The sequence below is a fragment of the Triticum dicoccoides genome, chromosome 2A (assembly GCF_002162155.2).
Source record: "Triticum dicoccoides isolate Atlit2015 ecotype Zavitan chromosome 2A, WEW_v2.0, whole genome shotgun sequence".
Taxonomy (NCBI): Eukaryota; Viridiplantae; Streptophyta; class Magnoliopsida; order Poales; family Poaceae; genus Triticum; species Triticum dicoccoides.
In genome coordinates, this window is record NC_041382.1 from 770,820,052 (window position 1) to 770,872,400 (window position 52,349).

The following is a 52,349-nucleotide window of genomic DNA, read 5'->3' on the forward strand; positions in this document are numbered from 1 at the left end:
CCCCTCTCTCTTTCCCGTATGTCCCAATAAGGCCCAATACTTTTCCCCCGTATTCCCGTAACTCCCCGGTACTCCGAAAAATACCCGAACCACTCAGAACCATTCCGATGTCCGAATATAGTCGTCCAATATATCGATCTTTACGTATCGACCATTTCGAGACTCCTCGTCATGTACCCGATCTCATCCGGGACTCCGAACTCCTTCGGTACATCAAAACTCATAAACTCATAATATAACTGTCATCGAAACCTTAAGCGTGCGGACCCTACGGGTTCGAGAACAATGTAGACATGACCGAGACACGTCTCCGGTCAATAACCAATAGCGGAACCTGGATGCTCATATTGGCTCCTACATATTCTACGAAGATCTTTATGGGTCAGACCGCATAACAACATACGTTGTTCCCTTTGTCATCGGTATGTTACTTGCCCGAGATTCGATCGTCGGTATCCAATACCTAGTTCAATCTCGTTACCGGCAAGTCTCTTTACTCGTTCCGTAATACATCATCTCGCAACTAACTCATTAGTTGCAATGCTTGCAAGTCTTAAGTGATGTGCATTATCGAGAGGGCCCAGAGATACCTCTCCGACATTCGGAGTGACAAATCCTAATCTCGAAATACGCCAACCCAACATGTACCTTTGGAGACACCTGTAGAGCTCCTTTATAATCACCCAGTTACGTTGTGACGTTTGGTAGCACACAAAGTGTTCCTCCGGCAAACGGGAGTTGCATAATCTCATAGTCATAGGAACATGTATAAGTCATGAAGAAAGCAATAGCAACATACTAAACGATCGTGTGCTAAGCTAATGAAATGGGTCATGTCAATCAGATCATTCAACTAATGATGTGATCCCGTTAATCAAATAAAAACTCTTTGTCCATGGTTATGAAACATAACCATCTTTGATTAACGAGCTAGTCAAGTAGAGGCATACTAGTGACACTCTGTTTGTCTATGTATTCACACATGTATTATGTTTCCGGTTAATACAATTCTAGCATGAATAATAAACATTTATCATGATATAAGGAAATAAATAATAACTTTATTATTGCCTCTAGGGCATATTTCCTTCAGTCTCCCACTTGCACTAGAGTCAATAATCTAGTTCACATCGCTATGTGATTAACACCAATAGTTCACATCTTTATGTGATTGGTTCACATCTCCATGTGACTAAAACCCAAAGGGTTTACTAGATTCAATAATCTAGTTCACATCGCTATGTGATTAACACCCAAAGAGTGATCATGTTTTGCTTGTGAGAGAAATTTAGTCAATGGGCCTGCCAAATTCAGATCCGTATGTATTTTGCAAAATTCTATGTCTACGATGCTCTGCACGGAGCTACTCTAACTAATTGCTCCCACTTTCAATATGTATCCAGATTGAGACTTATAATCATCTGGATCAGTGTCAAAAACTTGCATCGACGTAACCCTTTACGACGAACCTTTTTTGTCACGTCCATAATCGAGAAACATATCCTTATTTCACTAAGGATAATTCTGACCGCTGTCCAGTGATCTACTCCTAGATCACTATTGTACTCCCTTGCCAAATCAGTGCAGGGTATACAATAGATCTGGTACACAGCATGACATACTTTATAGAACCTATGGCCAAGGCATAGGGAATGACTTTCATTCTCTTTCTATCTTCTGCCGTGGTCGGGCTTTGAGTCTTACTCAACTTCACACCTTGTAATACAGGCAAGAACTCTTTCTTTGACTGCTCCATTTTGAACTACTTCAAAATCTTGTCAAGGTATGTACTCATTAAAAAAACTTATCAAGCGTCTTGATCTATCTCTATAGATCTTGAAGCTCAATATGTAAGCAGCTTCATCGAAGTCTTTCTTTGAAAAACTCCTTTCAAACACTCCTTTATGCTTTGCAGAATAATTCTACATTATTTTCGATCAACAATATGTCATTCACATATACTTATCAGAAATGTTGTAGTGCTCCCACTCACTTTCTTGTAAATACAGGCTTCACCGCAAGTCTGTATAAAACTATATGCTTTGATCAACTTATCAAAGCGTATATTCCAACTCCGAGATGCTTGCACCAGTCCATAAATGGATCGCTGGAGCTTGCATATTTTGTTAGCACCTGTAGGATTGACAAAACCATCTTGTTGCATGACATACAACTCTTCTTTAATAAATCCATTAAGGAATGCAGTTTTGTTTATCCATTTGCCAGATTTCATAAAATGCGGCAATTGCTAACATGATTCTGACAGACTTAAGCATAGATACGAGTGAGAAACTCTCATCGTAGTGAACACCATGAACTTGTCGAAAACCTTTTGCGACAATTCTAGCTTTGTAGATAGTAACACTACTATCCGTGTCCGTCTTCCTCTTGAAAATCCATTTATTATCAATGGCTTGCCGATCCTCGGGCAAGTCCACCAAAGTCCACACTTTGTTCTCATACATGGATCCTATCTCAGATTTCATGGCCTCAAGCCATTTATCGGAATCTAGGCTCATCATCGCTTCCTCATAGTTCGCAAGTTCGTCATGGTCTAGTAACATGACTTCCAGAACAGGATTACCGTACCACTCTGGTGCGGATCTCACTCTGGTTTACCTACGAGATTCGGTAGTAACTTGATCTGAAGTTTCATGATCATCATCATTAGCTTCCTCACTAATTGGTGTAGGTGTCACAGAAACCGGTTTCTGTGATGTACTACTTTCCAATAAGGGAGAAGGTACAATTACCTTATCAAGTTCTACTTTCCTCCCACTCACTTCTTTCAAGAGAAACTTCTTCTCTAGAAAGTATCCATTCTCAGCAACGAATGTCTTGCCTTCGGATCTGTGATAGAAGGTGTACCCAACTGTCTCCTTTGGGTATCCTATGAAGACACATTTCTCCGATTTGGGTTTGAGCTTATCATGATGAAACTTTTTCTTATAAGCATTGCAACCCCAAACTTTAAGAAACGACAACTTTGGTTTCTTGCCAAACCATAGTTCATATTGTGTTGTCTCAACGGACTTAGATGGTGCCCCTTTTTAATGTGAATGCAGCTGTCTCTAATGCATGATCCCAAAACGATATTGGTAAATCGGTAAGAAACATCATAGATTGTACTATATCCACTAAAGTACGGTTACGATGTTCTGACACACCATTACACTGTGGTGTTCCAGGTGGCGTGAGTAGTGAAACTATTTCACATTGTTTTAACTGAAGGCCAAACTCGTAACTCAAATATTTTACCTCTGATCATATCGTAGAAATTTTTATTTTCTTGTTACGATGATTCTCCACTTCACTCTGAAATTCTTTGAACTTTTCAAATGTTTCAGACTTATGTTTCATCAAGTAGATATACCCATATCTGCTCAAATCATCTGTGAAGGTCAGAAAATAATGATACTTGCCGCGAGCTTCAACACTCATCGGATCACATACATCAGTATGTATTATTTCCAATAAGTCACTTGCTCGCTCCATTGTTACGGAGAATAGAGTCTTTAGTCATCTTGCCCATAAGGCATGGTTCGCAAGCATCAAGTGATTCATAATCAAGTGATTCCAAAAGCCCATCAGCATGGAGTTTCTTCATGCGCTTTACACCAATATGACTTAAATGGCAGTGCCACAAATAAGTTGCACTATCATTATTAACTTTGCATCTTTTGGCTTCAATATTATGAATATGTGTATCACTACGATCGAGATCCAACAAACCATTTCGTTGGTGTGTATAACCATAGAAGGTTTTATTCATGTAAACAGAACAACAATTGTTTTCTAACTTAAATGAATAACCGTATTGCAATAAACATGATCAAATCACATTCATGCTCAACGCAAACATCAAATAACACTTATTTAGGTTCAACACTAATCCCGAAAGTATAGGGAGTGTGCGATGATGATCATATCAATCTTGGAACTATTTCCAACACACATCGTCACTTCACCCTTAACTAGTCTCTGTTTATTCTGCAACTCCCGTTTCGAGTTACTAATCCTAGCAACTGAACTAGTATCAAATACTGAGGGGTTGCTATAAACACTAGTAAAGTACACATCAATAACATGTATATCAAATATACTTATGTTCACTTTGCCATCCTTCTTATCCGCCAATCACTTGGGGTAGTTCCGCTTCCAGTTACCAGTCCCTTTGCAGTAGAAGCACTTAGTCTCAGGCTTAGGACCAGACTTGGGCTTCTTCACATGAGCAGCAACTTGCTTGCTGTTTTTCTTGAAGTTCCCCTTTTTTTTCCTTTGCCCTTTTCTTGAAACTAGTGATCTTGTCAACCATCAACACTTGATGCTCTTTCTTGATTTCTACCTTCATCAATTTCATCATCATGAAAAGCTCGGGAGTCATTTTCGTCATCCCTTGCATACTATAGTTCATCACGAAGTTCTACTAACTTGGTGATGGTGACTAGAGAATTCTGTCAATCACTATCTTATCTGGAAGATTAACTCCCACTTGATTCAAGCGATTGTAGTACCCAGACAATCTGAGCACATGCTCACTAGTTGAGCGATTCTCCTCCATCTTTTAGCTATAGAACTTGTTGGAGACTTCATATCTCTCAACTCGGGTATTTTCTTGAAATATTAACTTCAACTCCTGGATCATCTCATATGGTCCAATGACGTTCAAAACGTCTCTGAAGTCCCGATTCTAAGCCTTTAAGCATGGTGCACTAAACTATCAAGTAGTCATCATATTTAGCTAGCCAAACGTTCATAACGTCAGCATCTGCTCCTGCAATAGGTCTGTCACCTAGCGGTGCATCAAGGACATAATTCCTTTGTGCAGCAATGAGGATAAACCTCAGATCACGGATCCAATTCGCATCATTGCTACTAACTTCTTTCAACACAATTTTCTCTAGGAACATATCAAAATAAACACAGGGAAGCAACAACGCGAGCTATTGATCTACAACATAATTTGCAAAATACTACCAGGACTAAGTTCATGATAAATTTAAGTTCAATTAATCATATTACTTAAGAACTCCCACTTAGATAGACATCCCTCTAATCCTCTAAGTGATCACGTGATCCAAATCAACTAAACCATGTCCGATCATCACGTGAGATGGAGTAGTTTCATTGGTGAACATCACTATGTTGATCATATCTACTATATGATTCACGCTCGACCTTTCGGTCTTCGTGTTCCGAGGCCATATCTGTATATGCTTGGCTCGTCAAGTATAACCTGAGTATTCCACGTGTGCAACTGTTTTGCACCCATTGTATTTGAACGTAGAGCCTATCACACCCGATCATCACGTGGTGTCTCAGCACGAAGAACTTTCGCAATGGTGCATACTCAGGGAGAACACTTCTTGATAATTAGTGAGAGATCATCTTAAAATGCTACCGTCAATCAAAGCAAGATAAGATGCATAAAAGATAAAAATCACATGCAATCAATATAAGTGATATGATATGGCCATCATCATCTTGTGCCTGTGATCTCCATCTCCGAAGCACCGTCATGATCACCATTGTCACCGGCGCGACACCTTGATCTCCATCGTAGCATCGTTGTCATCTCGCCAATCTTATGTTTCCACGACTATCGCTACCGCTTAGTGATAAAGTAAAGCATTACAGCGCGATTGCATTGCATACAATAAAGCGACAACCATATGACTCCTGCCAGTTGCCGATAACTCGGTTACAAAACATGATCATCTCATACAATAAAATTTAGCATCATGTCTTGACCATATCACATCACAACATGCCCTGCAAAAACAAGTTAGACGTCCTCTACTTTGTTGTTGCAAGTTTTACGTGGCTGCTACGGGCTTAAGCAAGAACCAATCTTACCTACGCATCAAAACCACAACGATAGTTTGTCAAGTTGGTGCTGCTTTAACCTTCGCAAGGACCGGGCGTAGCCACACTTGGTTCAACTAAAGTTGGAGAAACTGTCACCCGCAAGCCACCTATGTGCAAAGCACATCGGGAGAACCGGTCTCGCGTAAGCGTACGCGTAATGTCGGTCCGGGCCGCTTCGTCCAACAATACCGCCGAACCAAAGTATGACATGCTGGTAAGCAGTATGACTTATATCGCCCACAACTCACTTGTGTTCTACTCGTGCATATAACATCAACACATAAAACCTAGGCTCGGATGCCACTGTTGGGTAACGTAGTAATTTCAAAAAAATTCCTACGCACACGCAAGATCATGGTGATGCATAGCAACGAGAGGGGAGAGTGTGATCTACGTACCCTTGTAGATCGGCAACTGAAGCGTTTGGTTGATGTAGTCATACGTCTCCACGGCCCGACCGATCAAGCACCGAAACTATGGCACCTCCGAGTTCTAGCACACGTTCAGCTCGATGACGATCCCCGGACTCCGATCCAGCAAAGTGTCGGGGAAGAGTTCCGTCAACACGACGGCGTGGTGACGATCTTGATGTACTACTATCGCAGGGCTTCGCCTAAGCACCGCTACAATATTATCGAGGACTATGGTGGAAGGGGGCACCGCACACGGCTAAGAATATGATCACGTGGATCAACTTGTGTCCATGGGGTGCCCCCTGCCCCCGTATACAAAGGAGTGGAGGAGGGGAGGGCCGGCCCTCTCTATGGCGCGCCCTAGGGAGTCCTACTCCCACCGGGAGTAGGATTCCCCCTTTCCTAGTCCAACTAGGATTCCTTCCATGTAGTAGGAGTAGGAGACAAGGAAGGGGAAAGGAGAAGGGAAGGAAGGAGGGGGCGCAGCCCCTCCCCTAGTCCAATTCGGACTAGGCCTTGGGGGGGCGCGCGGCCTGCCCTAGGCAGCCCCTCTCTCTTTCCCGTATGGCCCAATAAGGCCCAATACTTTTCCCCCGTATTCCCGTAACTCCCCGGTACTCCGAAAAATACCCGAACCACTCAGAACCTTTCCGATGTCCGAATATAGTCGTCCAATATATCAATCTTTACGTCTCGACCATTTCGAGACTCCTCGTCATGTCCCCGATCTCATCCGGGACTCCGAACTCCTTCGGTACATCAAAACTCATAAACTCATAATATAGCTGTCATCGAAACCTTAAGCGTGCGGACCCTACGGGTTCGAGAATAATGTAGACATGACCGAGACACGTCTCCGGTCAATAACCAATAGCGGAACCTGGATGCTCATATTGGCTCCTACATATTCTACGAAGATCTTTATCGGTCAGACCGCATAACAACATACGTTGTTCCCTTTGTCATCGATATGTTACTTGCCCGAGATTCGATCGTCGGTATCCAATACCTAGTTCAATCTCGTTACCGGCAAGTCTCTTTACTCGTTCCGTAATACATCATCTCGCAACTAACTCATTAGTTGCAATGCTTGCAAGGCTTAAGTGATGTGCATTACCGAGAGGGCCCAGAGATACCTCTCCGACATTCGGAGTGACAAATCCTAATCTCGAAATACGCCAACCCAACATGTACCTTTGGAGACACCTGTAGAGATCCTTTATAATCACCCAGTTACGTTGTGACGTTTGGTAGCACACAAAGTGTTCCTCCGGCAAACGGGAGTTGCATAATCTCATAGTCATAGGAACATGTATAAGTCATGAAGAAAGCAATAGCAACATACTAAACGATCGGGTGCTAAGCTAATGGAATCGGTCATGTCAATCAGATCATTCAACTAATGGTGTGATCCCGTTAATCAAATAACAACTCTTTGTCCATGGTTAGGAAACATAACCATCTTTGATTAACGAGCTAGTCAAGTAGAGGCATACTAGTGACACTTTGTTTGTCTATGTATTCACACATGTATTATGTTTCCGGTTAATACAATTCTAGCATGAATAATAAACATTTATCATGATATAAGGAAATAAATAATAACTTTATTATTGCCTCTAGGGCATATTTCCTTCAGAAGCAACCAATCAAGCATCTAGAGCATGAGCAGAACTTTCTAGTCGACGAAAAAATGCAGTAGCATTAATCTGCCAATACACACAAATGGAAGCACTACTAACATATTCACACCCCAGTGCCATGATAGTATGTAAACTACTTGAGTATCATATTTTCAATATCCACCCTATACCACATGATGATTGCATAGATTAATCATCGTAAGCAAGCAATCAAGCATGCAGGGCCGCAATATATCATTCTAGTGCATGTAAATGAAGGCTAGAGGCACAAACCTGTGCTCATCCTCAGTCCATAGGATCCATTCCATTAGTCCTGCTCGATATATTTGGTTGACACTTTATACCCATGCCTTCCCCGTCGTCCTGCAACTACCCTTCCTCCCACCGGAACCTCCTTTCTCGATACTCCTGTTGTCACTGTACACGGGCATCGGCACCCAGCCGGCCTCAATTGCACCCACATCATCCACCAATAGTTCAGAGTGCCACTTGACCTCCTCGACTGCCCCCAACAATATCTTCTATCTTGTTCCACACGGCCTCTCCCTCCATTAGATCCACCAACACAAGCACATTCTTGAATGCCTTGTCCTTTTTTCGCATCCACCCATGAGGCTCGGACAAGGATCCAGCTGCCTTTTTCACCTCAGTAATGCAAGTTAGATTTGTTCCACATGGGCTCAGCCTTCTCTAGATCCACCATAGCCAGCGCATTCTTGAATGTCTTCTCATGCTACCACGTTCACCCTCTAGGCCCAGACCCGATTCTCAACCCCTTCTCCCCCTCAATGCCATCAGCTATGTTGTTCTAGACGGCCTCACTGTCTTGCAGATCCATCAACACCAGAGCATTATCAAGCACCATGTTCTACTCCCACATCCACCCGTTAAACCATGACCCCTCCTTAGTCACCAAGGCCGACATGTTCCCTAGCCCCAAAGAAGAAAGAGAAGAAACTAGACAACTCTACAAGATTCGTTGGGTGGCAATAAGGGTCAGAGGTTCCGCAAGATTGCGGTTGAAAAATATGGGAGAAGTAGAGGGGCGAGGGACCTAGAATTTTCATGGGTTTAGGTTGATAATTGGGCCCTTTTGATAAGAGGGAGAGGGATTCGTTGTGTGGGGGTAGATTTACAGGCACCAGGGGGACAAACTATGAAAAAATGTCAAACCTACATGCGTCCATTCTCAAATAGCAAGCAGCAATAGTGGTAGCAACACTTTTAAAAAGAAAATTACCAAAATATACTCAGCACATTTACACGGCTAATTTCGAAACTAGATAGCTCTACAGGATTTACCGAGCTACAATAGGTGTCATTGATTCCTTAGGATTGCGGAGGCTAGATATGGTATGAGAGGTGGGAGGGAGCTCGAATTGCTATGGGTTTAGGGTATTAAATTAGGGTTTCGATAACACAGGTGGGGGAGTGGAGGAGAAGACTTACGGTGCCAGCAGGACAAGCTACGCCATTCTTCATACCTACACATGTCCAGTCTCAAATAGAAAGCAACAGTAGCACATTCAAAGAGCAAATTTTCAAAATACTCAGCACATTATTACCATTAAACGAGTGGGTCAGCATAATCACCAATCAAATTGCAGCAAAGTTTAGCACCTAGACAACACAACCCACCAATAAATCTAACATCTAAGTTATACCTCTCAGAATTGCTCAATGAATGGATTTAATTAAGGTCAGATAATGGATCTCAAAATATGCTCACGCCTCCATGTAGGCAATAAAATTCCATCTAGAGCATAACTCTAATTTCCAAATACGGGTATTATTCACTAATGAGTGGTATTTTCATAGTCCTCTAACCTAAGTTTAAACTGATATATTTCACTCAAACCAAGATATCCACGCTTTCCTTTCTCCTTGTTATGATAAATGCAATTTTCATTCAATGAAAAGTGCGAATTGCACTCTCACCTCTTTCACCTACTACACATTCTAGAAAAGTGTAAGTTACACATTTTACAATCATTGTAGTTGACATTGTGTAGTTTCTTGGACTGGAATGACTCAAGATGGATCATGAAGATGGAGGCAATTGTCGACATGAACACCACATCCTGATCATAAACTACCAACTATAGATACCCCCTCTCCTTTGAATTCGAGTGCAGTAGTTTGTCTAGTTCAATATTTCTATCCAGGACCTATGAAGCAACACCATTACAATTGATAATTTTCTTCCCTAATAGGGCTTAATGCAAAATCCATGAAGAAAATGGAGCGGGGTCTCAAAGTTACACTACAAAATTTTCTCTATTTTACGATGATTCACTTGTGTTATGTATAACCTTTTTCGTCATGGAAATTCCCCAGTGACGTTTTCCAGTAGTCACCCCCACCGTCACCGAAGCGTCACCATAAAAAAGTAAAATTTTGACAGTACCATTTCTTTCAACATGCAAGATCGCATTTTAGGTAAGGAACCAATTTTTTTTACCGATGGTCGTTTCCGATGATGGCCCAGACTGTCACCTACATGAATGAAGCAGATGGATAACAGCCAGCGAAAACACTTCCAACTCCAAGACAACTAAAGCCTGACCGAAAGAACATATAAACTACAGACCTATGATTTTATGTATGTTAATCATATAAGCAAAGGAAGCTCTCCTCCCCTCCCCAACACCGCCCAGCGTGGGCGACTCAGGGGCGACCCCCTTCCTACCGGTGAAGTCCCCTCCCCTCGCTGCTCCCCCTCGCCACCACACGAGGCTCACTCCAGACAAGTCCTGGGGCATAGCCGGGGACTGCGGCAATGGGGCCTATGCTGCTCCGGTCGCGACGGAGGGCTGTGGATCTGGGACGGTTGTCCCCCGGTGAGGCCCCCCTACTTATGTGGCGTGTAGCGGGGTTGGCGTGGTGTCGGGGCTCTAGTTGGGTGGCCAACGCTGCTCCAGTGGACAGGGACCTCACATGGTTGCCCTGGCGGCTGGCGGTGCCAGATCCGGTCGTGGCTGCCCTGGCGGTTGGCGACGCCAGATCCGGCCGCTGCCCTTCGCCCCCTGTGTAGTGTGCTTCGCCCTTGTTGGATCATGGCTGTGCCGGCATGGCTGGCCAGCCCCCGGGCTGTCGGCGAATCTGGTGGTTGGGATCCAGATTGGGGGAAACTCCTGGTCAGCTCCGGCCGGCCGAGACGATGTCAACGCATGCAGGCGCCGAATTTCTTCTTGGAGACATCGGTCAAGGTCTGCCCTTCCACTCCCCACCCCATGCTCCTTGGGTGAAAACCCTAACTCAGGTGGGAGGTGGCGGCGGTGTTCTTAGCATTAGATTTTGCAATACCCGCCCTAATACCACATGATGACTGCATATATTAATCATCAGAAGCAACCAATCAAGCATATAGAGTAGCAGCACATCTTTCTAGTGAATGGAATGAAGGTTGGAGGAACGAACCTATGCTCATTGTCAATCCATAGGATCCCTTCTGGCACTCCTGCTCGATAGACATGGATGACCCCTTCTGCCCATGTCTTCCCCGACTCCACCTACACTACTGCTGCCCTTCTTTCCGCCGAAGCCTCCCTCCTCAAAACTCCGACATTGGAGTACATGGCAGTGGCACCCAGCCCACCACGATGGCGCCCACATCCTACACCAATAGCTCATACCGCTGCTTCACCTCCTCGGTTTTGTTCGCCTCAACCATGTTGGCCATGTAGTTCCAGATGGCTCCACCGTCCTCCAAATCCACCATCGCCAGCGCATTCTCCAATGCCTTGTCCTGCTCCCGCGTCCACCCTCCGGGCACAGACCTGGATTCAGACCCCTCCGTCCCATCCATGAGTCTGGCTATCTTGTTCCACAAGGACACACCCTCCTCCAGATCCATCATAACCAGCGCATTCTAAAACGCCTTGTCCTTCTCCCGCGTCGACCATTCGGGCCTAGATCCATGCCATATGTGCTTTACTAGGTTCGTTCTAGGCATCACATAAATCCACTAAGTCATAAAAGATAGTTCTGTAAACTTAGAATATTGGTTCTATAAGTAACTCCAGAATTGAATGTTTATGCTTTCCTACCTAGTTGTTATGATAAATACAATTTCCATTCAATGAAATGTGCAAATCGCACCCTTTCACCAGCTACACATTTCTAGAAAATTGTAAGTTACACTTTCTACTATCATTGTAGTTGTCTTGGATAGTTTCTTGGACTGGAATGACTCAAGATGGCTCACGAAGATGTAGGCAATTCTGGACATGAACAGTACACCCACATCGTAAACTACCAAATATAGGCACACTCTCTGCTTTAAATTCGAGGGAAGTAGTTTGACTAGTTCAATATTTCTTTCCAGGACCCATGAGCGACACCATCACAATTGATCCTTTTCTTCCCTGATTGGGCAAAGTGGCAAAATCCAAAAATAAAATGTAGGGGAGACTCAAAGTTAATGGCAAGTAAACAAAAGGAGGCTCAACTAATATATTCACACAACGGTGCCATTAGAGTAGGTTAACACCATATGATGAGTACACGGATCAAATCGAGCATCTATAGCACCAGCACAAATTTCTAGTCAGCGGAAACAAAGGCAATATCATTAATTTCCCAATACACACAAAAGGAAGCTATATACTGATGTATTCACACCAAAGTGCCATGAGAGTAGGTAAACTACAGAGCATCATATTTTCAATATCCACTATAACACCATATGGTGATTGCACAGATTAATCATCAGAAGCAACCAATCAAGCATCTAGAGAAGCATCACATCTTTCTAGTGAATGGTAACAAAGGCTGGAGGCACGAAACTATGCTCATCTTTATTCCAAATGATCCCTTTTGGCACTCTTGCTCCAAAGACTTGGATGACCCATTCTGCCCATGCCTTCCCTGTCATCCTCCTACCCTGCCTTCACCCTTCTTTCTGTCGGAGCCTCCCTCCTAGGGACTCAGGTCATTGGAGTACATGGACAGTGGCACCTGACCTACCACGTTGGCATCCCCTCCCTCCACCAATAGCTCATAGTGTTGCTTGACCCCCTCAGTTGTCTTCCCCTCAATGACGTTAGTTATCTTGTTCCACATGACTTCACCCTCATCGAGATCCACCATCGCTAGCGCATTCTCAAATGCCTTGTCCTGCTCCCGCGTTGATCCTCTGGGCCCAGAGCCGGATACAAATCCTTCTTCCCCACAACAACGCTAGGCTCTCTTGTTCCACATGGCTTTATTCTCCTCCAGATCCATCGTGCTAGTGCACTATGGAACGCCCTAGCCTGCTCCTGCATCCAACCTTCGGGCCCGAACAAGTATCATCTATGCTTTACCATGTTGATACCGGGCATAATGTAAATCCGCTAAGACATGAAAGATAGTTGTGCAAACTTAGAATTTTAGTTCTATTATTCACTCAAGAAATGAATAGCCATGCTTTCCTATATTTTTTTGCTAAGATTAAAGCAATGTCCATTCAATGAAAAGTGCAACTTGCAATCTTTCGTCGGCTACACTTAAGCAATGTAGGTTACACTTTTTACAATAATTGTAGTTGGCATTGGGTAGTTTCTCGGATTGGAACGTCTCAAGATGGATCAGGAAAAGGTAGGAAGTTGTCGATATGAACAAAACATCCTCATCATAAACTGCCAAGTCTATGCACCCTTTCTCATTTGAATTCGAGGGAAGTAGTTTGTCTAGTTCAATATATCATTCCACGACCAATGAAGCAATACCATTACAATTGATCATATTCTTCTCTGATTGTGCACAATGGCCAAATCTAGGAAGAAAATGGAGGGGAGACTCAAAGTTAACGACAAGTAAACAAAAGGATGCTCAACTAATGTATTCACACCACAAGGCCGTGAGAAGAGGTAAATAATGTGAGCATCAGATTTGCAATATCCTCCCTAATAACACCATATGATGATTACACATATCAATCATCCGAAGCAATCAATCAAGCATCTAGAGCACCAGTGTAACTTTCTCATCAACGAAAATAAATGCAACATCGGTACTTCCCCAATACACACAAAAGGTAGCTCTACTAACATATTCACCCCCTAGTTCCATCAGAGTGGGTAAACAATGCGAGCACAAGATTTGCAATATCTACCCCAATACCGTATGATATTTACATGGATTAATCATCCAAAGCAACCAATCGACCATCTAGTGAAGGAGCGCAACTTTCTAGTCAACGAAAACAAAGGCAATATCATTAATCTCCCAATACACAAAATGGAAGCTCTACTAACATATTGAAACCATAGTACCATGAGAATAGGTAAACTACATAAGCATCACATTTGCAATATCCACCCTAATACCATATGATGATTGCGTAGATTAATCATCGGAATCAAGCATCTATAGCAGCAATATATCATTCTGGTGCGTAGAAACGAAGGCTGGTGGCACAATCCTATGCTCATCCTAAGTCTAGAGGATCTGTCCCAGTACTCGACATAATTGGATGACCCCTTCTACCCATGCCATCCCCATCCTCCTCCTACCGTGCCACTGCCCTTCTTCCCGCCGGAACCTCCCTCCTCGGTACTGCTACCTCTTGAGCATGCATTGGTTTTTCCTTGAAGAGGAAAGGGTCATGCAGCAAAGTAAAGTAAGTATTTCCCTCAGTTTTTGAGAACCAAGGTATCAATCCAGTAGGAGACTACACGCAAGTCGCCTAGTACCTGCACAAACAAATAAGAACCTTGCAACCAACGCGATAAAGGGGTTGTCAATCCCTTCACGACCACTTGCAAAAGTGAGATCTGATAAAGATATTATGATAAATATTTTTGGTATTTTTGTTGTATAAATTGGAAAATAAAGATTGCAAAATAAATAGTAAACTAGAATTGTAGATCCGAAACTTATATGATGTAAAGTAGACCCGGGGGCCATAGGTTTCACTAGTGGCTTCTCTCAAGATAGCATATATTACGGTGGGTGAACAAATTACTGCCAAGCAATTGATAGAAAAGCGCATAGTTATGATGATATCTAGGCATGATCATGAACATAGGCATCACGTCTGTGTCAAGTAGACTGAAACGATTCTGCATCTACTACTATTACTCCACACATCGACCGCTATCCAGCATGCATCTAAAGTATTAAGTTCATAAGAACAGAGTAACGCATTAGGCAAGATGACATGATGTAGAGGGATAAACTCAAGCAATATGATATGAACCCCATCTTTTTATCCTTGATGGCAACAATACAATACGTGCCTTGCTGCCCCTGCTGTCACTGGGAAGGGAGACTGCAAGATTGAACCCAAAGCTAAGCACTTCTCCCATTGCGAGAAAGATCAATCTAGTAGGCCAAACCAAACTAATAATTCGAAGAGACTTGCAAAGATATCAAATCATGCATATAAGAACTCAAAGAAGAATCAAATATTGTTCATAGATAAACTTGATCATAAACCCACAATTCATCTGATCTCGGCAAACACACTGCAAAAGAATATTACATCGAATAGATCTCCAAGAACATCAAGGAGAACTTTGTATTGAGAACCAAAGAGAGAGAATAAGCCATCTAGCTAATAACTATGGACCCGAAGGTTTGCGGTAAACTACTCACACATCATCGGAGAGGCCATGGTGTTGATGTAGAAGTCCTCCGTGATCGAATCCCCCTCCGGCAGATCGGCGAAAAAGGTTCCCAGATGGGATCTCATGGGTACAGAAGGTTGCGGCGGTGGAAAACTGGTTTCGTGGCTCCCCTAGAAGTTTTCAGGACATAAGAGTATATATAGGCGAAAGAAGTAGGTCGGTGGAGCTACGAGGGACCCACAAGGGTGGGGGGAGCGCCTGCCCTCCTAGGCGCGCCGCCCTACCTCGTGGCCGCCTCGTTGCTTCCTTGACCTCCACTCCAAGTCTCCTGGATTGCGTTTGTTCCAAAAAAGATCCTCGCGAAGGTTTCATTCCCTTTGGATTCCGTTTGATATTCCTTTTCTGCGAAACACTGAAATAGGCAAAAAAACAGCAATTTGCAATGGGCCTTCAATTAATAGGTTAGTCCCAAAAATAATATAAAAGTGCATATTAAAGCCCATTAAACATCCAAAACAGATAATATAATAGCATGGAACAATAAAAAATTATAGATATGTTGGAGACGTATCAAGCATCCCCAAGCTTAATTCCTGCTCGTCCTCTAGTAGGTAAATGATAAAAATAGAATTTTTGATGTGGAATGCTACCTAACATAATTTTCAATGTAATTTTCTTTATTGTTGCATGAATATTCATATCGGAATGATTCAAGACAAAAGTTTAGTATTGACATAAAAATAATAATACTTCAAGCATACTAACCAAGCAATTATGTCTTCTCAAAATAACATGGACAAAGAAAGTTATCCCTACAAAATCATATAGTCTGGCTATGCTCTATCTTCATCACACAAAATATTTAAATCATGCACAACTCCGATGACAAGCCAAGCAATTGTTTCATACTTTCGATGTTCTCAAACTTTTTCAATCTTCACGCAATACATGAGCGTGAGCCATGGACATAGCATTATAGGTGGAATAGAATGGTGGTTGTGGAGAAGACAAAAAGGAGAAGATAGTCTCACATCAACTTGGCGTATCAACGGGCTATGGAGATGCCCATCAATAGATATTAGTGTGAGTGAGTAGGGATTTCCATGCAACAGATGCACTAGAGCTATAAGTGTATGAAAGCTCAACAAAAGAAACTAAATGGGTGTGCATCCAACTCGCTTGCTCGCGAAGACCTAGGGCATTTTAAGGAAGCCCATCATTGGAATATACAAGCCAAGTTCTATAATGAAAAATTCCCACTAGTATATGAAAGTGACAACATAAGAGACTCTCTATCATAAAGATCATGGTGCTACTTTGAAGCACAAGTGTGGAAAAAGGATAGTAGCATTGCCCCTTCTCTCTTTTTCTCTCATTTTTTATTTGGGTCTTTTTTATGGCCTCTTTTTTTTTCTTTTTTTTGTCCGGAGTCTCATCCCGACTTGTGGGGGAATCATAGTCTCCATCATCCTTTCCTCACTGGGACAATGCTCTAATAATGATGATCATCACACTTTTATTTACTTACAACTCAAGAATTACAACTCGATACTTAGAACAAAATATGACTCTATGTGAATGCCTTCGGCAGTGTACCGGGATGTGCAATGAATCAAGAGTGATATGTATGAAAGAATTATGAATGGTGGCTTTGCCACAAATACGATGTCAACTACATGATCATGCAAGGCAATATGACAATGATGAAGCGTGTCATAAATAACGGAACGGTGGAAAGTTGCATGGCAATATATCTCGGAATGGCTATGGAAATGCCATAATAGGTAGGTATGGTGGCTGTTTTAAGGAAGGTATATGGTGGGTTTATGGTACCGGCGAAAGTTGCACGGTACTAGAGAGGCTAGCAATGGTGGAAGGGTAAGAGTGCGTATAATCCATGGACTCTACATTAGTCATAAAGACCTCACATACTTATTGCAAAAATCTATTAGTTATCGAAACAAAGTACTACGCGCATGATCCTAGGGGGATAGATTGGTAGGAAAAGACCATCGCTCATCCCCGACCGCCAGTCATTAGGAAGACAATCAATAAATAAATCATGCTCCGACTTCATCACATAACGGTTCACCATACGTGCATGCTACGGGAATCACAAACTTTAACACAAGTATCTCTCAAATTCACAACTACTCAACTAGCATGACTCTAATATTACCATCTTCATATCTCAAAACAATCAGCAAGTATCAAACTTCTCATAGTATTCAATGCACTTTATATGAAAGTTTTTATTATACCCATCTTGGATGCTTATCATATTAGCACTAATTTCATAACCAAAGAAAATTACCATTCTGTTCTAAAGGACTCTCAAAATAATATAAGTGAAGCATGAGAGATCAATAATTTCTATAAAACAAAACCACCACCGTGCTCTAAAAAGATATAAGTGAAGCACTAGAGCAAAATTATCTAGCTCAAAAGATATAAGTGAAGCACATAGAGTATTCTAATAAATTCTGATTCATGTGTGTCTCTCCAAAAGGGTGTGTACAGCAAGGATGATTGTGGTAAACTAAAAATCAAAGACTCGAATCATACAAGATGCTCCAAGCAAAACACATATCATGTGGTGAATAAAAATATAGCCTCAAGTAAAGTTACCGATAGACGAAGACGAAAGAGGGGATGCCTTCCGGGGCATCCCCAAGCTTAGGCTTTTGGCTGTCCTTGAATTTTACCTTGGGGTGCCTTGGGTATCCACAAGCTTAGGCTCTTGCCACTCCTTATTCCAAAATCCATCAAATCTTTACCCAAAAACTTGAAAACATCACAACACAAAACTCAAGAGAAAATCTCATGAGCTCCGTTAGTATAAGAAAACAAACCACCACTTTAAGGTACTGTAATCAACTCATTCTTTATTTATATTGGTGTTAAACCTACTGTATTCCAACTTCTCTATGGTTCATACCCCCCGATACTAGCCATAGATTCATCAAAATAAGCAAACAACACACGAAAAACAGAATCTGTCAAAAACACAATAGTCTGTAGTAATCTGTAGGTTTTGAATACTTATGTAACTCCACAAATCCTGAGAAATTAGGACATCCTTAATAATTTGTATATTGATCTACTGCAGTTGGAATTGGTATTTTATCGCTCTCTGGTAAAAAAATGAAAAATATTCTCGTGAGCGCATACTTTCTGTTTTTTTTCAGCAAGATCAAACAACAATCATCCAAGAAGATCCTAAAGGATTTACTTGGCACAAACACTAATTAAAACATAAAAAACACAATAATAACAAAGGATAGATGATTTATTTATTACTAAACTGGAACAAAAAGCAAGGAACAAAAATAAAATTGGGTTGCCTCCCAACAAGCGCTATCGTTTAATACCCCTAGCTAGGCATAAAAACAAGGATAGACCTAAGTATTGTCATCTTTGGTATGCAGTCCATATGTGGCTCTCATAATAGATTCTTAAGGTAATTTAATTTTCTTTCTAGGAAAGTGTTCCATGCTTTTCCTTAACGGAAATTGGAATCTAATATTTCCTTCTTTCATGTCAATAATTGCACCAATCGTTCTAATGAAATGTCTACCAAGAATAATAGGATATGCAAGATTGCAATCTATATCAAGAACAATGAAATCTACGGGCACATAATTCCTATTTGCAAAAATAAGAACATTATGAATCCTTCCCATAGGTTCCTTAATGGTGGAATCCGCGAGATGCAAATTTAAAGAAAAATCATCAAATTCACGGAAACCTAACACATCACACAAAGTTTTTGGAATTGTGGAAACACTAGCACCCAAATCACATAAAGCATAGCATTCATAATCTTTAATCTTAATTTTAATAGTAGGTTCCCACTCATCATAAAGTTTTCTAGGGATAGAAACTTCTAGTTCAAGCTTTTCTTTATGGGATTGCATTAAAGCATCAACTATATGTTTAGTAAAAGCTTTGTTTTGATCATAAGCATGAGGAGAATTTAACACGGATTGCAACAAGGAAATACAATCTATCAAAGAGAAATTGTCATAATTAAATTACTTGAAATCCAAAATAGTGGGTTCATTGCTATGTAAAGTTTTGACCTCTTCAATCCCACTTTTACCAATTTTTGCATCAAGATCTAAAAACTCCGAACCATTGGGACGCCTTTTAACTAAAGTTGACTCATCTTAAGTCCCATCTTTAACAAGATTCATATTGGCAAACAAAGATTTAATAGGAGACACACCAATCAATTTTAGATCTTCATCATTATTATCATGAAAACTAGAAGAACACGCTTTCACAAAGCAATCTTTCTTAGCACGCATCCTAGCGGTTCTTTCTTTGCACTCATCAATGGAAATTCTCATGGCTTTGAGAGACTCATTGATATCATGCTTAGGTAGAATAGACCTAAGTTTCAAAGAATCAACATCAAGATAAATTCTATCCACGTTCCTAGCCAACTCATCAATCTTAAGGAATTTTTCTTCAAGAAAAGCATTGAAATTCTTTTGCGAATTCATAAACTCTTTAACACTAGTCTCAAAATCAGAGGGCATCTTATTAAAATTTCCATAAGAGTTGTTGTGGGAATTACCATAATTATTAGAGGAATTACTAGGGAACGACCTAGAATTAAAGTTTCCTCTAACGCGTTATTACCAAAGTTGTTCCTACCAACAAAATTCACATCCATAGATTGATTATTATTCTCAACGAAAGTTGACAAAGGCATATCATTAGGATCAGAAGAAACACTCTTATTAGCAAACAACTTCATAATTTCATCCATCTTTCCACTCAAAACATTAATCTCTTCTATCACATGAACTTTTTTACTAGTAGATCTTTCGGTGTGCCATTGAGAATAATTAACCATAATATTATCTAAGAGTTTAGTAGCTTCTCCTAAAGTGATTTCCATAAAAGTGCCTCCCGCGGCCGAATCTAAAAGATTTCTAGAAGCAAAATTCAATCCAGCATAAAAATTATGTATAATCATCCATAAATTCAAACCATGTGTGGGGCAATTACGTATCATTAATTTCATCATCTCCCAAGCTTGTGCAACATGCTCATGATCAAGTTGCTTAAAATTCATAATATCATTTCTAAGAGAGATGATGTTAGCGGGAGGAAAATACTTAGAGATAAAAGCATCTTTGCACTTAGTCCATGAATCAATACTATTTTTAGGCAAGGAAGAGAACCAAGTTTTAGCACAATCTCTAAGCGAAAATGGAAATAGCTTCAATTTAACAATATCATTATCCACATCTTTCTTCTTTTGCATATCACTTAAATAAACAAAGCTGTTTAGATGGGTAGCGGCATCTTCACTAGGAAGGCCAGCAAATTGATCTTCCATGACAAGATTCAGCAAAGCAATATTAATTTCACAAGATTCAGCATCGGTAAGAGGAGCAATCAGAGTGCTAATAAATCATTGTTGCTGGTATTGGAGAAGTCACATATTTAGTATTATCTTGAGCCATCGTGACAAACAATCAATCCAACACAATCACACAAGAGGCAAGCGAAAGGAGGCGAACGGAAAAAGGGCGAACGGAAAAGAGGCGGATAAAACAACAAAGGTGAAGTGGGGGAGAGGAAAACAAGAGGCAAATGGAAAATAATGTAATGCGAGGGATAAGAGTTTGGTACTTGGTATGTCTTGGCTTGAGTGTAGATCTCCCCGGTAATGGCGCCAGAAATCCTTCTTGCTACCTCTTGAGCATGTGTTGGTTTTTCCTTGAAGAGGAAAGGGTGATGCAGCAAAGTGGCATAAGTATTTCCCTCGGTTTTCGAGGATCAAGGTATCAATCCAGTAGGAGACTACACGCAAGTCGCCTAGTACCTGCACAAACAAATAAGAACCTTGCAACCAACGAGATAAAGGGTTTGTCAATCCCTTCACGGCCACTTGCAAAAGTGAGATTTGATAAAGATAATAAGATAAATATTTTTGGTATTTTTGTTGTATATATTGGAAAATAAAGATTGCAAAATAAATAGTAAACTAGAATTGTAGATCGGAAACTTATATGATGTAAAGTATACCCCGGGGCATAGGTTTCATTAGTGGCTTCTCTCAAGATAGCATATATTACGGTGGGTGAGCAAATTACTGCCGAGCATTTGATAGAAAAGCGCATAGTTATGATGATATCTAGGCATGATCATGAACATAGGCATCACGTCCGTGTCAAGTAGACAGAAACGATTCTGCATCTACTACTATTACTCCACACATCGACCGCTATCCAGCATGCATCTAGAGTATTAAGTTCATAAGAACAGAGTAATGCATTAGGCAAGATGACATGATGTAGAGGGATAAACTCAAGAAATATGATATAAACCCCATCTTTTTATCCTCGATGGTAAAAATACAATACGTGCCTTGCTGCCCCTGCTGTCACTGGGAAAGGACACCGCACGATTGAACCCAAAGCTAAGCACTTCTCCCATTGCAAGAAAGATCAATCTCGTACGCCAAACCAAACTGATTATTCGAAGAGACTTGCAAAGATATCAAATCATGCATATAAGAATTCAGAGAAGAATCAAATATTGTTCATAGATAAACTTGATCATAAACCCACAATTCATCGGATCTCGGCAAACACACCACAAAAGAATGTTACATCGAATAGATCTCCAAGAACATCGAGGAGAACTTTGTATTGAGAACCAAAGAGAGAGAAGAAGCCATCTAGATAATAACTATGGACCCGAAGGTCTGTGGTAAACTACTCACACATCATCGGAGAGGCTATGGTGTTGATGTAGAAGCCCTCCGTGATCGAATCCCCCTCCGGCAGATCGCCAGAAAAGGTCCCAGATGGGATCTCACGGGTACAGAAGGTTGCGGCGGTGGAAAAGTGGTTTCGTGGCTCCCTGGATGTTTTCAGGGTATAAGAGTATATATAGGCGAAAGAAGTAGGTCGGTGGAGCTACGAGGGGCCCACGAGGGTGGGGGGCGCGCCTGCCCCCTCGGCACGCCGCCCTACCTCGTGGCCGCCTCGTTGCTTCCTTGACCTCTACTCCTAGTCTCCTGGATTGCGTTTGTTCCAAAAAAGATCCTCGCGAAGGTTTCATTCCCTTTGGATTCTGTTTGATTTTCCTTTTTTGCGAAACACTGAAATAGGCAAAAAACAACAATTTGCACTGGGCCTTCGGTTAATAGGTTAGTCCCAAAAATAATATAAAAGTGCATATTAGAGCCCATTAAACATTGGAGACGTATACAAAATGATAGACGTATCAGGTACGTTGGAGACGTATCAGGTACGTTGGAGACGTATCAGGTACTCCCAGCGTCACTGTACATGGGCAGTGACACCTAGCCACCCTCGATCGCACCCACATCCTCCACCAAATGTTCATAGTGACGCTTGAACTCCTCGGCTTTCTTATCGTGAACAATACCCTCTATCTTGTTCCACACGGCCTCACCCTCCACTAGACCCACCAACACACCTACATTCTCGAATGCCTTGTCCATCTCCCGCGACCACTCTCGAGGACTGGACCTGGATACAGACCTCCTTTTCAACTCAATAATGTTGGTTATATTTGTTCAACACGGGTTCACCCTCTTCCAAATCCACCATATCCAGGGCATTTCCAAACGCCTTATCGTGCTCGCCCATCCACCCTCCAGGCCCTGACCCGGATCTCGACCCTTCTTTCCCTCAACGGCATCGACTATGTTGTTCCACACGGCCTCACCGTCCTCTAGATCTAGCAAGAGCAAATCATTCATGAACAACATGTCCTACTCCCACATCCACCATTCGGACTGGGGCCCGGAACCCTCCTCAGTCACAATGACCGACATGTTCCCCGGTCCCGAAGAAGAAAGAGAAAAAACTAGAAAACTCTATAAGATTCCCTGGGGAGAAATAGGGGTGAGAGGTTCCACAGCATTGCAGTGGCGAAATATGGGGAAATGATAGGGTTGAGGGGCCTGGAATTCCTGCAGGTTTCGGCTGAAAATTGGGGCTGTTTTGACAAGAGAAAGAGGGCATGGTAGTCAAGGAGTAGATTCTACGGGCGCGACCGGGAAAACTTTGACGAGACGTCAAACCTACACATGTATATTCTCAAATGGAAGCAGCATTTGTGTTAGAAGCACATTTAAAAAGGAAATTTCCAAAATGTAATCAGCACATATAAAGAGCAAATGTCTAAACTAGATAGCTCTACATGATTCCCCAAGTAGCAATAGGGGTCATAGGTTCCTTAGGACTTTGGAGGTTAGATATGGGATGAGAGGGGGAGGGGGACTCGAATTGCGGTGGGTTTCGGATAATTAATTTTGGGTTTTCGATAAGAGAGGTCGGGGAGCGGAAGAGAAGATTTACGAGCGCCAATATTGGACAAACTACAACAATTGTCAAACCAACACATGTCCAGTCTAGAATCAAAAAAAGCAGTAGCACATTTATAGAGCTAATTTTAAAAATACTCAGCACATTATGACCATTAAATGAGTGGGTTAGCATAATCGCCAATCAAATAGCAGCGATGTTTTAGCAACTAGCTAACCTAACCCGCCAATCAATCTAACAACTAAGTAGTACTGCTCAAAATTGCTCCATGAACGGATTTAAGGTGAGACAATGGAGCTCAAAATGTGATCACAAATCCGTGTAGACAATAAAATTACATGTAGAGCACTTTTTCCACATTCTAGAAAAGTGTAAGTTACACTTTTTACAATGATTGTAGTTGGCATTGTGTTGTTTCTTGGACTGGAATGAATCAAGATGGATCAAGAAGATGCAGGCAGTTGTCGACATGAAAACCACATCCTCATCATAAACTACCAAGTATAGGCAACCTCTATCCCTTGAATTCGAGGGTAGTAGATTGTCTAGTTCAATATTTCTTACCTGGGCCCATGAAGCAACACCAATAAAAAGGATATTTTTCTTCCATGATAGGGCACAATTCCCAAATCTCGGAAGGAAATTGAGGGTAGTCTCGAAGTTAACGGCGAGTAAACAAAAGGTGGCTCAACTAATGTATTCACACCATGGTGTCATGAAAGTAGGTAAGAAACACGAGCATCAGATTTGCAATATCCTACCTAACACCATATGACAGTTTCACGGATCAATCATTCGAAGCAACCAATGAAGCATCTAGAGCACCGGTGCAACTTTCTCATTAATGGAAACAAAGGCAATAACATTAATTTCCCAATACACACAAAAATATGCTCTATTGACGTATTCACACCCGAGTGCCATGGGAGTAGGTAAACTATGTGAGCACAAGAATTGCAAGATCCTCCCTAATACTATATGACATTTACAAATATTAATCGTCCGAAGATACTAATCTAGCATCTAGAGCAAGTGCACAATTTTTTGGTCAATGAAAACATAGGTAAGAGCATTAATCTCCAATAGACACCAATGGGAGCTCTACTAACATATTCACACCCAGTGCCATGAGAGAGTAGGTAAACTAAGCATCAAATTTGCAATATCCAACCCAATACTATATGGCGTTTACACAGATTAAGCATCCGAAGTAACTAATCAAGCATTTAGAGCACGAGCCCAACTTTCTGGTCGACGAAAACTAAGGCAATAGCATTAATCTGCCAATACACACAAATGGAAGCACTACTAACATATTCACACCTTTACACAGCTAATTTCCAAACTAGATAGTTCTACAGGATTTACCGAGCTACAATAGGGGGGGGGGGTCATAGGTTCCTTAGGATTGCGGAGGCTAGATATGGGGTGAGAGGTGGGAGGGAGCTCGAATTGATGTGGGTTTAGGGTATTAAATTAGGGGGTTTCAATAACACAAGTGGGGGAGTGGAGGAGCAGATTTACAGTGCCAGCAGGACAAGCTACGACAGTCTTCATACCTACACACGTCCAGTCTCAAATAGAAAGAAGCAGTAGCACATTTAAAGAGCAAATTTTCAAAATACTCAACACATTACTACCATTAAAACGAGTGGGTCAGTATAATCACCAATCAAATAGCAGCAATGTTTAGCACCTAGCCAACACAACCCACCAATCAATCTAACATCTAAGTAATACCACTCAGAATTGCTCAATGAACGGATTTAAGGTGAGACAATGGAGCTCAAAATATGCTCACGCCTCCATGTAGACAATAAAATTCCATGTAGAGCATAACCCTAATTTCCAAATATGGGTGTTATTCACTAATGAGTGTTACTTTCATACTCCTATAACCTATGTTTAAACTAATATATTTCACTCAAACCGAGATATCCACGCTTTCCTATCTCGTTGTTAAGATAAATACAATTTCCATTCAATGAAAAGTGTAAATTTTATTCTCACCTCTTTCACCTACTACACATTCTAGAAAAGTGTAAGTTACACATTTTACACTCATTGTAGTTGACATTGTGTAGTTTCTTGGACTGGAATGACTCAAGATGGATTATGAAGATGGAGGCAGTTGTCGACATGAACACCACATCCTCATCATAAACTACCAAGTATAGGTACCCCCTCTCCTTTGAATTCGACGCAGTAGTTTGTCTAGTTCAATATTTCTATCCAGGACCTATGAAGCAATACCATTACAATTGATAATTTTCTTCCGTAATAGGGCATAATGCCAAAATCCATGAAGAAAATGGAGCGGAGCCTCAAAGTTACACTACAAAATTTACTCTATTTTGCGATGATTCACTTGTGTTACGTATAACCTTTTTCGTCATCGAAATACCCCGTTGACGTTTTCTAGCCATCACCCCTACCGTCACCGAAGCGTCATCATAAAAAAGTAAAATTTTGACGGTACCATTTCTTTCAACACGCAAGATCTCATTTTAGGTAAGGAACCAATTTTTTTTTACCGATGGCCGTTTCTGCTGATGGCCCATACTGTCACCTACATGAACGAAGCAGATGTATAATAGCCAACGAAAACATTTCCAACTCCACAAAACTGTGATTTTATGTATGTTAATCATATAGGCAAAGGAAACTCTCCTCCCCCCAGCGCCGCCACGCGTGGGCGACTCGGGGGCGACCCCCTTCCTGCCGGCGAAGTCCCCTCCCCTCCCTCCTCCCCCCTTGCCGCCGCACGAGGCTCGCGCCAGACAAGGCCCGTGGCGCAGCCGGGGACTGCGGCGGCGGGGCCTATCCTGCTCCGGTCGCGCCGGAGGGCTCTGGATCTGGGACGGTGGTCCTCTGGCGAGCCCCCCTGCTCATGCGGCGTGCAGCGGAGTTGGCGTGGTGTCGGGGCTCTGGTTGGGTGGCCAACGCTGCTCCGGTGGAGTGGGACCTCGCATGGTTGCCCTGGCACGTGCTCCCAGCCTTCCCATTTTGCCATGACTCCGGAATGACGTGCTGAAGGCCTGGAGCTGCGGTGTAGGCGTGTAGCTGCGTGCCGGCGTGCTCGAGCTCAGGGGTCGCCATGGCGTGGAGCTCCGGCGGCGACTAGCGTTGCATGCGGGAGCTACTGGTGGCTCGAGCCTGGAACAAGGGAGGAGAACGAGAACGACTGGACGTGTGCCTCGCCAGCCTTGTTGCATTTACATGGCCTAATGGACTTTCTTTTCTTCCTTTTTTGACTGGGTTGTGGTAATGACTAGTACTAAAAAAAAGCCAATTTTGGAGGGCAGGCATGAGGTCATCCAAGCATGCCCCTTAGATTCACTGTTGATTGGGCATGTAAGAGCTACTCCAACGCGCCGATCAAAACTGTCCGTGCATGCCTGCTTGGGTCAAAATAGATATAAAAATCAGTCCAACGCGGCGACCTAAATGGACAAGCATCCACTTTTTATCCGCGCGACCCATTTCAGACCCAAAAATGGGCCATGTCGGCACGAACACAAAACGGACGCCCGCGATGCCCGCACTTGTCCTCCCCTGACCCTTACATCGGTGGTACATTGGCCATTCCCTGTTCCTCCCATCAACAGCCAGCACACCCGGCCATGCCACCCGTCGCCGCTACCCAGTTCCGGTGCCCGGGCCAGCCGTCCGCACCCACATACCTCCCCCAGCAGGACACCACCTCCCAATGGCCACATACTCCGGCGTTTGGTAGACCGTCTTCACAGCTGCCGCATCCCGATGTCAATGCCACGGACCACAATACTCTCGCCCCCCTCGCCGCCTGCCTGCAGCACTCAAGCGTGACAACCTTGCTCTCTGGACACCGCCATGCTCGCTAGACGCCGACAAACCTGCTACCTGGTCTCGGCGAGGCGCGAGGACAAAAATGCGTTTGTGCATGCACGCCCGACCCAAAACGCAGAAGAGTGAAGTGCATCATAGGTCCTCGAACTATTTTAGAGGTGTCACGTAGGTCCTCGAACTATGAAAATCGTCATCCATGTCCTCAAAGTGCAATATGTGTGTTATCCTGGTCCTCGAACTATTTCAAAGGTGTCATATAGGTCCTTGAACTATTTCGAAGGTGTCACATATATACACACTTATTACAGTTCAAGGATTTTTGAGGACCTAGATGACACTTTTCATAGTTTGAGGACCTACATGACACCTTCGAAATAGTTTGAGGACCTAGAATGCATTTTACTCAAACGGGACGAAAAGCGGACAAAACGCGCGTCCATTTGGGTCTGCGTGTTGGAGTTGCTCTAAGGGTGAATGCTGATACCGGCAATGCACTACAAGCCACCCTTTCCTATCTTACTCCAAAGATACGTGCAATTTTCGTTCAGTGGAAAGTGCAGAAAAGTGTAAAATCTTGGTCAACCTATAATTAACAAAATCGAGTAAGATATGCATCTCTTTCTATGCTACTTCATGGGTTTCCTTCTGTGTTGACCAAGGATCCTTGAATAGGTGCATAAATATGAAGCTAAAATTTACTTTGGTCCACTGCAGTTTTCATATCAGCATAAGTGTGCTTGTGTGCTAATTCCCAATATTTTCCAGACAATTTGAATGACTCTTCTACTATGTCGTCCTCCAATGACAAATGACACGTTTGTCATTGTGTTTGGACCTTCAAACACACCAAGGAGCCACCGTTTAAAACTTTGACAAAAATAGAGAAGACAGAAAAACCATGACGTAGGTCACGCGACTACGCCTTGAGAGTGGTGCCAGCAAGTATAGAACCAACCACCGGACAAGATAAACATACCTCTTCGTACGTATGATGTTTTTTAGAGCAAGCTGTGTTGCCTCTCCGAAGTTTAATTGAACAAATGACATGAAAGTTCCCGAAAAAGCGGTGGAGATCGACTTGGCAGGGTGTTATAGCAAGCCGTGCTTTGCTCCTACCAGCAGGGGCGAAGCCGGGATTTGAATATAGGGAGGGCAAGTGATGACAATCAAAAGTGTAGTACTACAGTACGATATATCAACCAGAAGTAGTGTATCAACATATGTTTGGAAAAATATAAGTAATATCAAATCATCTCAAATACTTAGACTCATAGTACTAGTTTCTGAAAAAAATATTTAAAACTTGCCATACTTTGTTTGGCCTTTTTTAAACAAAAATATAGCTCTACTGTCACTATTACCAATGTCTAGATCCAAATTTTTCGTACTAGCATAAATTTGAGATTGAGGCAACTAGCGTGAAAAATTATCTTTGTTTTCCAACTAACAAAGTATACAGCCAAACAAAAGCAAAAGGGGGTTACATCATCCTAGCAAAATTCTGTATATATAGGATAATACTGTGTATGTACCTTGCCTAACTATCTGGTTGTGTGTGGGCGTACGCAAGCGGCCAAGGGCGATCAGCGGCAGCCGCCGTATTCGCGGGGTACTCGGCTGCCTCGACAAGCCAGCAATCAAGTCCATGGTCAGCGACTTGGGGCCGGCGGCAGACGTCCTAGCGTCCTGGCGGCGAGATAGATGGATCTATCAATCTGTTCGTGAGGCAAGAACAGACCTAACGAACGACCAGGAGTCCACGATCTGTCGTCTATATATATATATGTGGGCATCAGGTCAGGTAGATGGGCTCTTTTTGTTGCATCCTGGGCTTTGGTGTGTGCAAAACTACGTGACTATGGGCTTAAATAACAAAAGTAGGCAGTAATCTCCGGCCATTAGCGCATACACACGCACGTATTAGTACTGGAACCTACTGTATTTCTTTGAGGGGGGCCGATCGTTATCTAGCCCCTGCTCGCGTCTCCGCCCCTGCCTACCAGGACTGAATAATCATGGTATCTCACGGTTGTTTCCCACTCTAGACTCCTCTATTCTCGCGTGGTGTTCCTCGGAGTAATGAGGAGGTCATCTATGTGGTCTTAGAATGGCAAACGGTACTATTATTTTATTTGTGCACCTTCAAATACGCTGGTAGCCACTATTGATGAATTGTTGATTTTCTTGGTCGTACCTGTAACCAATCAAAATCAAGCCAATGATCCCACATGGTAGCCCGCACATTTCGCGGCCGCATCAGACTGTCACAGATAGTAAACACCTATTTCTAAGCCATTGCAGGTGCAAAGATGACAAGAAAATCTTAGTCTTATGACTATACATGAGGATGAGTACGTTATTAATCGAGAAATAACTAGTACAGTATATTTAAGTGGACCGAGTCATAGTCAGTCTGGTATATTCAAATGCAAAAGCTGGTGAACCAGCTTGCCGTCTGCATGCATTATTTGGGTGCATGCATGTTCCTGGCCAGGCTAGGCCATTGGTCAGACGCGCGGGCGCAACAAACCTTTCCAATTTTTTCTTTCAATAATAATGACCGGAAGACTGGCCAGAGAATATGCAGTCTGGCACCAAATGGCGAAAATTAATAGATTCCGTGGAAGGCTTCCTTGACTTGTCATACACTCCTCTATATACGGTGGTGCCGTGGTGGGTTGGTGAAGGCGACATTCACCCAGACCAAGAGAGAGATCCAGGACTTGGCCGGCCGGCCGGCCGGAGATCGAGAAGGAGGAGGAGACATGGTGCGCGGGAAGCTGGAGGTGCTGCTCGTCTCCGCCAAGGGCCTCGACGACTCCGATTTCTTCAGTAAGTAACTGTCGGACCTATCTGCCTGCGTCGGCGCGTCGCCGTCCGTCATGCAGATCATCATCAGACCTTCATCCCTTTCTTGTCGTGCTCCTTGGTGTGTTTGTCCATCTCTGCTGCTGCTGTCAATTATGTAGATAGTATACCTATGTAGCTGACCGCGGTTCATTCAGTCACTGCTGAAGTGCTGAATCTGTCTCTGCGTGCGTGTTCTTCTTCTTCCTCCCGCCAGAGGATTGAATATGGGACAAGGATCTGCACCGATCGTCAAAATTAAGCACCTGATTATCATGTTGTCCTGTTGAGGAATTAATGTTTAGTTCGTCGGCGTCTGCTTGATCTTCATGGCTAGATCTCCGATCTGATTGCTCAACTGCTGTGGATCAGATAGCATGGACCCGTACGTGATCCTCACCTGCCGCAGCCACGAGCAGAAAAGCACCGTCGCATCAGGTATATGCATCCACCTATGCATAGATCGTCCATAAGAAATCACTGTCATCTCCTCTCGTCGGAAATTCACTCGTCCTGGTGGAACCTACTTATTACAGGAGCAGGGAGCGAGCCTGAGTGGAACGAGACCTTCTTCTTCGCCGTCTCCGGCGACGCTCCGGAGCTCAGGGTCAAGATCATGGACAGTGACGCCCTCTCGGCCGACGACCTCGTCGGAGAAGCATGGCAAGTACCACACAAACACACCTCCTGTACTCTCGGATCCAAGCTGGCACATTATTATTCCTGCAGAGATTCAGAACACCAGTTTCAGCTGCGGGTTCTGAACTTTAACTGAATTTTCTTCAGTATCCCGCTGGAGGCTGTGCTCCAGGAGGGCAGCCTGCCGCCGGCCGTGCACCGGGTCGTCAAGGACGAGGAGTACCGCGGGGAGATCAAGATCGCGCTCACCTTCACCCCGGCAGAGGTAATCGAACATATCCCTACATGTTTGCCCTTGGCGCATCGTCGGGGCCGCCATGATCTGAGTCTGACTGCAATTCTGTCGTCTGCAGGAAAACGAGGAGGAGGAGAGCTACGGCGGCTGGAATCAGTCCACCTGAAAAAGGCTGGCGAGCCAGCAAGATGGTGCTGTATGTCTGTCATAATGGATAACTGCTTTGGATCTCCTTGATGTGTGTGACAGACAGGGCATTCATCAGAAAAACGAGTAAAAATAGGGGAAATATGTATCGATGCATCAAGTACTAATCAAGCAACTCACCGCATCATTTTGTAATGCACATCAATCAACAATGCTTAAGCAATTCATAATGGATAGAAAGGCTTTCGATCTCCTTGATGTGTATTACATTCAGAAAAATGCGTCAAAATGGGGGAATTATGTATCGATACTAATTGAGCAATTCACCGCATCATTTTGCAATGCATATTAATACTGCTTTTAAGGAATTCATTGTACCATTTTGTTCCACGTCAAGGCTAGATTTTTTGGACCCCGAAAAAAGTCCACAACCAGAAAGTAATAATGAAAAGGGGGAATTTAACGGAAATGGGTTTGGCGCATTAGGAGGAAACCCACTGTCGAACTCCGCACTCGGAGCCTCGGGCGCATTAGGAGCATCCTAGCCCCCGCTGCCGCAATCCATGGCTGCTCCTCAGGCTTGCCCGATGCCGTCCTCATGCAGCAGCGAGTATGGATGCAGTAGATCGGGGTCCTGGCGGTAGGAGGGGTCGACCCCCAGTCGTGCATGGCTTCGAGGGAGGGGCCGGGGCAGGACGATCGGAGAGGTGGCCTGCGGGAGAAGGAGGGGGAGGGCCGGAGGCGCTGCAGGAAGAAGTGCTCTATTTGAACAACATAACTTCTAAAAGGCTAAATATACAGACACAGTTACTCTAAACCAATGAACCAACCAGGGTTTAAATCCTGGTGCTCACATTTATTCCTCGATTTATTTTAGGATTTCCGGCGATGCGCATTCAGTGGGAGTAGACGTCTACGGTGACCTACGGTAACTTCGTAAATCTCAAGATGATATGCCGAGTGAGTGTATGCGCACGTATATGAGCGCTTGCGTCTATACTGATGTTCGAAAAAAAAGTTACTCTAAACCATTTTTTAGAAGCATGGCAGTTTATTCTTTAAACAGAATGAAAGTGTTGTTCTAGATTTAGTGTCGTTTACATGGCAGTCTATATCTAATAATAAAGTCATGAATGCTTCTTGTGGTAGGTCACATAAATCGTCACACTAAAATTGCAAATATTACCATCGATGCCACCTATAAATGACAAAAAACATTTCACACATAGGAATTTCCGACCGGCCCACGGAATAGGGCCTCCTATACTGCACTCTGCGTGCTTCGAGAAGACGCAGCACGCCCGTTTGGGCCGGCCCATGTGTGGGCAGCCTGTTTTAAATTTTTGTTTTCTTATTTTTTTATTTTCTCTTTTTGTTTTTTCATCCTTTAAATAATTTGGTACATCAAAAGAGTTCAAAATATTTTGAAAACGAATTTTTATATAAAATTTTCATTAAGTCATAATTTTTTTGTGGATTTAAAAAATATTTGCATATTCAAAAAATGTTAGCAATTTTGAAAACAAATGTTTGGAAATGAAAAAATGTTCATGGTTTGTTTAAAAAACTTCCTTTATTAAAAAATGTTGATGAAATTGAACAAAATGTTCACCGAAATTTTATCTGTGACGCAGCAAAATGTTGTCATGGTCTTTGGACATTATGATTTTTTTCTCCCGTTGCAATGCACGGGCCCTTTTGCTGGTAGACACTAATGCAACTTTTCCTATGACCATTTTACTGGTCCTTAGCTGCCGCCCTTTTCCTTTTCAACATCATGTGCCACTTATGCCACTAAGCACTCCACGCTTCATAAAGATGCAAGTATTTACTACTGTCCTCTTCCTTTTCCACATCATGTGTCACTTTTGCCATTGATCCCTCCAAAGATGCATTTGTATAATGTGTCTACTAAAAGATCTATTTCAAATATAATAATGTCTATAGAAATATACAATGCGAAATGACTCACTGAGCATTAGTCACCGAGTATAATTTTTGCAGGGAATGTCCAAAAAGCATCCGAGTCACCTTGAGATTGAAAGTTGGAACTGTTGAATCCTTTCTCATTTACAAATATTAATATGCTTTAGTTTTTAACTGCAACTGAAGTACTATGAAGTTCCTACTTTCTTTTCTAGAGAGATGAACAACCTGAGATGAATAATACTACCAGTATACACGACTTTTCATTCGTGCCATAATAATGTTCAAGTGCTGGGATTATTCAAATAAATGCCAATATATGCTTTGAGTGGATGCATCATGCATTCTAATAAGTACACAAGCACCTTGTGACTGATATACCTAATTTGTTGAAATATATGTTCTGCTGGTATGATGTAACCAACTTGTTAGACCTAAAAAGAGCTTGATGCCATTTTTTAACCTTGATTAAAGTGAGTGACTTGTGTGGTATGTACATAGTAAAGCATACATATAATATATTTTGCTTAAGTGGATTATGAATCTGAACCAACCTTATGACAGTGAGGGTTTGATTAATTATCCTGATGCCGAATGTTTGACGTGTCTTGATGGGCAAGTAGTGGTATATAAGCAATCATCTTTGAAGTTCTAACAAACTATAGTAATGGGAAACACAACACCTTATGTTCTTTCATTTCTCTTAAGGTTTATCTATGGAGTTATGCATATACTTACCAAAGCTGCTTTTAACGAAGGTACAAGTACATACGTTCTTAATTTCTACAGGCATGCAATAGCCACAATGTTCTTACTGTCCATTGCTTTTGCGATTGAAAGGTATGCAGAATTTTGGCTTCTTAGTTACCTAGATCTGGATGCCATCTAGGAAGCATGCACTGAGATTTATTTTGCAGGAAAACTGCCCCACAAATGTCATACAAAGTCTGTCTGAAGCTATTTGTGCATGCATTATATGGGTAGGTCAAAGTACAAGCCAGAAATGTTTTTATACATGTGTTCTTGTTTATCAAATGGCACTGTTAGATTAAAAATATTATTTGCAAGAGCGCATTATTTTCTCATAATTTTTGTATTTTATTGGGATGAGACTATTAATGCGGGAATGGTGACATGAAGTTGTTAGATATCTATCCAATACCATAACTGTATCATTATGTTTGTTCTTATCCAAACTTTATATGCTTGAAACTCTTTTGTGTTCCCTTGCAATATAAAAATTTCCTTTATTTCATTAATTTCTTTCTCGGTCATTTTGGTTTTAGTGTAGTATACTCATCACCTTCATCAATGGCAATCTGTCCTTTCTGGCAGAGAATTTCAGTTTTACCAGATTTAATATATATTTCCAATTGTTACACTAATTGCAAAAATTGTTGTTCATGTGGGGAAAGTAGGTATTTTTCTTAGGTTAATTGATCAACTTTCTACGGAGGTGTTGTGCAAAGCTAAAAATTATGGAAATAGTTATTGTATTAACCATGCCATCTTTTTTCCATCGTACAATAGACCCTTTGGTATTTCTTAGTTAAACTGATTCATTTGTTTTATTAATGTTATACATCTTATACTCTTGTTTCATTTCCCCAGGATGTCTGCTCCTTTTAACATATCATGTGTTGGCCTCAAATATGCTTCAGCAGCTTCTGCTTCTGCAGTAATCAATCTCCTGCCAGTTTTAACTTTTATTTTGGCTCTTCTGTTGGGGTATGTGTTATTAATGATAACTGAATTACTTCCTAAGGCTAGTTTTTACTTTGCCTTGTGGTAAATACTCCTTCCGTCCCACAATATAAGATGTTTTTGCAAGCTATGTTAGCTTGCAAAAATGTCTTATATTATGAGACGGAGGGAGTACAATTTAAATATGTCATCAAACTAAGTGCGAGTGGGAGCAGATGATATCACTAGCTGAGTTATGTGTCGAACGATTGGAAGTATCACCTATAAGTGATTTAAAGGGTGGAGATAACACCTTTGAGTGGTAACTTTCTCTCTCATTAATTTTGCTGCCATAAAATTGTACAGCGATTTATATTTATAATTATATATAGTAGGAGTGCTAATCAGTTCCTATTGGTTATGTTCATCTGACATTTGACCAACAGCCCTAACTTATTAGGGTGTACCAATTTTTTTATCCGCACTAATTGAGTACCATTGTGAAATTTGTTTATTGCGCTTCTTCGAATTTAGTAAAAAATATGATCTAAATGCTCTTGCTGCTACGGAAGTTATTTCCTGTTATATATTACAATGGATAAAATGCTTGTGCCAGACAGTCCATGCGTTCGTACAAACTTTAGAAACATCATCTAAAAAATACGCCCTACAAATCGAATCAACCATTTGTACATCCTCTTAAAAAAGGATGACATCTGTGGTAATTACTAATAACTTAAGAAGTGAACGCACGGCCACCAATTCTGATCATTACCATTAGTATTTAGTAGTCTAAACATATATACTTTAGTGTAGATGTGAGTGCATTGATGAACATGGTGTAGTAAAGATAGTGGGACTGAAAATTAGTTTGACTTGCTTTATATACAATGTGAACTTTTATGATAAAAATTCCGTGTAATAGGGAGTGATTTGTTCTTCTCCATATGGTAGAATGGAGTCTTTGCAAATAAAGCGCTTCCATGGGATTATGAAAGTTTCTGGTATAGTTCTTTGTGCGGCTGGTGTTACTGTACTAATGTTATACCAAGGACCGGAGCTCAAATCTGTTGTCCATTACCATCTTTTTCACCACGCGAGTCAAGTTGATACTCATCCCTCAAGGAGCTGGATATTGGGAATTCTCCTGCAGTCTCTTGCGACTGTATTGTTTGCTCTTTGGACAGTGTTTCAGGTATGCATCTCGCTGTGTGCACAGGTTACACATTCAAGTGTGTGTGGGCATGTTGTGATGCTAATTTATTCATCCTAAATTTAGCCTGCATGTTGCTTTCTAGGGCCCATTGCTGGAGGAGTATCCATCCATACTGCTTAACACTAGCCGTCAGCTTGTCTTTGCGACTGTTCAATCTTTTTTTATGGCTCTAGTGATGGAGAGAGACTTTTCAAGATGGAAGCTGAGCTTGGATGTAGGGCTTGTCGCTATCGTCTATTGTGTAAGTATAAGAATCCCCTCAGCAGCAGCAAATCGTTGATTCATTAGAAGACTGTTAACCGTGGAAGTAGAAAACAAAAATCCTAATGTCTGCGAAATTACTTCACTTGTAGGGTGTATTTGTTTCCGCATTGGTAAATTACCTGCAAATCTGGGTAATCGGCAGGTGCGGCCCAGTATTCCTGTCCATGACAGTGCCCCTAACTTTGGTTATCACGGTCATTCTGTCACTACTCATAGGAGAACCGGTCAGCCTTGGAAGGTTCATTTCTTCTTAATGTTTTCTTGTTAGACAGAAAAACTAGACCAAAAAGGAAATTCTCTTGAATATTTTCCTCTGATAAACAGTGTAATTAGTGGAGCGCTGATGGTTGGTGGTCTGTACAATGTTCTCTGGGGGAAGAGTATAGAGCAAGTAGCTCTCTGCAAGCAAGGAGGTAGCAGAGAAAACGGATCATGCTTCGATTTGGAGGAAAAAGAAAGCGGTGCACCAGTTCCAGCAGCGCATGATTCAATCAAGCCAGTGCCTGATTCGAAAGAGAGGACTGATGCACCCAAATGACACGGTGAGCAGCAAACGTTGTTAGGTGCAGAAGCTTTTGCCTTGGATCTGCCCACCAAAAGCAGCAAACGTTCTTAATATTCACATATCTGTAATACTCCCTCCATTTTTATTTACTCCGCACATTAGCTTTAACCAAAGTCAAACTTTATAAGGTTTAACCAAGTTTATAGAAAATAAAAACTTTCATAATAATAAATATATATATTAAATGTTAATTCTAATGGTCCCTCTCTCTCAGTTTACTGGGCGTGCGCGTACCTCTGGGTCGTCAATTTGACCAACCTAATACAAATCATATATTACAAAAAATATATCAATATAAACTTCAGATGTTCTATTTTCAAACGGTATAATTTTTGTGTTATGTAGTTTATATTAGAGTGATAAAATTGACAACCTAGATATACACGCAGGACTTGTAAACTGAAACAGAGGGAGTATTGATTTGGTATTGTGGATTAATAACTGTTTGTATAAATTTGATCAAAGTTCACAAAGTTTGACTTGAGACAAAGCTAATATGTAGAGTAAATGAAAATGGAGGGACTACTGTTTATTGCCAGTCAGATATATATATAGCAGCTTTAATTGCTTGTTCACGGCTTCAAGAAAGTTTTTGCTTTTGAGCTCTTGTTGTAGAGGAGAGGAGATCTTGACCGTTGCGAGCGCGTGCTCTCGCGATTCCGTGGTGATGCGACTGGTGACCCTGGGAAAGATGCTCCCTGGGCGGTGTTCCCATGTGGTGATGGTGGGGAGGGTGTGCCGAAGTTGGGATGGCCTCCGGCGGGGGGACATGTGGGACGAGCCACGAGTTAGCCGTTTTCGGGCGGTGGCTAGTGTCTTGGACGGAGGAAGATTTGCGGCCGGATGTTGATCTGACCCTGGCCGCCACAAGAGGAAGGGAGACGCCGCCTTGTCGTGTTGGTGTTGTGGCGGACGCAACAACTACTCCCTCCGTTCGGAATTACTTGTCTTGGAAACGGATGTATCTAGAATTAAAATACGTCTAGATACATTCATTTCTGCGACAAGTAAATCCAAACGAAGGGAGTAGGTGGTATTTGGCAGGGAGCGCTGCTCATTAGATCTCGGATTCGGATGGGGTGCTGGCCACGAACGTTGGCATGGTGTCAGCGGTGTCGGAAGAGCTGAGCCAAGGTGATATCTAGGGCATTAATTCGACAACAATGGCAAGAGGCCACACGAGGTGACAAAGGGTTCGGGTTTTTCTCCTGACACAATGGCAAGAGGTGACAAAGGTTCGGGTTGGTTTTACACATGGAGGTGGAAAATGGGTCGTGCGGGTTGGCGCAATGTGTTGACGGAGGCGAGGGTGTGGGTTTGGCTTAGTGTTGTTGTGCGTCCTCAACCTCCTAGGGGCGGTTCCTTCCTGCGGGTCTCCTCTTGCATTTGGGAGATGAGCGAGGAAGGGAGGGCGGAAGAGATAATTGCGCTGCCGCCGAATTTGGGGGAGGTTAATTTCCCTCCTCTGGCATCTGCGGACTGCGGTGGGTCTCCTCTTGTTGGTCCGTGGGCCAGGGTTTGTGCCTGGGGTGAAGTGGTGCAGGAGGTGAGTCATGTTGGATAAATGAGCAACTAAGCTTTACTAAGGGCCAATGGCCAGTACATATACAGATGTGGTAAAGTGCAAAAAAGCCCCTTATACAATGGGGATGTACACAATGAACTATACACATCTAACACCCCCCCTTAAACTCATGGTGGATCAACAACACTGAGTTTGGAGAGGAAAAACCCATGCCGTGCTCGAGTCTGTGCCTTCGTGAAGAAGTCAGCCAACTGTAACTTCGAGGGCACATAGTGAAGAGCGAGGGTCTGATCCTGCACAACAGCACGCACAAAGTGGGCATCCACACCGATGTGCTTGGTGAGCTCATGTTTCACCGGGTCACGCGCAATACTGATAGCACCGGTGTTATCGGACAGTAGAGGAGTTGTGGTAGTAGCAGACACACCAAAGTCCTCAAGTAACCATCGTAACCAGATCACCTCAGCCGTCAACATAGCCATGGCTCGCAACTCAGCCTCTATACTCGAGCGAGAAACTGCAGTCTGCTTCTTTGTCTTCCAGGCAATAAGGGAGCCACCAAGAAATACACAGTAAGCAGACAGCGAGCGCCGATCAGAGGGATCACTAGCCCAGGTAGCATCAGAGTAGGCCTGGAGCTCAAGGGAGCTGGAGCGGGGAAAGAAAAGGCGCTGAGAGATCGTGCCACGAAGATATCGTAGAACACGGAGAAGGTGACTATAGTGGACAGAGGTAGGGGCTGAAACAAACTGACTCAGGATGTGGACATGATAGGAGATGTCAGGGTGTGTAACAGCCAGATAGACAAGGCTGCCAACGAGGTAACGATAGCGAGTGGGATTAGGAAGAGGGTCACCATCAGAGGCACGAAGCTGAACGTTGAGCTCCATAGGAGTCACAACCTGAATATATTTTTCTTGGGAGATGTAGAAGCCATCAGAGGTTGAGGAGATCTCAATCCCAAAAAAATAGCGAAGAGGACCAAGATCAGTCATGAGAAACTGATCGCGAAGGTGAGCCTTAACGAAGGCAATGTAATCAGAGTCGTCACCAGTGATGATCATGTCATCAACATAGAGAAGGATAAGAGTCCGACCACGAGGAGACGTGTGAACAAACAACGCGGGATCATGATCACTGGGCAAGAAACCAGCGGCAGTCACCACAGAGGCGAAGCGCTCAAACTAGGCGCGAGGGGCCTATTTGAGACAATAGAGGGAGCCGCGAAGTCTACAGACTATACCATCAGAAGCATAGTACCCCGGTGGTGGCTGCATATAAACCTCCTCACGCAACTCGGCATTGAGAAAAGCGTTCTGAACATCAAGTTGAGAGATAGACCACTGACGAACAGAAGCCACAACAAGAAGAGTGCAGAGAGTGGTCATGTGGGCCACACGAGCGAATGTCTCATCATAATCGCGCCCCTGCTCCTGCTGAAAACCACAAGCTACAAGACGAGCTTTGTAGCGCTCAAGAGAACCATCAGAGTGAGTCTTAATCTTGTAGACCCACTTGCAGGTGATGCGACGGACACCGGAAGGAAGGGGAACCAGATCCCAGGTGCTAGAGCGCTCAAGAGCAGCAAGCTCTTCGGCCATCGCAAGCTGCCATTCAGGATGAGTCATGGCGGTCTGATAGGAAGTGGGCTCGGCAATAACAAAGAGACCGTACCGATCAGGGGAGTAGCGATCAGGCAGGGGCGTGGCCGAGCATGGAGGTTGTGAACCAGAGGAGGCGTGGGAGGGGGTGCACCAGAGGTGGGAGGCTCGTCAGAGGAGACATCCTCAGTACGAGATCGACGAGTATAGTGGAGAGGAAACGGTGAGAGAGGGCGACGGACTGGAGATGATGGTGGAGAGGTGGAGGAGGAGGATGAAGAAGATGGGGTCGGTGGTGAATGAGAAGAAAGGAGAGGTGCCGGAGGAAGAGGTGACACATGAGGCACATAGCAGGGTGTATCGGGAAGGAGAAGGAAAGAGAGGTCGTCCACAGAGAAACTCGAGGAAGATGAACGTGGGTAGTAGGAACGAGACTCGTCAAAAGTCACGTCACGCGAGATGCGCAAGTGACGACCCACATGATCCCAACATCGATAGCCCTTGTGCTCATCACTGTAGCCAAGGAAAACACACTCAACCGACTGAGCAGTCAGTTTGGTGCGTTCTCAGGGGGCAAGAAGAACATAGCACACGCATCCAAACATACGAAGAGCTGAGTAGTCAGGAGAGCGACCAGTGAGACACTCCATAGGAATACCACCCTGCAGAGCAGTCGATGGCTGAATGTTGATGAGGTAGGTGGATGCTGAAACAGCCTCAGCCCAAAAATGGGGGGGGGGGAGGGAAGCAGCAATCATCAGCGCACGAGCCGTCTCAAGTAAATGACGATGCTTTCGTTCGGCAACGCCATTCTGAGCATGAGCACCAGGACACGAGAACTGGGCAAGAGTACCCTGTTCCACGAGAAAACCACGCAACAGCTGAGAGATAAACTCTCTAGCGGAGTCAGCACGAAAAGTACGAATGGGCATGGCAAACTGAGTGTGAACCATGGCACCAAAGCGTTTGTATATAGGGTGAACCTCGCTATGAGATTTCATGAAGTAGAGCCAAGTGTAGCAAGAGAAATCATCAATAAACAAAACATAGTAGCGATGACCACCTTTCGAATCAAAGGGAGCAGGACCCCAAACATCAGAATGAACTAAGTCAAAAGGACGCTGAGATACAGACGCACTAGTAGGATAAGGTAGCTGAGTATGTTTGCCAAGTCTGCAACCATTTCAATGTAAGGAGACATCTTCAGATACAGACCCTAAGAGGCCCTGACGGACTAAAGAAGACAAGAGAGAGCCACATATGTGACCAAGGCGATGATGCCACTGCTGGAAGGACGCAGACGAAGAGGTAGCAAGAGCATGAGAGCTGGCAGAAGTGGTGGCAGCGGAAGGAACACAAAGTCAGTCAACCTCCCAAAGGCCCTCTGACTCACGGCGCCGGGGGCCATGTAACACCCTCGATGCGACTATATCTCCCACGTGTCGAGGCATGACTTAGAGGCATAATCACATTGAAGGCATATGTTGCAAGTCAGGCAATCATCACAAACATCCCATGTAATATAGATAATGAAAAGGGATAACATAGTTGGCTTACACTCGCCACGTCAATCAAGGACATAAATAACATACATCATCCAAACACTCAAGGCCCGACTATGGCGCCAAAATGAAAGAAAACCCAACATGCGACACGGTCCCGATCACCCCCAACTGGGCACCACTACTGATCATCAGGAAAAGAAACATAGTATCGCTGAGAGTCCTGGTCGAACTCCCACTTGAGCTCGAGCGCGTCACCTGGAGAGGAATCATCTGGACCTGCATCTGGTGTAATAGTAATCTGTGAGCCACAGGGACTCAGCAATCTCGCACCTCGCGATCAAGAGTATTTAAGCTTAAAAGGTAGGGGTAAGGTAAATATATGTGGAGCTGCAGCAAGCGACTAGCATATATGGTGGCTAACTTATTCGCAAAAGAGAGTGAGAAGAGGAGGCAAAGCGCGAGCGAGAAACTAGAGAGCAACCTGCGCAAGCATAACTCCAACACCGTGTCCACTTCCCAGACTCCGCCGAGAAGAGGCCATCACGGTAACACACTCAGTTGATTCATTTTAATTAAGTTAAGGTTCAAGTTATCTATAACCGGACATTAACAAATTCCCATCTGCCCATAACCGCGGGCACGGCTTTCGAAAGTTCAATCCCTGCAGGGGAGTCCCAACTTAGCCCATGACAAGCTCTCACGGTCAACGAAGGAATAGACCTCCTCCCGAGACGTTCCAATCAGACTCGGTACCTCGGTTCTTCAAGACACTTTGACAGGTTAAAACAAGACCAGCAACACCGCCCGAATGTGCCGACAAATCCCGATAGGAGCTGCACATATCTCTTTCGCATGGCACACTCAGATTGTCTTAGGTACGGGAAGGCTAGCCCAGAGTTGCCCCTGGTGGCCACCGGCAGCTGACAGGTGGACCAACACTCAGACAAGCACTGGCCCGGGGGGGTTAAATAAGATGACCCTCGGGCTCCGGAAACCCACGGGAAAAAGAGGCTAGGTGGCAAATGGTAACACCAAGGTTGGGCATTGCTGGAAAAGCTTTAATCAAGGCGAATTATCAAGGGGTTCACATTATAACCCAACCGCGTAAGGAACGCAAAATCTGGGAACATAACACCGATATGATGGAAACTAGGGCGGCAAGAGTGGAACAAAACACTAGGCGAGAGGCCGAGCCTTCCACCCTTTACCAAGTATATAGATGCATTAAGATAACATGACAATATAATGGTATCCCAACAAGTAAATAAATGTTCCAACAAGGAACGGTCTCCAATCTTCACCTGCAACTAGCAACGCTATAAGAGGGGCTGAGCAAAGCGGTAACATAGACAATCAACGATTTGCTAGGACATGGTGGGTTAGAGGTTTGGCATGGCAATTTGGGAGGCTTGAAAGCAAATGGTAGGCATCGTAGCATTGTCATAGCAAAAGAGTGAGCACACTAGCATAGCAAAGATAGTAGTGATTTCGAGGGTATGATCATCTTGCCTGCAAAGCTGTCAGAGTTGACTGGATCCTCGAAAGCAAACTCAACGGGCTCCTCGTTAGCGAACTCGTCTCCCGGCTCTACCTAAACAAGACATACAAGCAACAAGGACACAATCAACCACGTGCAAGGATCAAACAATATGATGCAATGATGATATGCTATGCGGGATGCGATGCGGGATGCATATGCAAGATATGACAGGAAATGCATGAACCTGGCCTCAACTTGGAAATCCAAGTGTGCCACTGTAAAGATGAGATGAAATCGCTTGAAAACGATATAAAGAACGCCGGAATCGGAGTTACGATTTGGAAATGGCAAGCGATTCAAATATGACACCGGTCTGCGATTTACAGCAAGTAGCCATCGAAATGCAATGAGATGAACATGCTACAGCACCCAAACATGGCAAAAAATACATGGCAGGGATGCATTCAAGACTAGCACTGAGCTACGGCCAGTTCATCCATTAACAGGTTCAAACAAGCACGACAAAACTGCATATGGTAAACAGATCTCAGACTTAGTGAAATTAACACTTGTCTGGAATTTCAGACCAAGTAGCACTCTTCGGAGCAACAAAACTACATGCTACAGGACCTGAACATGGCAAAGTAAGACATGGCATGGAGCTACTCAAATAGCTTAACAAAAGTTCCTTAGTGACCTTGAGCCAAAAGGAATCAGAAAATATACTAACAAGCACGCGAACATAGAAAAAACACAATCAGTTTTTAGACTTAGTGAAAAACTGACACATGCTGAAACATAACTCAAGTAGGCATGTTTACGAGCTCGATGCACTCACTACGGAGCAAGTCATGACAAGATAAGCATACATCTATCAGGAACACACAAAATGCAAGCTATACATGGCAAGAACAATAGCATAGCATGCACGGATCAACTACAACATCATCGGCAAAATTGCAAACAAGTTGACAATCTGCCCAGATTCACAAAGTAGCAAAAGTAGAGCTCGATTGACTCAAGTTAGGGTGCTCCATAATTGCAAACAAAGACATGGATGGATAGAGCACTACAAGATGAATAAAACATCCTTACTGATCATCCTCAAAAGAGGCACGGATCACCAGGAAACAACATGAACATATGACAACATGAGATAAAGAGCTCAAGGACTTCATGGAATTGCTAAGTCCCTGAAATCAGAATTAGCAAGTGCCTCACTTTGCAAGCTTGCACTAGGCACCACACACATCACAAAAATACATGGGTTGCACCTCTGGAAAGATGACAAAACCCTTAACAAAACATATGTAGAGCATCAGGGCATAACATTCACACAACAATCATGGCAAAGATGACAAAAGTCTAAATGGAGCAGCAGATCTGACAATTAACTCAAGTAGCCCTCTTCTAACAGCATTTTAGGCATCAAGATGAACTCAAATGAAAATGATGCAATGGAATGAAATGATGTACTCTCTGAGGCGAACATTTTGATATGCTATATGCATGAATCGGAGCTACGGATGCAAAGTTACGAGGCCATGAAGAAGGGCACTTGGGTCTAGGATTTTGGGACTTCTAGAGGAAATTTCACCCTAGGGTTTACTGTTCACGGATCTGGATCGGGGCGGCACGTTTCCCAAGGATGACCGGATCGGCTCGCCGGAGTAGCGGGAAGGTGGCCGGAGTTCGGAGGAGCTCGTCGGCGTGCGGTTTCTTGCCGGATCCGAAGATGAAGGAGGGCGGCGGGCGACGGAGCGGCGGGCAGCGGAGCGGCGAACGGAGGCGCAGCGGACGGCGGCGGTGGCCCGGCTAGGAGGCGGTGGCCGGACGAGGTTGGCGGGGCGAGGAGGCGCCGGCGCAGGCGAGGAGGCGCGGTGGAGCTGACGGGCGCGGGCGGCAGGGAGGCGATGCGCGGGAGGCGGCGGTTTGGGCCTCGGGGGGCCCGCGACGGGCCGAGCGGGCCAGCGGCGAAGTGGGCACAGGCGCGGGCGAATCACATGGCGACACGTGGCGGCGGTGCGGCAGTGCGGACACGTCCGGTGGCGGGCGGAGTGTCCGGTGCGCGGAGGAAGGGGGAGACTAGGGTTTGATCCGGAATTTTTGGGGGAGGCACCTATTTATACATAGAAGGAGCTAGGAGGCTCCAAATGGAGTGCGGTTTTGGGCCACGCAATCGTGATCGAACGCTCTAGATGATGGATCAGAGTTAGGTGGGTTTTGGGCCAAATTGGAGGGGTGTTGGGCTGCAACACACACGAGGCCTTTTCGATCCCTCGGTTAACCGTTGGAGTATCAAACGAAGTCCAAATGATACGAAACTTGACAGTCGGTCTACCGGTAGTAAACCAAGGCCGCTTGGCAAGTCTTGGTCCAATCCGGAAATGTTTAATCCCCGCACACAAAAGAAAGCTAGAAATGACCATCGGTGGAGAAAGAAGCGCCGGAATGCAAAACGGACAACGGGGAAAATGCTTGAATGCATGAGATGAACACGTATGCAAATGCAATGCACATGATGACATGATATGAGATGCATGACAACGATCACAACACACGGAGACAAAAACCCAAACCCAAGAAAATAAAGTAACTTAACACCGAAAACGGCAAGAGTTGGAGTACAAATTTGGTAAGTTACATCCGGGGTGTTACAACACTCCACCACTACGAAAGGATCTCGTCCCGAGATCTAGGACTAAAAGATCGCCGGGTACTCAGAACGGAGGTGATCCTCGCGTTCCCAGGTAGCTTCATGGTCGGAATGGTGTGACCACTTGACTTTGAGAAATTTGATTGACTTGTTGCGAGTCTTGCGTTCAGTCTCTTCAAGAATAGCAACTGGGTGCTCACGATAGGAGAGATCTTCTTGGAGCTCAATGTCCTCGAAGTTGATGGTGCGGTCAGGAGTCTTGAAGCACTTTCGGAGCTGAGAGACATGGAACACGTCATGAACATTTGCAAAGTTTGAAGGAAGCTCGAGTTGATAGGCGAGGTCGCCTCTCTTGCTGACAATCTTGAAAGGTCCCACGTATCTAGGGGCAAGCTTCCCTTTGATACCGAAGCGACGAGTACCTTTCATAGGAGAGACGCGGAGGTAAACATGATCTCCGATCTCGAAAGCCAAATCACGGTGCTTGCTATCATAGTAGCTCTTCTGGCGGGATTGGGCTGCTTTGAGGTTATCACGAATGACTTTGCACATTTCCTCTGCCTCTGTGATTAAGTCATTACCCAAAAGCTGACGTTCACCGGTTTCGGACCAGTTGAGAGGGGTACGGCATTTCCTGCCATGTAGAATTTCAAATGGGGCCTTGCCCGAACTTGCTTGAAAACTGTTGTTGTAGGAGAATTCAGCATAAGGAAGACAATCCTCCCACTTCATGCCAAAGGAGATACACAAGCCCTGAGCATATCTTCAAGAATCTGCTTGACACGCTCGACTTGACCGCTAGTTTGAGGATGGAAAGCTATGCTGAAGCGGATGTTTGTGCCCATGGCCTTCTGAAAAGAATCCCAAAACTTGGATGTAAAGATGCTGCCACGGTCTGAAGAGATCACCTGAGGAATACCGTGTAGAGAGACAATTCGAGAGGTATAGAGTTCCGCCAAATTGAGCTACAGTGATCGACTCTTTGATAGGCAGAAAGTGAGCCACTTTGGTGAGTTTGTCGATGACAACGAATATAGCATCATTGCCACGCTTGGACTTTGGAAACCCAGTCACGAAGTCCATTTCAATGTGGTCAAACTTCCATTCTGGAATGGCAAGAGGTTGGAGGAGACCAGCTAGCCTTTGGTGTTCTGCCTTCACTCTTCTACAGACATCACATTCATTCACGAATTGAGAAATCTCGTGCTTCATTCAAGTCCACCAATAAGCCTGCTTAAGGTCCTGATACATCTTCGAGCCCCCAGGGTGGATGGAGAGGAGAGAATTGTGAGCCTCGTTCATAATCACTTTACGAAGGTCACCTTTGGGCACAACAATACGATCCTCGAAGAAGAGAGTGTCCTTATCATCAAGGCGGTAGCACTTGTACTTGGGTTGACTCTTGGCAATCCCAATCTTCACCTTTTTCACCATAGTATCAAGAAGCTGGGCTTGACGAATCTGGTCTTCCAAGGTAGGAGAGACTTGAAGGTTGGCGAGGAAACCTTGAGGAACAACTTGCAGATTAAGTTTGCGGAAAGCTTCACAAAGCTCGGGTTGGTAAGGCTTGAGAATCAGGCTGTTGCAATACGCTTTCCTTCTCAATGCGTCAGCAATCACATTGGCCTTGCCTGGAGTATACTCGATACTCGGATTATACTCTTGAATCATTTCGACCCATCGAGTTTGCCTGAGGTTGAGATTAGGCTGAGTGAAGATGTACTTTAGACTCTTGTGATCAGTGAAGATGTCCACTTTTCTTCCCAATAGAAGATGTCTCCAAGTCAAAAGAGCATGCACAACTGCCGCTAACTCAAGATCATGAGTGGGGTAGTTCTTCTCATTTGGCTTCAATTGGCGAGAGGTATAAGCAACAACTTTGTTATCTTGCATCAATACTGCGCCAAGACCTTGGAGAGAGGCATCACAAAAGACCTCGTACGGCTTGGATTCATCAGGCGGAGTCAGAACTGGAGCAGTGATCAATTTCTCTTTCAAAGTGTTGAAAGCAATGTCACACTCCGGAGACCAAACGTACTTGACGTGCTTCTGGAGAAGATTTGAGAGAGGCTTTGCGATCTTGGAAAAGTTTTCAACGAATCTTCGGCAATAGCTTGCGAGACCGAGGAAGCTGCGGAGTTGCTTCACGTTCTGAGGAGGTTCCCAATTCACAATTCCAGACACCTTCTCAGGATTCACAGCAATGCCCTTGGCAGAGATGATATGACCAAGATAAAGAACCTCATCGAGCCAAAATTCACACTTGGAGAACTTGGCGTAGAACTGATGTTCCCTGAGCTTATCGAGTACCAAACGCAAGTGCTTGGCATGATCTTCCTTGTTCTTGGAGACAACCAGAATGTCGTTGAGATAGACCAAAACGAAGTCATTGGTGTAGGCGTTGAAAATGAAGTTCATCATGCGAGAGAACGTTGGAGGAGCGTTGACGAGGCCGAAAGACATGACAGTGTATTCATATGAACCAAAGCTTGTCCTGAAAGCCGTCTTGGGAATATCTTGCTCACGGATTCGAATCTGATGATAACCCATACGAAGATCAAGCTTGGAGAATACTTGAGCACCTTTGAGTTGTTCGAACAGCTCATTGATGTTGGGAAGTGGGTATTTGTTCTTGATGGTCTTCTTGTTCAATGGACGGTAATCAACACAAAGTCGGTCCGTTCCATCCTTCTTCTTCACAAAAAGAACACCACAACCCCACGGAGAAGAACTAGGCCAGATGAGACCCACTCTCTCTTGCTCATCAAGTTGCTTCTTCAGCTCCTTCAACTCTTCAGGTCCGAGCTTGTAAGGACGCTTGCACACAGGTTCCGTGCCGTGCTCAAGATCAATAACAAATTCAACTGGCCGGTGCGGAGGCATTCCTGGAAGCTCTTCTGGAAAGACGTCTTGATATTCGCAAACGACTGGAATTTGCGAGATGGCATCCAATTCACCCTTCTCATTGAGAGAAAACAGACGGATAGTATTATCCCGAGCGGCAAAGACAATTACATCCTCAGACGAATGAGTCAATTGAATCTGCCTGGCTGCACAATCAAGATGTGCCTTGTGCTTAGAAAGCCAATCCATTCCGAGAATAAGATCAATATTCGAGTCACCAAGAACCGTTGGAGAAGATAGAAATTTGTAGTCGCCCAAGGTGATAGTAACATCCGGAGCAATGGAGTTAGCATGCATGCGCCTACCCGGAGAGACAACTGCTAATGGACTAGGCAAAATATGTTGAGCCAAACCATGCTTAGATGAAAATGGTCTTGAGATGAAACAATGCGATGCACCAGTGTCAAAAAGAACTTTAGCTGGAATATCATTAACATGGAGGTTACCCATGATGACATCTGACGAGTCCTCTGCCTGAGCTGCATTCATCAAATTGACCTTGGCGTGCTTGGGGTTATGCTTGACCACAGCTGTACTTGCCGATCTCACTGGAGGAGGAGGAGGAAGACGCCTCTGGTTGAAACACTTGTTGGCATAGTGACCCTTCTGTTGGCACTTGTTGCACATGACCTCTGAAAGCGGACGGTGATACAGAGCACTCGATCTTGGAGGTTGAGATGAAGTCTTGTTCTGAAAGCCAGGGTTGGGTGGGTGGGAAGAACCACTGCCACCTTTGCTCTTCTGCTGATACGGCTGACGGAACAGAGGAGGAGGAAGCCAATACTTCTGCTGCTTGGCCACTTGAGTAGAGGAAGAAGGAGTAACATCTCTGACTCGCTTCTTGGAAGCATCACACCTCAACTGAGCAGCCTCTTGCTTCAGTTCCATGTTGTAGAACTCATTGTATCTCAAGGGCTCAAAAAGAACAAGAGCGAGCTGAATTTCTTCTCTGAGACCACCCCTGAACTGGTATATCATGCTCTTCTCATCAGGTACGTCCTGCTTGGCAAAGCGGGCGAGCTTCTGGAACAACTTGTTGTAGTCATAGACAGACAAAGAGCCGTGCTTTAGGTTGCGGAATTCCTCACGCTTGCTTTCAACCACGCTCTGAGGAATATGATGAGCTCGAAAATCTTGACGGAATTCATCCCAAGTGATCACACGTCCACCTCTGGAATCCTTGTACTGCTGGAACCTTTCTGCAGCTTGATCTTTGAGTTGGGAGGAAGCAAACTTGAAGAAATCCTCAGGCTTAACGTTACTGCACTCGAAATGCTTGCACAAATCCACGAGCCAATCATCAGCATCGGTTGCCTCAACACAATTGCTGAAAGTCTTTGGCTCATTAGCAAGGAACTGGTTGAGTGTAGCAAAGTGATTCTGATTGTTGCCTTGATTCCCTTGGTTGCCTTGATTGCGCTCTTGGAGAATTTGCATGATCAACTGTGTGTTTGCATTGGTCGCGGCCATCACAGCTTGCTATGCCTCCGGAGGAGGTGGAGGTGGTGGCGGATCTTGATTCTGATTCTGACTGGTGCTCTTAGCGGGAGCCATCCTGAAGAGGTTGACCACCGTTAGCACATTGACAACAAAATGAAGCTGAATCCAATGGAATGAAAATTGCAACATATAGTCTTCACATCCGAACAAAATGAACGAATGCATTCCTCTTGAAATGGTCACATATCCATAAATTGAGAAGCCACGTAGAATTAAGGTAGAGAAATAAATCAACAAGGTACGGATCAAGAACGAATAATCGGTAAGAAATCCCAATCTCAAACCAATATCCGTGGAAGAAGAACTAGAGCTACCAGAATTCCCACCTATGAAACTCCCGAACCTTTCCGGTTATGCAATCAGGTGTTGGGGATACAGGGGAAGCATAATATCTCACCCAAATCTAGCAAATCCTACATCTAGCTGTATCCATCCTTCAACACATAACCAAGAAACCTTCGGAAACCATCTACCTCAACCTTCGAAAAGCATCCGTTATACAAGTTATGGCGATACTCCCGAACTCCCGCCCCAGTACTGGGTGGCGTCGAGGTTATCTCACCAACGAACTTCATAAAAGAGATTTTCGATGTCGGCGTACTAAACTCAGGTATTCCAGAACTGCAACGATAAAATTATGATGACAACACCTCAGAGCTCAACTCCCCGGGACACTTCCTCTAAACCCCTGACAGGAGGCACCAAGACAATGTTCTCATCATAAAACCATCGGAACGATTCCAAGATACCCGCGTGATCCTAAAATTTTTTTTAGTGAAATTTGAGAAGAGAAGAGTCAAAACTCTACGTTAGGATGCCTTATCAGAGCGATGAGGAGACTGGGAAGTAAAAAGAATTCCTAAACTCTCCGATATATAATTTCTAGATGACTCAAAACATTTTTCTAGACACAACTCGGCTGCTAAAAACGATCAAGCAATGGGGCTCCTAAGGTCGGGGAAGGCTCTGATTACCAACTTGTAACACCCTCGATGCGACTATATCTCCCACGTGTCGAGGCACGACTTAGAGGCATAATCGCATTGAAGGCATATGTCGCAAGTCAGGCAATCATCACAAACATCCCATGTAATATAGATAATGAAAAGGGATAACATAGTTGGCTTACACTCGCCACGTCAATCAAGGACATAAATAACATACATCATACAAACACTCATGGGCCGACTACGGAGCCAAAATGAAAGAAAACCCAACATGCGACACGGTCCCGATCACCCCCAACTGGGCACCACTACTGATCATTAGGAAAAGAAACATAGTATCGCTGAGATTCCTCGTCGAACTCCCACTTGAGCTCGAGCGCGTCACCTGGAGCGGAATCATCTGGACCTGCATCTGGTGTAATAGTAATCTGTGAGCCACAGGGACTCAGCAATCTCGCACCTCGCGATCAAGACTATTTAAGCTTAAAAGGTAGGGGTAAGGTAAATATATGTGGAGCTGTAGCAAGCGACTAGCATATATGGTGGCTAACTTATTCGCAAAAGAGAGCGAGAAGAGGAGGCAAAGCGCGAGCGAGAAACTAGAGAGCAACCTGCGCAAGCATAACTCCAACACCGTGTCCACTTCCTGGACTCCACCGAGAAGGGGCCATCACGGTAACACACTCAGTTGATTCATTTTAATTAAGTTAAGGTTCAAGTTATCTACAACTGGACATTAACAAATTTCCATCTTCCCATAACCACGGGCACGGCTTTCGAAAGTTCAATCCCTGCATGGGAGTCCCAACTTAGCCCATGACAAGCTCTCATGGTCAACGAAGGAATAGCCCTCCTCCCGAGACGTTCCGATCAGACTCGGTACCTCGGTTCTTCAAGACACTTCGACAGGTTAAAACAAGACCAGCAACACTGCCTGAATGTGCCGACAAATCCCGATAGGAGCTGCACATATCTCTTTCTCAGGGCACACTCAGATTGTCTTAGGTACGGGAAGGCCAGTCCAGAGTTGCCCCTGGTGGCCACCGGCAGCTGACAGGTGGACCAACACTCAGAGAAGCACTG

At 43.9% G+C, this 52,349-nt stretch overlaps 2 protein-coding genes and 1 pseudogene across 2 annotated transcripts; 2 read left to right on the top strand and 1 right to left on the bottom strand.

Moving 5' to 3' along the window:
- Nucleotides 1-12,677: 12,677 nt before the first annotated feature.
- On the bottom strand, nt 12,678-23,305 carry LOC119358418 (annotated as a pseudogene).
- Nucleotides 23,306-30,280: 6,975 nt separating this feature from the next.
- Nucleotides 30,281-31,747, top strand: LOC119357168 (elicitor-responsive protein 3-like). The gene is made up of 5 exons (XM_037624153.1): nt 30,281-30,458; nt 30,846-30,911; nt 31,010-31,136; nt 31,260-31,377; nt 31,466-31,747. The coding sequence occupies exons 1-5, from the start codon at nt 30,392-30,394 to the stop codon at nt 31,511-31,513; spliced, it is 426 nt and encodes a 141-aa protein (XP_037480050.1). The 5' UTR covers nt 30,281-30,391; the 3' UTR covers nt 31,514-31,747.
- A 2,340-nt stretch (nt 31,748-34,087) lies between these two features.
- Nucleotides 34,088-37,143, top strand: LOC119352435 (WAT1-related protein At5g64700-like). The gene is made up of 6 exons (XM_037619069.1): nt 34,088-34,260; nt 35,032-35,148; nt 36,058-36,298; nt 36,402-36,560; nt 36,673-36,821; nt 36,908-37,143. Exons 1-6 carry the CDS (start codon nt 34,088-34,090, stop codon nt 37,119-37,121), a joined length of 1,053 nt encoding a protein of 350 aa, XP_037474966.1. The 3' UTR covers nt 37,122-37,143.
- Nucleotides 37,144-52,349: the final 15,206 nt, after the last annotated feature.

Bases quoted from the DNA above. Each gene is read 5' to 3' on its own strand.
- LOC119357168 (XM_037624153.1), top strand. From the start codon at position 30,392: ATGGTGCGCGGGAAGCTGGAGGTGCTGCTCGTCTCCGCCAAGGGCCTC. The intron at 31,137-31,259 runs GCAAGTACCACA...AATTTTCTTCAG, and splicing joins GACCTCGTCGGAGAAGCATG to TATCCCGCTGGAGGCTGTGC. The intron at 31,378-31,465 runs GTAATCGAACAT...TGTCGTCTGCAG, and splicing joins TCACCTTCACCCCGGCAGAG to GAAAACGAGGAGGAGGAGAG.
- LOC119352435 (XM_037619069.1), top strand. From the start codon at position 34,088: ATGGGAAACACAACACCTTATGTTCTTTCATTTCTCTTAAGGTTTATC. The intron at 36,561-36,672 runs GTAAGTATAAGA...CTTCACTTGTAG, and splicing joins TTGTCGCTATCGTCTATTGT to GGTGTATTTGTTTCCGCATT. The intron at 36,822-36,907 runs GTTCATTTCTTC...TCTGATAAACAG, and splicing joins GAACCGGTCAGCCTTGGAAG to TGTAATTAGTGGAGCGCTGA.